We start from the raw sequence: 72,089 nt of genomic DNA, 5'->3' as shown, positions 1-72,089 counted from the left end.
TTCTTCCTTCCCTCCCTCCCTTTTCCCCCACCTTCCTCCCTTCCGTCACCCTTCTCCATAGCATGCTATCTGCAGGTATAGGTGACCAGGGTACCTGACTTCATGGTTGTAGGGGAAGGGGCAGACTCACTCTGTCCCTGGCTCCTGGCTGGTCTCTGCTGCAGAATGGCCTCTCCATTCCACTCCAGCAGTGGATCCCACTGAGGCAAGGTTGGTCTTATCTAACTGATCTGGCACCCTCCTCTGGAACCCCATAATCTTAGTCGTTAGTCCCTGAAATTTAGAAATCTTCCTCATCTTAAAGACCAACTTTCAGGCTCTTGTTTTATTAAAGAAACTGAGAATATCAGCTTTAAGATTCCAAGTTGATCGATGGCCCTTTTGTTTCTAATATCGACCAGTCTCTTCATCTCAGAGGCAATTACCCTGATGGTTTAGTTTCTGTCTGCAAGGGAACAAGAAATAAAGGCACACAAAACCCACATGGCATGTTAACTATTACTGTGTAACAACACATCCCAAAGCTCAGTGGCTTTAAACAAGGGTTGGCAAACTGTCCCATGGGCCAAATACAGCCCGTGGCATGTTTTCATAGGGCTCACAAACTAGGAATCATTTTAAATATTTTACCTTTAAAGTGTTTAAAATACACAAAAAGAATATGCAACAGAGACTGTATATATAGCCTGTCAAACCTAGAATATTTACTATCTGGTTCTTTATGGACAAAGTTTGCCAACTTTGTATTCAAATAATTAACATTTATTATTGCTCACAAGGGTGTCCTTGATGGCTCAGAGGTAAAGAATCCATTTGCCAATGCAGGAGACATGAGTTCAATCCCTGGGTCAAGAAGATCCCTTGGAGAAGAAAATGGCAACCCACTCCAGTATTCTTGCCTGGGAAATGCTATGGACAGAAGGGGCCTGGTGGGCTACCGTCTATGAAGTTGAAAAAGAGTCATACGTGACTTAGAGACTAACCAACAACAACAATTAGTCGCTAATCTATGGGTTCTTCAGCTCCTTGACAGACTCCTTCATGTCTCTGAGGTTAGCTGTGGGTCAGGCAGGCAACTTGGCTGATCTTGGCTGGTCTTTCTCACTTGATTGGAGGCTGGCTGGCTGTAGGCTGATCTAAGCTGGCTTTGCTGGGATGAGTGGATTCTTGTCTATGAGCTCTCTTATCCTCTAGAAGGTTAGCCTGGCCTTGTTTTCATGGCAGCAGTAAGGTTCTGAAAAACATCAGAAATGAGCAAGCTCTCTTGAGGCCTAGGATTAGAATTGACACACTGTCACTCCTGCCACATTCTACTGGTCAGAAGTTCTGGCCCACATCCAGCCTGGAGAAATAGACTCTATCTTGACAGATGGAGCTGTAAGGTCACAAGTTAAAGGGTGTGGCTTCAGAAAGTGGTGAATAATTGAACCCTGTGTTTGTAATCAATCTACCACATATGTGTTATTAGTTTCTAAATATTCTTCCAATGACAAAAAATTGCATTTGTTATCTTCTCCAAATATTCCTTGTTATCTTAAGACTCACTTGTGTAGAAGCAGGTTTGATTTGATTTAGAGCACAACAGAGACTTGTGCACCTTGCTCACAGGGCTTGTAGGTTCTAAAACCCTAGGATTAAGATTTTTAAAACTTTATACTAAGGATATCCTCTTTTACCTTCAATAATGCCTTCTCTTTCCATTCTCAGATTCCCCCACCTGAAGGAGAGGAAAGATTAGTTTAATATTGTTAGTTTTATAGTTAACAGGAGTTACAAAATTTCCTATCCCTTCAGTCCATCCTTTCTGAAATCAGCTGGTTTTGAAAATCCTTGAAAGACATTCGCCAGATACCAATAACCCTTATAAAGTTGTCGTGAGGCATCTCTTCTCACAAGATTTTAAAGAAAACTTCTAAATTGATGCCCAGGAGAACCATCTAGAATTTCATCCCAGTCAACCACAAGACGAATTTACCACCAAACTTTCTTGAACCCAATTTTTAAACTCTGTGACTCATCTCCCCCTGTGTTGGGAGCCCCACAATTTTTGCCTGATGCTGTTTTAAGAGGGAAACTAAAGCAAACCACGAAGAGCTGAAGCATCGACTTTGGGAGCCGGAAGGAATGTCCAAACTTTTTCTGATACATGCACATTCTGCTGCCTTTAAGAAGTGGCGGGCCAACCTGTTGGTTGTTTCCCATATCAGGGAGCTCACTACCTATAAAGACGACTTTCATTAGACTAGGTTAATGTAGACTCTGTTTATGACGCCTAGATACCTGAAGAAATATCTAGGTCATGCTAGCCATTTTGTCTTTGGAACATGACTTCAGGGCCAGCATTTTGTTGGCAAAATAAAATGAAGCAAACCCAGGGACCTTCCTGAGGGCATGGTGGCCCCAACTCAGCCAGAAAAATGCTGTGATCTTGAACATTCTTTCTACATTCCAGTTGTAAAATCAGGCCCTTACTGCAGCTCTAAAGATGAGGCCTGGAATATAAATTCCTTGGTGGTTTCCCTAAAGGCTGACAGCTAGCTCAGGGAATGAGGGGTGTGTGAAGGAAGAGACCTGTGTTTTTTCAGTGCAGTCTCATGGGAGCAAGAGGAGGAGGCCTGGGTAGGAGAGAGGGAGATTTTCCTTCCAGGTAGAGGCCCCTGTGCGTAGAGCAGGCTGCCTAAAATCATATGGGGCCTGGTGGATTTGAGAACTCTTTTCAAGGTTGCCATATGTGAGAGAAATTGCTGATTATCTGCCTAATTACCCAGTATCCAATCTTCCCTTCTTCCTTACCAACAGAACCCATTTTGTCTGGAGCGGCTCTGTGCCCAGCTACAAACACTCACTTTCCCTGATTCCCTTGCAGCTATCCCCTGGTGCCTGTGACGTCGTGAGTGAGGGCCACTGAGGTGTGAGAGGGTGTCTTCTGGGATAATCTGGGAGAGCCTTTGCTTCCTGTTATGGTAACCATAGGCAACAGCGTGGATGAAAATTGACACCCTTAGGATTCACTCTTCAGCCGCTGCACCAGCTCAGGACCGCATCCCTGGACTGACTCCATGGGCCTTGTCATTACTTTCAGCTCAGTTCTCACTGCTGTAGAGCTCATACAATATAACTCTGAATTTTTCATCTTTGAGTTTGATACCTGAGGGTCCAGAGTTGGCATCAGTCCTGGGTGACCTCTGAGATAGTCTTCCTCATAGTGTTGGGTGGAAACTATAGAGACAAGATGAATAAGGACTGCTGTGTCTCTGATCTGGGAGACTTTCTCTGGGCAGGGGGAGCCCTGTGAGTTGGCGAGCATGTGCTGAGCCTACAGGATAACGGTGGTATAAAATGTCAATGGGAAGCCAAGGTGCTCTGTGCTGCTGTGACAAGATGATCCCACACACCAGACTCCCATTCTTGGTGGCCAGGCATATTCCGTGTGGGTGAGGGAGCAAAGGAACCTCTGCCCTTGGGTGGCTACTGGGCCTCCTGATAAGCTGGAACGGTTGTACCTGCGGCATTCCTGGTTCAGTTTCCTTCCAGCAGCTGAGTGAACGTGGTATGAGGTCAAAGTCTCTCTGCATCTCGTGAGTCTGAACGCCAGCTCAGACCCGTGACCATCTCTGTGCCAAAGACCCAGCTGATTTTAAGACTAATTAGCCACATCTTCCCTCTCCATGAACAATGATTATCTTATTAACCTTTTGTGCAGCCTTTCACATTGCCTTAGATATATTTTGGGGGGATGGGTTGGGGTGTAAATGATTTTTATTAGTATTATAATTATTAATGCTTTTAAATTAAAGCTTTCCTCATCAGTGATGATTGCCTCCTGTTGGCATTGAAAATATTAGCTCTCCAGGAAGAGTTGATGTGATGGTCAGGGGCCATTCCACCTGTCGTGGGCAGGGAGGTGGCACTGAGAAATGAAAGTGATGTGGGCCTGGAGGTCAGGGAAACTGGAAATGAAGTCCAGATGCTACTATTACAGTGGTGATGTCTTAGGGGATTTATTTGGGCTTGCTGAGTCTCAGTTGCTGCATTTGTGCATTGGGCCTAAGTCTCTGTGTAGATGAAATGAAACAAAATAGATAAAATGATAAAGCATCCAGGCACAAACACAGGCTTCCCACCAGTGTTATCTCCCTCCCTTCTTTCAAATCAATAGTAATATTAATAATATTAATAACATCATCACCATCGTCTGTGTCACGGTTTCCTCTTACAGCAGAGTTCAGTGGAGTGCTTGGATTCTTGAGTCAGACTTCTGAGTTTGAATCTTTAGTCTGCTCTTTGGAGCTGAATAACTTTTTGTGGCTCATGTGCTTCATTTGTAACATGGGGCGAACAACAGTACCTACTTTATAAGCTTGTTGAGAAGCTTAGTGAAGTTGATGATAAAGTGTCTGGCATAATGCTTGGCACATGGTAAGGGCTCAATACACGGTTACAAAAAGGAGAATGATTATAGGAGCTCAGGTTATGAAGCTGGCAGAGCTGGGGCTCAAAGCCTGACCCCTTGTCACTGATCTTGTTCTGTGCCTGGCACTGTGCTCAGCTTGAGGTATTTGACCGTGAATAAGATGCAACTTCAGCTTCTGTTTTCAAGAAGCTGAGGGTCTAGAGACCACAGGGTTCAGGAAATGAGAACATCACAGTTCTTACTCCTTTACTACCTTCAACTGTTTAGATTTTCCTCTCTCTAGGAAGAGGGAAGGTGCCCCAGAATCTGAATAGATGGTCATCCAGGACAAGATGATGGAGGCTAGAGGCAAATCTACGAGTTCCTGCTTGTTGTTTTCCATCTCTGCTGCATCTGTGTGCACTGCTGAGGTTCTTTGCCTCCTGGATTTATGTAACTTATCATCAGAGTCACGTCTATGTGTTTTGTTGATGCCATTTAAATTCTGTTACTATTTAATACCAAGAACATCTAAAAAGAACATTTTGAGGGACTTGAAAAATCCAATTGGTCTCTTAGTAATTCAATTTGTAGGAAATTGGAGAAGATCATATTCTGAATGGAGTGCTTTTAAATGAATCATCGTGGCTTTCCTGCACAGGCACTAGATGGGCTCAGATGGGGAGCCCTAGATGCAGTCTGTGTTGGTTGGGAAAGGCTCAGTTCCATGTGGCAGAAAATCCAAAATAATGATGGCTAAAACAAGATGGATGCTATTTTTCTCTCATGAAAAAGAGTTCTGGAGGAGATAGTTCATGGCTGAGAGGTGTCTTCATGGAATCCCTGGGGAGCCAGACTTTTTTCATTTCCTTGTTCTGCCATCCTTAGAATGTGGCTTCCTCCTGATGGACAAAGAAGCCTTTCAGACTCGACCTTCACCATTTGTGCCTGCATTCCAGGCACGGGCAGGAGGGAGGGATGAAAATGGCGTGCCCTCTGCTTTCAAGATATTTCCTAAGAGTCATAAATTACACTTTTATTCATACCCTCTAGGTCAGCACTTACTCACGTGGCCACATCTACCTGCCAGGAAGGTTGGTATCTTAGATCAAGCTGCTATAACAAAACACCATAGACTGATGGCTTATAAACAACAGAAATTTACTTCTTATAGTTCTGGAGGCTGGCAGTCTGAGGCAGGGTACCAGCACAGTCAGATTCTGGTAAGAAGTCTTTTCCAGGTGGCCAATTTCTTGTTGTGTCCTTACATAGAGGAGAGCAGAAAGGAGCGTGGAGCTCTCTCATAACCCTTACAAGGGCACTAATTTCATTCATGAAGTCTTCACCCTCATTATTATGTTATTTAGTCACTCAGTCATGTCCAACTCTTTGCAAACCCATGGACTATAGCCCGCCAGGCTCCTCTGTCCATGGGATTCTCCAGGCAAGAATACAGGAGTCATGGCCTCATCCAATCCTAATTACTTCCCAAAGATCGTAATTGTACCTCCTAATTTCATCACATGGAGGAGTAATATTTCAACATATAAATTTGGGGAAGACCCAAATATTCAGTCCATACCAGCTGGGAAATTTACTTTATTGCAGGTACCCAGGTAAAGTAGGTTTCATTACCATGGAAAGAGGGGATGAATGGATACTGAGGGGCTTGGCAACATATTTTGAAGACATGACAATATTACTTTCTATACCAGAAAAGGTTTTTTGTTTGAGAAGAATAACAAGGACCAGCAGGAGAGAAATCCCTAGTGCAGATGGAACTGCAAATAGGACATATGGGACTAGGAAAAAAGAGACAATTGCAAAGTAGGATTTAAGACAGAGTTGGAGAACCCTTGGAAGTCACGGAGGGCTGCAGGTCAGCTCCCTCATGTAACATATGAAGATGTAAAGGGTCGGAGGGGTAAGTTAGCTGGCATGTCAGAGGTCACAAAGTTCACTCTCTAGCTCCACAATTCACTAGGACTCACAGAACTCGGAAAAATGGAAAAGCTGTTATACTCACAGTCACAGTTTATTACAGTGAAAACATACAAGTTAAATCAGCAAAAGAAAAAAAATAGACCCAGGGTGAAGTCCTCCTGTGAGCTTTTAGTTGCTGTGTCCTTGTGTGGTTAATGGACAGGGTTTAATTTGCCTGGTTAAAAGAGTGTGACAACATGTACAAAATTTTGCTAACCAGAGATGCTCACCTGAGCCTGGATATCCGGGATTTCTTCTGGGGAATTAGTCCCCAAAGCAGGCAATGCCCATATGACTGACTCTATTTATTCAGTCTCCAGCCCACTTCTCAGGTCAAACTGACAAAAAGTGGCAAAGACCCCCATTATCATTCACATTGTTAACATAAACTCTTTGGTGTGGTCCAAGACCCTAGGTATACAGAGACACTCTAATCAAGCAGGAATTTCCCATGACTCAGAGATTATTTCTCAGCACTCTCAGGGCTGAAGGAAGACCTTTACAGTGTGCAGGGTTTGGGCAGCCCAGGGCTGCTGAGATAACCCCCATCGCACACTTGCTCAGAGTCACACATCTATGGTGGAGCCAGACCCAGAATATTCACCTCCTGGAGGACAATCAAGGGAGTTGACTTGCCCGTAGCAGAGGCAGATCTAGAGTACATGTCTCCAGATCTCCATCTAAGACGCCAACAGGGTTGAAAGTATGATCTGGGACAGTCATTTAAATTGGCTCTGACACTTAGAGGCTGTTTGACTTTCTCAGGTTGCTTATCTGTAAATGCGAAGAAGAGGAGAGGACTAGCATTTACTCAATGTTTCTGTTAAGGATGAATCCAACCATTAACATGTGGTTCTAGGAAGAGTCGGATAAGGCAATGGCAACCCACTCCAGTACTGGGGTCACACAGAGTCGGACATGACTGAAGCGACTTAGCAGCAGCAGCAGCTAGGAAGAGTGCCTGGCATACGATATGTGCCCAATAAGTGAAAGCCAGTATTTTTATTATCATTCATATCACATTGTTATTCTGCAGTCTCTTCTTATGTCTGTAGAAAGCTCCGGAGCTTCTCAGAACCTGGCTGTTGACAAATACCTGCTTGCCCAAGACAGGATCTCTTCCCAGAAGCTTGGCCACCCAGTAGCAAGCTGAAAAGGACATTCTGTGATGTCCTTGGAATGACTGAAGACTGAAGTCTCATCTATCCTTGGCATTGCCCATATTGCAAAGATTCCCTCAACATTCACTCTAACCCTGTTTTCAATAAAGTAAAACTGCAGTGTTTACATTCTAAAAAAGTCTGTTCTCAAGGTTCTCTCTGATCTTTTCTCATTTCCAGAAGCATTTCAGATAAACCTTTTTCCCTTGGAAGTGATTCTCTGCAATGCTTCAGTGTTCTCCGTGTTTTTCTAGAGAAATCATTCCTGATTAGCTTCTCTTGTTTGGTCAAACTCAGCCCCCAACGACAGGAGCAAAGGATTCAGGGATCTCTTCCCTTATTTGTCACTCTCAGGCTTTGTAATTTTGGGAAAGTCACTTATCTGGGCTTCAGTTTGCTCATTCCTAAGTTGAGAGGGAGATGGATGCTAAGATTCCTTCCTCTCTGTGCTCAGATGCTAAATGTGAACATGCTTAATCTGTGGCTTGGGCCATTTAGTCGTCACAAGTATACAGATAGCATGTGTATGCGCGCGCATGCACGCACGTGCATGCACGCTCCTAGAAGACAGGGACGCAGCAGGGACTCAGCTAATGCTGTTTATTCCCCCAGGTTCTCTGTTCCTAAGCAATCCTGCATCACAGGCCTGTCAAAGGGGAGGCTGTTTGTGTTGGGGTGAGAAGCTCTCAGCTGTACTCCACCCTCTCTCCACACTATAAATGCCAGTGCAGTTGGAAGGGGTGGAGGAGAGAATCTTCAATTTTCCCAGAAGCTTTAAAGTGGCCGTGGGACAAAGACCCTCCAGTTTATGGGCACTCCCCTACAATCCTGGCAATGCAAGGCTGAATTTTACCCAGAGACATCATTCTGGGTTTGCAAAGAAGTGTGCTGGGTGGTGTTTAAAAAGAGGAGGACCCCAGGAAGAAGAAAACAAGACTCCTGTTGATCCCTTCCCTTTCCTTCCCTCCCTCCCAAGGCTGTTGTTTTCAGAACCCAGTCCCCTGCCTGATTGGCTTCCTAAATTCTAGAGGAAGTGCTACCCCCAGCAGATAGAGAGCCTGCCTGCATGCCTTCATATCCCTCACTGCCCTGCGCAGCAGGCACCTTGCTCAGTTTCTTTTTAAAGAGATTTAAAAAAGGAAAGAGATGCTTTCCATGAAGCCTGAATAGCGGCACTTCTATCATTGGTTGTCATGACATGGGCTGACATGGGAGCAGCCCCAGCAATGGGGCTGACAGTTTGATGGGTTTAATTTTGGTGCAGATTTCTGCAAAAAGGCAACTGCTAGAAGTGCACTGCCATTGGCTAGGGAGGCTGAAGGGGAATCAGGCAGGTGGTGGGAGTCTAGTGTTGTAACCCATCGCAACAGCAGCAGCCCAGTGGGGCTGCTTGCAAGGGCTTTGTCTGGCACTGATACCAGCATCACTGGTGGTTGGTTTCAAGCTCTCAGTGGACTTGTTAATAATACTCAGCATTTGCCCTGCTCACTACTCACTCTCTAGAGGGGCCCATCTTTGGTGTCTGTCTGAGAAATGGAGGTAGACATCAAATAAATTACCCTGAGATGTGGTTGGTTGAGGTGGCAGAGGAATCTTCAATCCCAGTTCTTGGTCCTTGGTGCCAGTCACTCTGAAGCAGAGAGAAACAACGAAGTAGCACCATTTCCTCCTCCAATCTTAACCCCACTTGATGTTCTAATTGAGGTCCAGTGCACATGACAGAGGATTTAATGACAAGGAAAGCAAAATGAGGCAGGACTCCTTCCTCCCAGCTCTGCGCTTCTGTCCCCTTGTACTCTCTCCCACCGGGGTCTGTGAGATCTAACTTGGCAAGAGATGGGATCAACAAACCATTTGCTACCCTGGTCTCATCCACATTCTGACATCCAATTTTGTTTCCCTCCGAGCCCTGAGGATCAGGAACCCTATGAATTACCATCATGTATTCATTCCTCTAATGTTAGGTGGTCCTGCATGCTAGACACACCCTGCTAAATGCTGGAGCCACCAATTATATGTACATCCTGTATTTTAGGATCTGAACATCTGGCAGGGAGGACAGATAGGCAAAGAAGCACTCTTTGGAAATGCAAATTAAAGACTAGTTTGTGATGCCATTTTATACACCCCAGATTGGTAACATTTAGAGAGTCTTATGGGAATACCAGACCACCTGACTGGCTTCTTGAGAAACCTGTATGCAGGTCAGAAAGCAACAGCTAGAACTGGACAAGGAACAACAGACTGGTTCCAAATAGGAAAAGGAGTATGTCAAGGTTGTATGTTGTAACCCCACTTATTTAACTTATATGCAGAGTACATCACAAGAAACACTGGGCTGGAGGAAGCACAAGCTGGAATCAAGATTGCTGGGAGAAACATCAATAACCTCAGATATGCAGATGACACCACTCTTATGGCAGAAAGTGAAGAAGGACTAAAGAGCCTCTTGATGAAAGTGAAAGAGGAGAGTGAAGAAATTGACTTAAAGCTCAACATTCAGAAAACTAAGATCATGGCATCTGGTCCCATCACTTCATGGGAAATAGATGGGAACAGTGGAAACAGTGGCTAACTTTATTTTTCTGGGCTCCAAAATCACTGCAGATGGTGATTGCAGCCATGAAATTAAAAGATGCTTACTCCTTGGAAGGAAAGTTATGACCAACCTAGACAGCATATTAAAAAGCAGAGACATTAATTTTCCAACAAAGGTCCGCCTAGTCAAGGCTATGGTTTTTCCAGTAGTCATGCATGGATGTGAGAGTTGGACTATAAAGAAAGCACCGAAGAATTGATGCTTTTGAACTGTGGTGTTGGAGAAGACTCTTGAGAGTCCCTTGGACAGCAAGGAGATCCTTCCAGTCCATCCTAAAGGAGACCAGTCCTGGGTGTTCATTGGAAGGACTGATGTTGAAGCTGGAACTCCAATACTTTGGCCACCTGATATGAAGAGCTGACTTATTTGAAAAGACCTTGATGCTGGGAAAGATTGAAGGCAGGAGGAGAAGGGGATGGCAGAGGATGAGATGGTTGGATGGCATCACCGACTCAATGGACATGAGTTTGGATAAGCTCTGGGAGTTGGTAATGGACAGGGAGGCCTGGCATGCTGCGGTTCATGGGGTCACAAAGAGTAAGACATGACTGAGCGACTGAACTGAACTGAAGGAAGTCTGAACATATTAAGTGTTGTTGAGGGTGCAAAGCAACATCTTTCATACGCTGCTGGTGAGAGGATAAATTGATACAGGTACCTGCAAATCATTTCATATTATTTAATTAAGGGGAAGATGTGTATATGCTCTGCTGTGTCTGGGGAAGTTTATGATTAAGTATGTGCCCAGGAGAAATCACTGTGCACATACTCACAATGTCTTTTGAAACAGTGAAACACTGGAAACAATCCAAATGCCTATTAAGAATAGAATGAATAAAGTCATTTTGGAATATTATACAGCAGTGAAATGAATAGACTCCAGTTCAGTTCAGTTCAGTCGCTTAGTCGTGTCTGACTCTTTGCGACCTCATGAATCACAGCACGCCAGGCCTCCCTGTCCATCACCAACTCCTGGAGTTCATTCAAACTCATGTCCATCGAGTCGGTGATGCCATCCAGTCATCTCATTCTCTGTCATCCCCTTCTCCTCCTGTCCCCAATCCCTCCCAGCATCAGAGTCTTTTCCAGTGAGTCAACTCTTCCCATGAGGTGGCCAAAGTATTGGAGTTTCAACTTTAGCATCAGTCCCTCCAATGAACACACAGGACTGATCTCCTTTAGAATGGACTGGTTGGATCTCCTTGCAGTCCAAGGGACTCTCAAGAGTCTTTTCCAAAAACACAGTTCAAAAGCAATGAATAGACTACTACTATATATATCAACATGCATGAATATTACTAACAAAGTGTAGAACAAGAAAAGCAAGTCACAGAATAATATATTGACTATGACTTTTTTTATACAAAGGTCAAACATAGACAGAAGTAAGCTACATATATAGTAAGTGTATTTTTAAAAACATCAAGGGAATGATAACCACAAAATACAGGACAATGCTTCCCTCTTGGGTGGGTGAGGTTCAGAGGGGCACAGTCAAAAATGAGCTCATGGCTGAGCCTTTTCACAGGCCTATGTACAGAGTGTTCATGATATCCACATGGTGATTTTCCTCATTAAAAAACACAAACAAACATTTTATTGGAACATAATTGAAATAAGATGAGCTACGCATATTTAAAAGTACAATTTGATATATTCGAGATACTTTTCAAACTTCTTTTGGGTATTCTAAGTCCTTTGCATTTCTGTACCAAATTTAGTTTTAAACACTTGAGGACTGAGCACATGTTAAACTTTCTTTTTTAGAGTTCTTTCAATTACACTGATAGCTTTCCTGGTGGCTCAGATGGTGAAGAATCTGCCTGCAGTGCAGGAAACCCAGGGTCGATCCCTGGGTTGGGAACATCACCTGGAGAAGGGAATGGCTACTCACTGCTGTATTCTTGCCTGGAGAATTCCATGGACAGAGTAATCTGGTGGGCTATAGTCCATGTGGTCACAAAGAGTCAGACATGACTGAGTGACTAACACTTTCACTTTTTCATTTGCTTAGTGAAAGAGGCGGTGGTGCAAAGAGCAGTGGTGGAAACAGAGGAGTCCAGTGCTAAGTAGATATGAGGATCTTTGCAGCCTGATGACATAAATCAGAGGAAGCTAAATTCTCTGCCCTCTTGAGCCAGCATGGCCAGTGGTGTCCATCCATACAACATTGGGAAGCTCCCTATGTGTCCACAGGCCCTGAATAGTACTCTTGTCCTGAATATTATCCTAAACACCCTTTCTGCTGGCATCTTTGAGGATGTGGTGGTGACAATATACTGAGTGTCAGATAGACCCAAAAAGTGGACTCCAGCATGTACTTCCAGTTTCTTGAATAACTTCTTCATGGCTCTGTCTCTTGTGAGAACATTATGAAAAATGAAGTTGAGAGTAGTGTAAGAGAACCCCTGGACTCAACTTCTTTCTGCTTAAGCCAGAAGCATTAGTAAACAGGATGAAGGTTATGGTTCCTCTCTTGCTTCCAAGTGCACATATGCAGTCATATTTGAACTGTGTTGGAGAACTCAGGGAGGCAGCTGTGGAGGACATGTGCCATCTCTTGGGTGACTAACATCCAAGTCTCCCGCCTGAGAGCATGTGGAGAAAAGGGAATCCTCCTATACTGTTGGTGGGAAGGTAATTTGGTGCAGCCACTATGGAGAACAGCATGGAGGTTCCTTTAAAAATTAAAAATAGAACTACAGTATGATCCTACAATCTCAATATTGGGCATATACCCAGAGAAAACTAAGTCAAAAAGATACATGCTCCCCAGTGTTCATTGTAGCACTATTTACAACGGTAAAGATATGGAAAAAACTTATTTGTCCATTGATAGATGAATGGATAAAGAAGATGTGGTGTATATACTCAATGGAATACTATTCAGCCATAAAAAAGAATGAAATAATACCATTTGCAGCTAGAGATTGCAACTAGAGTTTATCTAGATTAACTAGAGATTATCATACTGAATGAAGTAAGCCAAACAGAGAAAGACACATGATATCATTTATATGTGGAATCTAATATATGACACAAATGAACTTATTTATGAGACAGAAACAGACTCAGGACAGAGAAAACAAATTTATAGCTACCAAAGGGCAATGGGGGAGGGGGAGGGATAAATTATAAATTTGGGATTATCAGATACACAGTACTACATATAACATGAATAAACAACAAGGTCGTACAGTATGGCACAGGGAACTATATTCAATATCCTGTAATAAACCAAACTGGAAAAGAAAATGAAAAGAACAAGCATATATATGTATACCTGAATCAATTTTCTGTACACCAGAACAAACATTTTTAATTAACTATACTTCAAAAACAAAGAAAGAAAAAATATCCTGGTTTCTGACTGGGGCAACTCACTACTATGTGTTATCTTAGTGGCCCCCAATTCCTGGTGACAGCTGCTCCCTTAGCTTACCTCTATGGAAGTCAACAGAAGCCAGATTTTTTCTCAGTCTTTTGGAGAGGCTGGGGACAAGCACATGACCTAAACTTGACATGTAGGTACACTGGCTCCTGGGACATTGGATCTGGGGCAAATGAAGCTAAGATGCTGGGGCAGGCATATCTGTTGATGCATGGGAATATTTTAGTGTCCCATCCACAGTCTTGCTACATAGAGGATGCTCAGTGAATGAATCAGTGCATAGCTAATAATACTGTCAGTGGATCCCATTTCTCTGAAACAAAAACACTGTCTAGAATAAAAGACTTGTCAAGATTGAGCAAAACTTGGTTTTTTATTCCCATCTAATTAAAATTCTCCATTTTTCTGTTAAGTAAACATACACAGGAAGCCCAAGGGACACAGTCAGAATTGCAGCCCCTACCACTGCTCCCCAGGTACGCACAGAACTGGGTTGTAAATATTCAGACTCCCAGTTTATTTTTTTTTTTCAGCTATCTTATTCCAATACTTTAGTATATTAAGATATCTGCCTACTTAACTAGACATCAGTTCAGTTCAGTTCAGTTCAATTCAGTTGCTCAGTCGTGTCCGACTCTCCGCAACCCCGTGAATCACAGCACGCCAGGCCTCCCTATCCATCACCAACTCCCGGAGTTCACTCAAACTCATGTCCATCGAGTCGGTGATGCCATCCAGCCATCTCATTCTCTGTCGTCCCCTTCTCCTCATGCCCCCAATCTCTCCCAGCATCAGAGTCTTTTCCAGTGAGTCAACTCTTCGCATGAGGTGATCAAAGTATTGGAGTTTCAGCTTAGGCATCAGTCCTTCCAACGAACACCCAGGACTGATCTCCTTTAGGATGGACTGGTTGGATCTCCTTGCAGTCATACCCAGACATAAACATATTTATAAGAAAATCATTGAAATGATGCCAGTGGAGGGCAGTCTTGATAACAGCCAAGTTTCAGAGAAGAGTGTTTCAAGATACTAATTAATAAGACTCAAGCTGGCTATTAGTCTAGGTGGGTTATATTTAGTATGAGACACAGGATCCCAAGGGCATCCCAGGTGACCCTAGTGGTAAAGAATCTACCTGCCAATGCAAGAGACATAAGAGACTCTGGTAAAATCTTTGGGTCGGGAAGATCCCCTAGAAGACATGGCAACCCACTCCAGCATTCTTGCCTGGAGATCCCATGGGCAGAGGAACCTGGTGGGCTACAGTCCATAGGGCTGTGAAGTCAGACATGGCTGAAGTGACTTAGCACCACACACAGGATCCCAAAGAATCCATTCACTTTCTTCATTTTCAGATCATAGTGTGATATAAGTTGACTTTCCTGAGTCACTAAGGGGGCTTCTTGAAACTAGCCAACACTTTGACTCTTTTGATGAGACCACTAGGTTTGCAGATCCAGGCTGAGGTTCTAGAATCTAGAACACAAGTATTGCCATTTTCTAAAGACACACACACTGAATGCAGATTTGGTTCAGTAAAAGCAACCTGTGTAAAAAAGGCTTTATAGTTAGTTGGTAAACAAACAGCCTAGTGGCCAAATGTCCATATCTGTTACCAGGAAACTAAGATGGAGGGCTTCCCTGGGGGCTCAGTGGTAAAGAATCTGCCTGTCATTGTAGGAGATGCAGGCTCAGTCTCTGGGTCAAGAAGATCACCTGGAGAAGGAAATGGCAACCAACTCCGGTATTCTTGCCTGGAAAATTCCATGGACAAAGGAGCCTGGCTGGTTACAGTCTTAGTTTAGTTCAGTTCAGTCACTCAGTCATGTCCGACTCTCTGCGACCCCATGAATCATAGCACGCCAGGCCTCCCTGTCCATCACCAACTCCCGGAGTTCACTCAAACTCATGTCCACAGAGTCGGTGATGCCATCCAGCCATCTCATTCTCTGTCGTCCCCTTCTCCTCCCGCCCCCAACCTTTCCCAGCATCAGAGTCTTTTCCAGTGAGTCAACTCGTCGCATGAGGTAGCCAAAGTACTGCAGTTTCAGCTTTAGCATCAGTCCTTCCAATGAACACCCAGGATTGATCTCCTTTAGAATAGACTGGTTGGATCTCCTTGCAGTCCAAGGGACTCTCAACAGTCTTCTCCAACACCACAGTTCAAAAGCATCAATTCTTTAGCGATCAGCTTTCTTCACAGTCTACGGGTTCACAAAAGAGTTGGGCATGACTTAGCGACTAAACAACAACAACTAGGATAGAAGCTTTAAAAGTGTTCAAAACTGTATTTACCAGAAATGCTGTTATCAGTCTTAGACAAATTGTGTTAAATCTCCATGAAGTGTGTGGCAGTTTCTTTTGGGGTTTGGTATTGATCAGAGAAGATAAAATTAGAAAACAGGCCTTATAATTTGCATCTAGGTATCCTTCATGTGAGCACCTGAATTTGAGTCTTTCTGAAGGACTGATGCTAAAGCTTAAATGCCAGTACTTTGGCCACCTCATGCGATGAGTTGACTCATTGGAAAAGACTCTGATGCTGGGAGGGATTGGGGGCAGGAGGAGAAGGGGACGACAGAGAATGAGATGGCTGGATGGCATCACCAACTCGATGGACATGAGTTTGAGTGAACTCTGGGAGTTGGTGATGGACAGGGAGGCCTGGTGTGCTGTGATTCATGGGGTTGCAAAGAGTTGGACACGACTGAGCGACTGAACTGAACTGAACTGAAAAGTCGACCCTGTGACAAGGAACTGGGTCCAAGAGATTTATTTAAGAGATTGAATGAAGGAGAGGGGAGAGAGACACAGGAAGGAAAGAAGAGCCAATAAAAGGTGTGACCATGGGCAGATTACTGCTGTGGGCAACTGAGGTTCAATCTTGCTGGGGATGCTTTGAGAAATAGTACAGATTTCACTGCAGGTTCCTCCCACACCCCACGGAGGAAGATGCTTCAGAGCCACCAACTCCTGCCCTTTCTTGCTTGAGGGCTGCTCCTGAGGAATCAGCTTTCGGGTATTTTGCCTGCAGGTGACCATTGGTGTAGGCTAAGCCTGGGGATGCGGAACCAATGGCATATGCTACAGTAAGGAAATACTATTCCAGTGACTTGGAGAACATAGGATCTTTGTATAGCACTTTATACTTCTCCCTTTCTTTAAACATCACCATGACAACCACCACAAAATAGAGCACCTAAAGTTAGGAATAATTTAAAATTTCAGGGAATGTGGACTATAGGGGAGATTTGCATTTCCATTCGATAAAAAGGCTTTACAGGAAAAATTCAATACTCTAAGTTGATGGTGGCTCTTTATTGTCCATATATGTGCTGTTAGCATTGATTTCCCTCTCTTGACATCTTGCATAATTATAGTACAATATCAAATCCAGGAAATTGATATTGATGATACTGACACAATCCAGTGACCCTATTTGGATTTTTACCAGTTTTACATGCACTCATCTGTGTATAGCTAGTCCTTTGTAATTTTATCAGCTGGGCAGATGTGTGTGGCTGCCACCACACTGAAGGTACAAGATAGTTCCATTCCAAGGATCACTTAATAGCCACAAGCTCCTCCTTCTCTTCCCCTTCCCCACTAATCAGTGCTGGCAACCCTTAATCTGCTTTTCAACTCTGTAATTTCGTCATTTTGAGAATGATGTGTAAAAGGAAACATACAGATGATCTAGAATGGAAAGAAAGTGAATCACTTTGTTGGACACCTGAAACTACCACAATGTTATAAATCAGCTATAGTTCCAATAAAAATTTTTTTGAAAAGGAATCATATAGGTATAGCCTTTGAGAAATTTTCTCAATCAGTGTATCTCCCTTCAGATCCATCCAAGTTCTCATATGTTGTTAAGTTGTCAATAGTTTGTTCCTGGGATTTCTCTGGTGGTCCAGTGATTACGATTCCAGGTTCCAGTGCAGAGGACCCAGGTTTCATCCCTAGTCAGGGAACTAGATCCCACATGCTACAACTAAGAGTTCACATGTTGCAACTAAAGACCTTGCATGCTGCAAAGAAGATTGAAGATCCCATCTGCAGCTAAGACCTGGCAAAGCCAATTAATGAATAAATAAATAAAAGTAAATAAATATTAAAAAATAATTTGTTTCTTCTTATTGTGGAGTAGTATTTCATGGTTTAGATGTACCACAACTTCTAGCCATTCACCCATTGAAGAACATTTCAGTTGGTTCCTATTTGGGGACATTGTGTATAAAGCTGACCATCTGTGTACAGGTTTTTGTGTGAATATCAGTTTCCATTTCTCTGGCACAAGTGCCCAAGAGTGTATTTGTCAGGCCATGTGGTAAATGCAGATTTAGTTTTGTGAGAAACTGCTTCACTCTTTCCCAGAGCGGCTGTGCCATTGCACATTTCTACCAGTGATGAGTGGTCCACACCCTTTCCAGCATGTAGTTAGTATTGATCTCTTTTCTTGGATCAGAGAGTCAGGAGAGTCTTACTTTGGTTTGAGAACAGTGCTGTGTTTGTGAACTTTGCAAGAAATTAGTCCCATGCTTGAGCCATCTAGCTGATAACTCTTTATCATTTTTGCTCTTCTGTTTTCTGATTGCCTTTTTATTTTGAAATAACAATATATGCGATAAGTTGCAATAAATCAAAGCATTTCCAATGACTGACTTCCCTCAGGTTAAAAAAAATAAAGGGCTCTTCCCTAGTCTGTAAAGGTAAGTAAGTGACTCACTGTAGCCTGAATCAAAGCAAGAAGATGGATGGAACAGGGAGAGAAATGAAGGATGGGAGAATAGAGGAAAAAGATCAAAGGAATCTATTACTATAGGACATAATGAATATGTAATAGTTGTGAAGTAGGCTAAACAGCTTCAGTACACATAGCAACAAAGAGAAATGTATTTGTAGTGATACTGGCCTGTGGGCTATTACTATTTTAAGGGGGCTTGGCTGATTATATAGACTTGATGAATTTGTTAGAGTAACACTGTGCTGTGCTGTGTCCAACTCTTTGCAACTCCATGGTCAGTAGCCTGCCAGGCTCCTCTGTCCATTGGGTTCTCCAGGCAAGAATACTAGAGGGGGTAGCCTTTCCCTTCTCCAGGGGATCTTCCCAATCCAGGGACTGAACCCAGGTCTCCCACATTTCAGGTGGATTCTTTACCATCTGAGCTATCAGGGAAGCCCTTAGAGTAACACAGTTTGGGTTAAAAGGGGCAGGAAGGCCCATCAATTTAGATGTCATCTTAGAAATAATACCATAGTTTTAGGAATGATGTAAAGAATACACAGAGCAATTAAATTGCTTGTCCACAGTCACACAGGGAACTGACTGCAGACAAGGGCCAGAGACCCATACAGTGTGAGACTGCAGTGTACTTCCTACAAAACTGTGTGGGGTAATTCATTTAAAAAAAGATCCTTACCCTGACCCATGTCAGATATGTTCATGCCCTAATAGGACTGCTTTCTTTGCTTTCCTTGGCACACTGCTGCTCTGAGTTGGAAGTGTCCAAGTTGTTCCATTTTGTCTTACATACCTATCGAACTCCAGAGAACAGGCCCAGAACAACCGAGTGACTTGTTGACAAAGATCCCCTTGTTCTCAGAGATGTTTGAAGGCTCAGAAGTAAAAACCAGAGCTGATCATTAAAAAAAAAAAAAAGATTAGCTAGAGCAGGTTTTAAAATAGCAAGACTTAAAGTGATTCAATGTTAATTGAATACTGAGTAAGGAAGAGGTAGGGAGTTAATTGAATGAGTGAGCTTGGGGTTTTGGGTAATTTTTTTCATGATGTGAAGGAAATTATAACAGAGTTGGATGCAGATCGGGGAGAAAGAGAGGCAGCATGCTCTTTGGAAACCGTAAATGAAAGCCATTTACTTTGGTGGAAAACACATAAGCTTGTTGGACTACTGGCTTTTCGCTTATACTTTTAAAATTCTTCTTTAAAAAAAAACAACCTTTTTTTTGGTTATAAAAGTTATATGCTATTTGAAGACAATGTAGAAACTATGAAAAAGCAAAAAGAAGTAAAACAGCAAAAAGAACAAAATAAATATCATTTGTGATTTCGTCACTGCTAGCATTTTAGTTATACGCTTTTACTTTTAGATGTGTATTATCATTTATATATTTATGCATATATTAAATGTTTATAAAGGTTTATATTTTTTATGAACCTATCAAAATTTAATAATGGTAAATGCCTTTCTGATATAATTTTAAATCACTACATCATATTCTATTTTATGAGTGTATTTATACAATGCACTTATATTGTATAAATATAATACAATATATTGTATTATATCACCAATGTTATTTCCCTTTTGGAAACAACAGAGTCATGGGTGTTATAGCTTAATTTTTTGTAATTATCCACAATTATTTCCTTAGGTTGAGTCTGGAATTCCAGTGTCAAACGAAATGTAAATTTTGGGACTTTTGATTCCTACTGCAAAACTATAAACCTGGAAATAAACTGAGAATCTGTCATTCCCAGCCCCAGTTTATAAGTTTCCCCACATTCTTTTCCAAAATTAGTTTCATTATTTCTTTTTAAATTGTTAATTTAGTAAATGAAAAAAAATATGTATATTTACACTTTTCATTTCTTTGATTCCTAAAGACATTATACTTAAAAAAACCCAAATATGGGTTCTGTGTTTGAAAATTATCTGAGCATGTCCTTTGACTATAATTTTTTTCTTTTGTGGAACTCATCTTTTTCTCATCAATTCTTTTAAACTTTAAATTAAATTGAAACTTCAATTGGAAAATAAAATAAAATAAACCAATCCCTTCCCAAAACAAAGATTAGTACAAATAAAGATGCCACTATCCCAACTGACTTGAGAGTCCCTTGTACTGCAAGGAGATACAACCAGTCCATTCTAAAGGAGATCAATCCTGGGTGTTCATTGGAAGGACTGATGCTAAAGCTGAAGCTCCAATACTTTGGCCACCTCATGCGACGAGTTGACTCACTGGAAAAGACTCTGATGCTGGGAAAGGTTGAGGGCAGGAGGAGAAGGGGACGACTGAGAATGAGATGGCTGGATGGAATCACCGACTCTGTGGACATGAGTTTGAGTGAACTCCGGGAGTTGGTGATGGACAGGGAGGCCTGGTGTGCTGTGATTCATGGGGTCGCGGAGAGTTGGACATGACTGAGCGACTGAACTGAACTGAACTGAACTGATCCCAACTGAAAAAAAAAAAAAGACATTATAAACTGCTACAAAAATAAGATGGAACATTTTAACAAACTGTTTAAGCTATTTTCTTAAAAGACGTTTCTCTCGGTGCCAGAGATCTTGAAACATACTTCTGGTCAGTCATCCAGATGCAGTTCTTCATATAATTGATGAACTTGGGTTCCACTTTGGGAAGAGAACCACCTCTTTCTATACTTGCTTGAATTCTACTTAATGTGTTCTATAGAATCAGCTCCTTTTTGTGTTTTAGGAGTTTTTCTATGTTTTTGAGATTCTTGACCTTTTCATCTTTGTGTCAATAGTTTTGAGTCTTGTCATTCTGGTTTGATTTTTATGCATTTTAGATGTAGGTTCAATCCCTGGGCCAGGAAGATCACCTACAGGAGAGAATGGTAACTCACTCCAGTATTTTTGCCTGGAAAATCCCATGGGAGGAAGAGCCTTGCAGACTGCAGTCCATAGGTTTGCACAGAGTTGGACACAACTGAAGTGACTGTCAATAAAGGACAGAAATGGTATGGACCTAAGAGAAGCAGAAGATATTAAGGGGAGGTGGCAAGAATACACAGAACTGTGCAAAAAAGATCTTCATGACCCAGATAATCACGATGGTGTGATCACTCACCTAGAGCCAGACATCCTGGAATGTGAAGTCAAATGGGCCTTAGGAAGCATCACTATGAACCAAGCTAGTGGAGGTGATGGGATTCTAGTTGAGCTATTTCAAATCCTAAAAGATGATGCTATGAAAGTGCTGCACTCAATATGCCAGCACATTTGGAAAACTCAGCAGTGGCCACAGGACTGGAAAAGGTCAGTTTTCATTCCAATCCCAAAGAAAGGCAATGCCAAAAATGCTCAAACTACCACACAATTGCACTCATCTCACACACTGGTAAAATAACGCTCAAAATTCTCCAAGCCAGGCTTTAGCAATATGTGAACCGTGAACTTCCAGATGTTCAAGCTGATTTTAGAAAAGGCAGATGAACCAGAGATCAAATTGCCAACATCTGCTGGATCATGGAGAAAGCAAGAGAGTTCTAGAAAAACATCTATTTCTGCTTTATTGACAATGCCAAAGCCTTTGACTGTGTGAATCACAATGAACTGTGGAAAATTCTGAAAGAGATGGGAATACCAGACCACCTGACCTGCCTCTTGAGAAATCTTTATGCAGATCAGGAAGCAACAGTTAGAACTGGATATGGAACAAAAGACTGGTTGCAAATTAGGAAAGGAGTACGTCAAGGCTGTATATTGTCACCCTGCTTATTTAACTTATATGCAGAGTACATCACGAGGGACACTGGGCTGGAAGAAGCACAAGCTGGAATCAAGATTGCCGGGAGAAATATCAATAACCTCAGATATGCAGATGACACCACCCTTATGTCAGAAAGTGAAGAGGAACTCAAAAGCCTCTTGATGAAAATAAAAGAGGAGAGTGAAAAAGTTGGCTTGAAGCTCAACATTCAGAAAACAAAGATCATGGCATCTGGTCCCATCACTTCGTGGGAAATAGATGGGGAAACAGTGGAAATAGTGTCAGACTTTATTTTGGAGGGCTCCAAAATCACTGTGGATGCTGATTGCAGCCATGAAATTAAAAGGCGCTTGCTCCTTGGAAGGAAAGTTATGACCAACCTAGATAGCATATTAAAAAGCAGAGACATTACTTTGCCAACCAAGGTCCGTCTAGTCAAGGCTATGGTTTTTCCCGTGGTCATGTATGGATGTGAGAGTTGGACTATAAAGAAAGCTGAGCACTGAAGAATTGATGCTTTTGAACCGTGGTGCTGGAGAAGACTCTTGAGAGTCCCTTGGACTGCGAGGAGATCCAACCAGTCCATCCTAAAGGAGATCAGTCCTAGGTGTTCATTAGAAAGACTGATGTTGAAGCTGAAACTGGAATACTATGGCCACCTGACGCGAAGAGCTGACTCATTTGAAAAGATCCTGATGCTGGGAAAGATTGAGGGCAGGAGGAGAAGGGGACAATAGAAGATGAGATGGTTGGATGGCATCATCGATTCGATGGACATGAGTTTGGGTAAACTCCGGGAGCTGGTGATAGACAGGGAGGCCTGGCAGGCTGTGGTCCATAGGGTTGCAAAGAGTCGGACATGACTGAGTGACTGAACTGAACTGAACTGAACTGTAGTGACTTAGCACCCACACACATCTCATATGGATTCCTTTACTGGAGGTTTTCTTCAGCTTCTTCATTATCTTCATCATCTTCACAGCAAGTTTGACTTTTATTTTGGTGGAAGTTTGCCACCATTTTCAGGAGCAGATATCTTTCCAGATATACTTAGGAGTTTCACCTTCTCTTCTTCATCTTCCTTCACACCAACTAAGTACTGTCCACTAATATACACAGTCCGTGAACCATCCGTTAACTCTAAGCCACAAGTGGTGTTATTTCAAAGCTCCCAAGGGAAACTGTTGGCTATATAGATATTTTTAAAGTTGCCAAGTTTGACTGCTTGCAGAATTCATTGCCAGTGTTATTAATAATGTGCAATTTATCTTCTGTATCAGTGATTCTTTTTTTTTTTTAGTGGTTAGGTGATTGTTACGTTCTTTTTTTTTAAATTTTTATTTAATAAATGGTACAAAGCACAATGCCATAAACATTAACAGTTAAAATTTCACCAAATGAAAAAAATACTATAGAATACACAGTTGCAAAAAGCTACATTAAGTTATTTTACAACTGCCTCAAGCTGCAAAAAGAAAAAAAAAAAAACCCAATGCCATACCTAAGTTATCCCTCTCTCAAAATAATGCCATTTATATTATAAACCATGAGCTCCCCATCAAAAGACGGGAACTGCTTTTGTTAATTCATATATATGTATATATATGACTGTATCACTTTACTATACACCTGTATCAGTTATCCTTAAAGATAACCATAGGTCATCTTCCATTATTGTTGTTTCTGAGTTGCTAAGTCATGTCTGACTCTTTGCGACCCCATGGACTGCAGCACACCAGGCTTCCCTGTCCTTCACCATCTCCTGTAGTTTGCACAAACTAATGTCCATTCAGTCAGGGAAGCCATCCAACCATCTGATCCTCTGTCGCACCCTTCACCTCCTGCCCTCAATCTTTCCCAGCATTAGGGTCTTTTCTAATGAGTCGGCTCTTAGCAGCAGGTGGCCAAAGTATTGGAGCTTCAGTTTCAGCATCAGTCCTTCTGATGAATATTCAGGATTGATTTCCTTTAGGATTGACTGGTTTTATTTATTTGCAGTCCAAGGGACTCTCAAGAGTCTTCTCCAACATCACAGTTTCAAAAGCATCAATTCTTTGGTGCTCAGCTTTCAATTCTTCAGTGCTCAGCCTTCTTCCATTATCACCCACTTTAAAATCACAAGTTTTGGTCAGTTCTGGGGCCTCAAGGACTCATGTTCATTTCAACCAAACTGTCCTTGGGGTACTGACTAGTAGTGGTAGGAGAGAAAGTGGGTGGAGACAGAGTCATGAAAGAGGGAATCACACAGGGGTTCTTCCTGGTTTTTAATTGTTTTGTGTACATTAAGTTTGGGGCTTCCCTTGTAGCTCAGTCGGTAAAGAATCTGCCTGCAATGCAGGAGACCCAGGTTCAATTCCAGGGCTGGGAAGATCCCCTGGAGAAGGAAATGGCAACCCACTCCAGTATTCTTGCCTGGAGAATCCTATGGACAGAGAAGCCTAGCAGGCTACAGTCCATGGGGTCACAAGAGTTGGACACGACTTAGAGACTAAACCACTACCACATTAAGTTTACTCATTCTTTATCTGTTTTCTTTGTTGCCAAAGTTCTTTTTTTCTGTTCATTTTAGGCTTTCAATTTTGTTGATGTACTTTTCTATGTTAGTAATCTTTGTTGCTGTTACTTTTTTCCCCTTTTAATTTGTTTGATTGCTTTTAGCTTTTAGGCAGTCAAATCTATTACGGTTGTGATTTCTGTCATTGGTATCATACTGAGAAAGACTACCTCCCTCCTTAGATAATACAATACTTGTTTACATTTCCTTCTAGTCCTTTATCATTTCATTTTACATTTGCAATGTATTTTGGTAAAAGGTCTTATTTCAGGAAACAACTTCAGAATATTACGTTCTAACTTAAGTGTGTATATAGCCCATTAGGATGATTACTAACCAACACTGTTATATTTCTATTGTAAATGACTCATTTGAAAAGACCCTGATGCTGGGAAAGATTGAAGGCGGGAGGAGAAGGGGATGACAGAGGATGAGATGGTTGGATGGCGTCACTGACTCAATGGACATGAGTTTGAGTAAACTCCAGGAGTTGGTGATGGACAGGGAGGCCTGGCGTGCTGCAGCCCATGGGGTTGCAAAGAGTTGGACATGACTGAGCGACTGAACTGACTGACTTGTATACAGTATGTCTATACCTGCCAAATACTGTTACCCATACCTGGGCCCAGAGCCCTCCTGTGAGTGTCACTTTTTCATTGCCTGAAAGTCAGGATAGACCTTGGGTTTCACATAAAAGTAAGAGGGTCATCATCATAATGTTACTTGGCAAACTCAAATTCTTTTTTTTTTTTTCTCAAACACCTAAAATTAAGATCATGTGTTTTCCTTGAGATCTATGAGAATAGTTGATATACTTCAGTCCTTGGTCAGATTTTGTGAGTAAAACTCTCCTGGGGGATGGTGAAGAGGAGGGAGTAGCCAGTCCTCTGGGGACTTGATGTTTCAGCACCTGTACCAAGGCACTCCCAGCTGGGAGGATCTCAGCGCCCCAGACACCTCTCAGCACAAACAGCATCATTCCATGCTGCGCATTTCTGAATGCCTCCAGCTCTAAAACAGATTGCTTTCTATGCTAGAATTAAATTTTGTCTTTTCCTTGTCTTTCTTTTGCAAAGCTTCAAATGTGAGAACAATTGCCAGTTGTTGGATCAGAGGACTCTTCCTACAGTACAAAAATGCATGCACTATCCCAGATTTGCAAATACGTAAAAGACGGCATATCTTGTTATTTTTGTTTTTGAGGTTCCTAAAATCACGTCTTCTAAAATGTGGGTTGCCAGTAAAGTTTTGTAGGTAGGTGACCCAAGAGAGGTGAAATGAGTGGGCAGAGACAGCCATGAGGAATTCCACACATTTGGGAAATACTTCCATTAATATTTTGTATTTGTGTTTTAAATTTTGGGAGTGACTCATAGGCACTTAGCACAAAAAAAGTGATGAAATTAATCTTGCCAGTAATGAGGTTGCTTGGCCTTTCTGTTAGCAGACACTGAGCTCATGGGATGTAGGATGTTTAATTGGCTGACTGGTGGTTTGTGAAAGCAATGTGGGTTGAGTTTCACTTTAACAAGTGTTATAGTACATCAACCTTGTCATATTGTCTCCAGATGTTATTAAAGTTAGGGAGTGATACACTGAATTTTGTTTTCCTTATTTAGGCAAAACAGACGTTCAGGACTCACTATTCAGACACTGTGAATTAGGGGCGGATATATTGAGTGAGGGCTTACCAGCTGGTGCTAGTGGTAAAGAATCCACCTGCAATGCAGGAGACCTGGTTTGACCCCTGGATCAGGAAGAGTCCCTGGTGGAGGGCATGGCAACACACTCCAGTATTCTTGCCTGGAGAATTCCATGGACAGAGGAGCCTGGTAAGCTCCTCTGCCCTTAGGGTTGCAAAGAGTTGGACACGACTGAAGCGACTTAGCTCATGTTGAGTGAAATGAATACTTTACGTGGTCTAGGAAAATAAATATTGTAACCATTGTCATGCTCTGGCTATGTTTAAAAACAATAAGTGATATTCTTAATACAGTTTAATGCTCTTCAAATGCCTAGTTGGAGCTCAAGGGTTATAAAATCAGATTCTTGAGTAGTGGGTTGTGAAAGTGCTAGAGACTGAATTGTGTTCCCACCAGTAATTCATGGGGCTTCCCAGGTGGTGCTAGAGGTAAAGAACCCACCTACCTACGCAGGAGACAAAAAATGAGGGTTCAATCCCTGGGTTGGGAAGATCCCCTGGAGGAGGGCATGGCAACCCACTCTAGTATTCTTGCCTGGAGAAACCCCATGGACAGATGATCCTGGGGGGCTGCAGTCCATAGGGTCATACCGAGTCAAACATGACTGAAGTGACTTAGCATGCACATTGACACTAATTCATATGCTTAATACAATGTGATTGTATTTGGCAATATGGCTTTTAACAAGTCACTGGAAAAGACTCTGATGCTGGGAAAGGTTGGGGGCGGGAGGAGAAGGGGACGACCGAGAATGAGATGGCTGGATGGCATCACCGACTCTGTGGACATGGGTTTGAGTGTACTACGGGAGTTGGTGATGGACAGGGAGGCCTGGTGGGCTGTGATTCATGGGGTCGTGGAGAGTCGGACACGACTGAGTGACTGAACTGAACTGAACTGAATGTGAGGTTAAGTCCTTACCTGATAGAACTATCTGTGTTACAAAAATTGGGAAGCTCTCTCTCATTTCTCTCTTCCCACATGCACACGCAGAGGCAACGCCACAGGAGAAGGCGACTGACTGCAACCAAGGTGGAGAACTCTCACCAGACATCAACCCTGTTGGCACCTTGATCTTGGAATTCTAGCTTCCATAACTGTGAGCAAATAAATTTCTACTGTTTAAGCCACCCGATTTATGATATTTTGTTATGGTAGAATAAGCAAACAGAAAGGAGATGGCATGTTAAATATGGCTCCAGAGGGGATCTTCAGAGGCTGAAGGCTGAAAGCAAGAGTGCTTCTTTGTGAATGATCTTTAACAACCATACTGGGTGAACTAGCAGGTCTGGGAGAAGACCTGTTGGAAACATGAGACTGGGTTTACCTCTGAGCATTGCCTCATTTGGGTCTCAGATTTCCTCACCTGTGAAAAGAGGTGATGAGATTAGCTTTTCTTTAAGTTCATTTTTAGTGTGTTGAAAAGTCCAAGGGGTGTTGTACTTTAATTAGTGGAATATTCCAGAGAACCTCAGATGCTTCAGCATTCTTTCATGAGTGGATTCTTAGATCCTTTTCAAGTGAGAGATACTAGCCCATGGGAAGATAGTATTTAACCCCTCATCCTAATACTCAAAGTTCATTTTGAGATGGGAAGTGGCAAGGTTGGGAAAGACCCTCCCATTTCCACATCTCTGAATTGGAGTCTTCTCTATCAATCAATTCAGTTCAGTTCAGTTGCTCAGTCGTGTCCGACTCTTTGCGACCCCATGAATCACAGCATGCCAGGCCTCCCTGTCCATCACCAACTCCCGGAGTTCACTCAAACTCATGTCCATTGAGTCGGTGATGCCATCCAGCCATCTCATTCTCTGTCGTCCCCTTCTCCTCCCACCCCCAACCTTTCCCAGCATCAGAGTCTTTTCCAATGAGTTAACTCGTCGCATGAGGTGGCCAAAGTATTGGAGTTTCAGCTTTAGCATCAGTCTTTCCAGTGAACACCCAGGATTGATCTCCTTTAGAATGGACTGGTTGGATCTCCTTGCAGTCCAAGGGACTCTCAAAGAGTCTTTTCCAGCACCACAGTTCAAAAGCATCAATTCTTCGGTGATCAGCTTTCTTCACAGTCCAACTCTCACATCCATACATGACCACGGGAAAAACCATAGACTTGACTAGACGAACCTTGGTTGGCAAAGTAATGTCTCTGCTTTTCAATATACTATCAAGGTTGGTCATAACTTTCCTTCCAAGGAGTAAGCGTCTTTTAATTTCATGGCTGCAATCAGCATCCGCAGTGATTTTGGAGCCCCCAAAAATAAAGTCTGACACTGTTTCCACTGTTTCCCCATCTATTTCCCATGAAGTGATGGGACCAGATGCCATGATCTTTGTTGTCTGAATGTTGAGCTTCAAGCCAACTTTTTCACTCTCCTCTTTCACTTTCATCAAGAGGCTTTTGAGTTCCTCTTCACTTTCTGCCATAAGGGTGGTGTCATCTGCATATCTGAGGTTATTGATATTTTTCCCAGCAACCTTGATTCCAGCTTGTGCTTCTTCCAGCCCAGCGTTCCTCATGATGTACTCTGCATATAAGTTAAATAAGCAAGGTGACAATATACAGCCTTGACACACTCCTTTTCCTATTTGGAACCAGTCTGTTGTCTCTATCAATACAGATGATCAAATAAAGAAATTTGGGGGTGTCAACCTCTGTGACTTGTGGCAACTGGATAAACAAAACACAACTCTAGATGCATCTCTACCATCCCTTTAAAATTTATTTCATTGGGAATCTCTGATAATTAAAATAGTTACTATCCTTTCTTCAGAATGAGAAATTTAACACTTTGCAAACATAGTTAATACCAATAAGAATTTGAAAAGCTGAAAATATTCTAACACATTACACAAACATATATATATAGACACTCATCACATAGGTTTTTAAAATCACCTTGTGAGCAAACACGGGCACTTTAAACAGTATGCATTAGTTACTGGGGCTTCCCTCATAGTTCAAGGGGTAAAGAATCTGTCTGCAACGCAGGAGACCTGGGTTTGATCCCTGGGTCAGGAAGATCCCCTGGAGAAGGAAAGGGCAACCCACTCCAATATTCTTGCCTGGAGAATCCCATGGACAGAGGAGCCTGGCCGGGCTACAGTCCATGCAGTAGCAAGAGTCAGACATGACTTAACATCTAAACCACCATCATGAGTTACTACATTGTTGATGGTGAGGATTTGGGGCTGGTTCCAGGAATTCTGGGGGCTGTCTCACATAAGGTGCATGTCACAACTACAGGTGTCACACCCTCTAGTGGGATTGGTGACCTCAAACACAGATTTAAACACAAGATGCCCTGACCTCCTGCTCAAAGAAAGTCAGTATGTCTCTTCCCGTCACAGTTAGTTTTGTGTGAAAGATCCTGAAAGTTGTATGATAAGCAGTTAGTGCCTGTGAGTAGAACTTGTAATTTACTTCTGGGGGTGAATTGTTACCCAGGACACCATTGAATCAAGTCCAGGGAAGACAGTTTCATGTGGGGCTTGAGGAAATGCCATGTGAAAGAGGGGGGAAGTCAACAGAGAAAGTCTGGAGTTTCAGGAAAGCTGGCTGGTACTCAGGGTGTGGCCCTTGGGAGAATTGCCTTCTTTCATTAGGAGTGAAAGAATACATAACTCTATGGTTTCTATATATAGTGAAGAGAGTGTAGAGTTTGGGGAAAGGAGATCAGTCCTGGGTGTTCATTGGAAGGACTGATGCTAAAGCTGAAACTCCAATACTTTGGCCACCACATGCGAAGAGTTGACTCACTGGCAAAGACTCTGATGCTGGGAGGGATTGGGGGCAGGAGGAGAAGGGGACGATGGAGAATGAGATGGCTGGATGGCATCACCGACTCGATGGACATGAGTCTGAGTGAACTCTGGGAGTTGGCGATGGACAGGGAGGCCTGGCGTGCTATGATTCATGGGGTCGCAAAGAGTCGGACACGACTGAGCAACTGAACTGAAGTGAACTGAATGTGTATATAAGCTTTGCAGTACATAAATGGGGCTCACATATATAACCTCATTGATTCTTGGCACATTTCTGCATGGGTTAAATCTTTACCAATTGAGTACATTGTTCTAGTTGCCAAAGTTGAATATGTGATTCAGAGAGGCTAAAATGACCTCCTACGTCACCAAGTTCATACAGTTCAGACTGGAGGCTTAAACCTGTGGTTTCTGACCCCGCAAGGTAGGGCTCTTGAAAGGGACAGAGTAAAATGAAGTTGACCGGCTTTGGGTGAGGTGGAGAAAAGTGTTACATGTTACTCATCCTGGTTTTGTCCATTCCATCCTAATCACCCTTACAGGGTGACTAGACAAAGATCCTTTTCCAGAATCTAGGCTGAAAAGACGTCCCTACCTCAGGAACACATGTTTATTCTCTCACTCCCACAAAATATAGTCTCTCTCCACTCCTTGCTTCCTTTGGTTGAGTCACATTATTTAGATGTGAAGGTGGGAAGAGATAAATCCTTGTGACCCAATGACTGAGAGAACCAATAAGGAAAGAATAACTTCCTTTGAGGAAAGACTTGACCTTTTCAAACTGAGACTCTCTAGCTCAAGACACCTTCCCTGTTGGTTCATTTCCTTCAATGTGAGGACTTCATATTGATAGGGAGACAATCAAGGAGGCTGTCACAGTCACTCTGATGAAGGACAGTGGTATCTGGAACTGGGAATTAAGATGATGATTGTGGTTGGACATTTAGGCCATGATGACTTGAATATGGGCATGAAAAGGGGAATATTGTCAATAATAGCTCCTAGGTTTCTGGCCTATATGTTCAGGAGGATGTAAATGTTTACTGTGAAAAAGATAATGGAAAGAGGGCCAAGTGAGAGGGGGTTTCATGAGTTCAGTCCCTGTCCTTATGTTAGTTATCAGCTGTAAAGAACAGAAAGTTCTATTGGAATGGAAAGTACCAGTTAGGAGTGTGTGTGGTTTGCAGAACAGAGAGTCTACAGTAACACACTCTAGGACTTAAAAAGTAACTCAACAGTTCAGGGATAGTGAGGTTCTTTCTTGTCTACCTACTGTGATGTGTAGCCCTTAACCCCTTTGCTTATCTCCTCATGGTTCAAGATGGCTGCTGTGACCCTGCCCTTGTACCTGCTTTACAAGTAGAAAATTGGCGGAAGAGACAAGAGGTGGAGGGCTGTATCCTAGCAGAGATTTTCCCTTTTACTTGTGAAGGATTCTCTTTCCCAGGAACTTTTCTGACGTCACATTGGCCTGATCTAAGTTTCATGGCCTCCCTTAGCTAAATGGAGGCTTGGAAATGCCTAAATGTATTTTAGCTTTATGTATTTATGTATTTTAGCTTTCTATTCTGTACAGGTAGAGAAAGGCCAAGAAGAGGGATATGTGAATAGCTTTTAAGACTTGCAAATGTGGTATGGAGTTTGGGTGCTTTGTGTCATCCAAGTAGAGATTTCAAGGAAAGAGGAGATATATTGGCCCAGAGCTATTCTTCTCCTTTCCCCTCCTAAGGGGAAGCACGTGATGTGATGACAATTTTAAAATATGGGAGTTAAGACATGTGCCCCATCTCCTCAAAATAAAAGGAAAGCAGAAAAACTCTGCAAGAAATTTGATCAACCTAAAGGATGATTCCTTAATATTAACTACTATTATTGGAAATAGGTGGCTAAAAGGACTTTAAAATAAGGGCCCAATAATTCTGTGTGTGTCATATTTGAAGATGGCATCTTGCATCAACCCAGCCAGTCTCTTTGATGGTGCATGAATCTGTAGCATTAGCTTTTAATAACCTGGTCACTCTGGGCCACATTATAAGCTTTAATGTACCAATTATAATGACAGTAATAACCTTCCTGCTTTATGGGATGAATCTCATTTTATCCCATATATTTTCTCCCTGAGAAGAGATGATGAGATAAAAGCTAATGTAATCTCATAGGGGATTGTCACTGAGGAGGTGACAGTTGAGCAGAGGCCTGAAGGAAGTGAGGGAGGAACCTGCAGGGGAAGGAAAGCAGGCCTGAGGACCCAAGTTGGGTTAAAATTTTTGTTACCACATAGAGATGGTTCTGGGAGGAGTCTCCCAGGAGAGAAATGGAATATTAACATCAGTCTTCTTCATTTTAAACATTTAAAGTGAACTATGAAAATGATACACAGGAAAAGTGTGATATGGGACTTCCTATTTCCACTGCTACTTTGAGCCCTTTTCCTTGCAAGCCATCCTTCCTTGTTGACTTGGTTTCTAGAACTACATCTGCATCAATCAGGATACATGGAGTGTCAGCAACAGAAATCTTGACTAAGTTTTATCTTACATAAATGAAGTCTGGAGGTAGAAAGTTTTGGGGTTGGTTTAGCAACATAACAACTTTTCTCTCACAGGGATAAGATGACAACAATAACTCCAAGCATCCCCCAAAGGTGCCCGAAACAGGAAGGAAGGTGAAGGCCAGAAATGAAGCTCTCCCTCTTTCCAGCTCTCCCTTTATTTACAGGACAAAGATCTCCTCTGCAAAGTCCTGCTTATGCCTCATGGACTGGTACTCAATCAACTGCCCTTCCCTGAAGATTATCAGCAAATGGTAATAGAACAGTCCCATTGACTTGCATGGAGCTTGGCTCATCCTCAGAGGCTGAGGGAGGGGTTTCGCTACTCTGAGCTTGTTGTGGCCAAACCAAACTGATTTGTATTGACTATGGAAGGAGGAATAATTGCTGAGGAGTATGTCTGTCACACCAGCACAACCACGAATCCTCTCAAGTTAGGTCATAGAAGAGATGAGTACTTTCTTTCCTGACCAGATGTGGCTCCTCACTGATGCATTTCCTGACAAACCTAGAGGGTGGACTTACCTTGTCCTAAGCTGGGTTACCTCTGAAGCTGACCTGAGGCAAAGATTCAAGTGCAAAGAGCTTCTTTAGGAGATGCATGGAACATTGACAAAGATGAGGAAAGTGATACAGAGATGGGAAGGCAGTCAATCAAGGATGAATTGGTACACTAGTTCAGGGTGAGCAACTGGAGCTTAATCTTGGGGAAACTGGGAAATAAAAGAAAGCACATGCTTCAGAATGATTTCACTTAGAGGTGAGGAACCTGAGGTATTTACCCTCCAACTCTCATTGGTCATTGGTGAGGGTTGCTTTGGAGATGTGCTAATTTTCCAGCACTCCGGGCCTGCACATGTTGGTAGGGCAATCTTCTATGGCTCTGGAAAAAGCTCTCAAGTTCAGAGATGCAGATAATTTGTGGTGGAGGTCATCCAAAGCACAAAGAGATGGTAGGATCTGGGGGATGTGAAAGGGGGAGTCACAGCATTTGCCACAAACTCTGCCTCTAAAGATGAGGAGCCCCTTCCTTAACGAGCACTCAAGTGCTTGGTGGAATGATTCTAACTTATATCTGTAACTTTATCTGTGGCCACCAGACATTGTACGCTCATCAAAATGAGGATGGAGCAGACATATAATTTTGTTGATGCAGCATTCTGCATGACACTGAGTATAACTATTCTCTTATGTGCATTTTGTTGGTGTCATGTCAAGAATAAGAGTGACTCCATATATATCACAACATTTGGGCCAGTAGTTCTTATCATAACTAGTTTATATGTTGATACAACTTTTCCAGTAATACCAGTAAGTCAAGGGATAAACTCCTTAAGGAGCACAACTTGTGTAACGTGGGGTAAACCTACACCACACCAAGGAAATGGAGATTGGGTGGATCCACATAATTTGATTATGGTAGAGGCTCAGGTGGTAATGTGCCTGCAATGCAGGAGACCCAGGTTCAATCCCTGGGTTGGGGAGATCCCCTGGAGAAGGGAATGACTACCCACTCCAGTATTCTTGCCTGGAGAATCCCATGGACAGAAGAACCTGGCAGGCTACAGTCCATGGGGTGACAAAGAGTTGAACAGGACTGAGCAAAGAACACTTTCACTTTCTTCAGTCAGCCCAGTGAAAAAATTCAGTATTGCAAATTCCAGAACATAATCACATTTTACATCTAGAGATTTCCTTGTGTCTCCTTTGAATCCAAATGAGAAGAAGCATAACAATTTCCAAGGTCTATATGGAACATAAGCTATTTTATGAATGCAGACTAATCCATTGAGGATACAAGTAATGTTGAAGAGGCATCCCCAAAAAACCTTGCTTTTGATGTAATCTAGTCAAATGGATTATTTTTCCCCTCCTGCCCCACCCCCACCTTCCCTGGTTCATTTTTGCCAAAGTGAGTTTCCATATGTTTCATCTAAATCAGTCACATTCAGAGAAATCATTCAAATTATCTGTGGGCACAGATACTTTTCTTTCATTTGTGGCCTGAAGGTGGGTGGCTATAGGGAGTGGAAAACGATGGTGGGCTTTTCTCCAAACCCCAATCTTTGGCTTGCTGTAATTCTCTGAGCTCTCTGCATCTCTAGCTCTATTCTCTACCAGAGGGAAATAGCCATAGTAAATTGCAAAGATTATTCAATTTCAGTCCACTTTAAGTGCCCTTAAAGGGAGACTGTACTCATGACTTCTCAAGGGATAGGCGATGCATCTTGCCACGAATAAAGTGCTGGTTGAGAGGTTTTAAATCACATTTTAGCTTGGAAGACTAATATTGGAGGCAGTCCTCTTCCTAAAAAGTAATACCATCTGTGTCACTGACTGTACAGAGCACAGAGTTGGGGGTGGGGGAGAGACCAGAGCTAACTTGTTTAAAGCACAGAACCATTCCATGACTGTCTTTCAAGAGACGTAAATGCCTTACCCTGATTAATACAGACCGTCATTGCATTTTACACTTAGTGGCAGAGATGCAATTACTTTCTGTGTCTCCCTAAGTCACCTTTTATCAGTCAACCTGAAATATACACACATCTGAATCCAAATGAAGCACTGCATTTGATATATGCTTGAAAAAGAAATTTCTGTTGACTGTATTTATTTAATGCTTTGTTTGATTTTCACCTTTCTCATCAAAGTTCATCTTTATCGAGTGACCATTTATGGAGTACTCACATCTGAATGTCCTAGATAGGGAATTATTCTTGACTCCCCTTACCCCTCGACGTGGTTTCTGTTTTCAAATGAATGGGTACACTGAATATTTTGTAGATTTCGTTGCTCTTTGGATTCTATAATCTCCATGGTCTCTTGGAAAGGACTCAACTCAGTTCCACGCACCCTTGCTGAGCACAGACTGTGCCTGATGTTGGGGTAAGAAACCAGCTAGCCTGTCTGGAATCCTACACCGCTGCCAGCCTCTCATAGAGACCACCCACAGCAGTATCCCCACAGACACTTAGCTCTGTCCCAGGAACAACAGGGAAGAAGCAGGTAAGGAAGGAAGGGAAAAAAGAAGAAATGAAAGAAAGAGGGAAGGTAGGAAGGAAGGAATCAGGGTCTAAAAATTTCATATTGTTCAGAGCAGAAACCATCATGTATGTGATAGGAATGTAGTCAAGGAGGAGGCAAACATCTTGTCTTTCCCATTTGCATCTGTGAGGATTACTCCGCCGGACAACATTCCATGTTGTGGACAGCATGATACACCCTGACTCCTTCAATTTCAGCTCTAAATGTTTTTGAGATCAGTGAATCTAAAAAACTTCCATGCAGATGAAGTGGCTCATGTCCAACCCTAGCTGTTCCCTTTCTGCTTCCACAGCCACCTTGGCTTGGGGGTGGGGTGGGGGGAATCTGTGCCTCTCTGCCTTCCTTCTTGCTCTCTCCTCTAACTGGCTGGACAGGATTCCCACAACAACCACCCAGCTAGCCCTGTCAGACTGACTTATCTCACAGGCTAAGGTTTCCCCGGTGGCTTAGAAGGCAAAGAATCTGCCTGCAATGCAGGTTCGATCCCTGGGTTGAGAAGATTCCCCTGGAGAAGGGAAGGGCTATCCACTCCAGTATTCTTGCCTGGAGAATCCTATGGACAGAGGAGCCTGGTGGGCTACAGTCCATGGGGTCACAAGAGTCAGACATGAGTGAGCAAGTAACACTTTCACTTTCAAGGTGTGGAAGTTGACTGTGACCTGTGCAGACAACAGAGTCTGGAATTAAGTTGGGATTAATGTGTCTTTTAGATTGCCCTTATTAATTTTTTAATGTAGTTATTATTTCAGTTCAGTTCAGTTCAGTCGCTCAGTCGTGTCCAACTCTCTGTGACCCCATGAATCACCCTGCCTATTTCTAAAGCATCTTTGATGAGTGACAATAAAAGAAAGAAAAGTAATTAGACTCATTTAATAAGGAATGAAAACTTATATATGAAATTATAAACCCAGGCTAAAATAGCTACTATTATTATAATACTCACTTTAGTAATGAGTTCTTGCTGCTGCTGCAGTGCTGCTGCTGCTGCTGCGTCACTTCAGTCGTGTCTGACTCTGTGTGACCCCATAGACAGAAGCCCACCACGGTCCCCCATCCCTGGGATTCTCCAGGCAAGAACACTGGAGTGGGTTGCCATTTCCTTCTCCAATAATGAGTTCTTAGGCAATCAAAAATGTAAAATGAAGTGAGGATTAAATTTTAATCATCTGATGATAAAAAGGATACATGCTCATTCACCAGGAGGTGAGTTTTCTCCCTAGATCACTAACTCTTAATTGAAATTTACTACATGGATCCTTGAATACAGGCAGAGACTAACAAACATTTTTACTGGTGATATCTTTCAAGTTGTAGTTTTTTAAAATATGTCTGTCCCTCATAGAGTGAAGAAAGCTGATTGGTTCCAATAGGAGAATGGAGGTCTTTTTTAGTTTTTCAGTTTTATTAATACTTCATCTGAGCTGTATCTCACTCATGCCAGAAACATGGACATGAACTTTTTAGTAGGAAGAATGATGGATGGCCCACTTTGTCATTCCAGGCTCTTAAAGAGCTTATGACACGCTTTACTTGCAAGGGTATCTTGTCATGGTTACATAGTTACATGGTTACACAGTAAGAATTATTTTATGTTTCCCAAAGGAATTCTCGTATGTTTTTTCCTTTTAATTTTTTCCTCTTTATTGGTATAAAATTGACATATAGCATTGTGTGAGTTTAAGGTATAGAACTTGATGATTCGATACACATATATTGGGCAATGATTATGACAATATAGTTGGCACCTCCATCTGGGCTTCCCTGCTGAAATAGTTATAAAGAATCCCCTGCCAATGCAAGAGTTGCAAGAGACGTGGGTTTGATTCCTGGCTTGGGAAGAACACTTAGAGCCAGGGAATGGCAACTCACTCCACTATTCTTGCCTGGAAAATTCCACGGACAGAGGAACCTGGCAGGCTACAGTCCAAAGGGTCACAAAAGAATCAGACACAACTGAGCACACACACAAAGCCCACAATACCTCCATCACCCCACATAATTCTTCTTTTTTTTGGTGGTGAGAACATTTAAGATCTACTCTCTTAGAAACTTTCAAGTATATAAGAAGCATTGTTAACTAGAGTCACCATGCTGAACCTATTTATCTTATAACTGGAAGTTTGTACCCTTTGACTGTTATCTTCCCATTTCCCTTCCACCGCCCCCTAGTCCTTGGCAACCACCACTCTACTATCTGTTCCTATGAGTTTGGCATCTTTATATTTCATATATAAATGAAATCATACAGTATTTGTCTCTCTCTGTTGGACTTTATTTCACTGAGCATAATGCCCTCAAGTCCATTCATGTAGTCACAAATGTCAAGATTTCCTTCTTTTTATGGCTGAATGATATTCTTTTGAACATACACACCACAATTTCTTTATTCCTCTATTGAAGATCACTTAAGTTGTTTCCATGTCTTGGCTATTGTGGAAATGGGAGTGGGGATATTTCTTGGAGGTAGCAATTTCAATTAGGGATTCTTGAAATTGCCTCTCCTGACTCATCCTCAAGGTCCTTGGAATAAGAATTGGTGGACCTTTAGTGCTTAGGTCTGTTCCTAAAAGTCTCTGATTATTTTCAGGGAAAACTCCAGGCCTGCCTAACATCTTTTGCATCCTGCTGAGAGCGTGGTACTCTGTAACCCGAGGGGTCACTTCTGGTATCTGCTGATACTGAGTGCTGGTGCTTGAATCACATAGCAGAAGTGAACCAAGCTTTTGGACCGAAACTCAGAATTAGGTATCATTTCATTTCAGCAGTCGGTGCCACAACTAATTTTGGTGATCCTTAGTATTTGACAAAAATGTTCATCATGAATATTTAGAGGATTTAATGTTTAAAGTTCTGCCTAGTGCAATGACATCACAAATGAATAATACTGCATGTCCCAACTTCAAAGGCTGACAAATAGTTTGATGAAAGCAGCAAATCGAGTCTGGCTCAGAGCCACTTATGCAGCAGACATAGATCCCAGATGTCAAATGTTAAATATCATTTAAGAACGGTAGTGCACTAAAGCAGCAGAACATTTTACTGGGGTAGGCAATATTGTCCCAGTCAGGAGAGAACACAAGAATGAAATGACATGGGGGATAAAAACACATGAAAAACATTTAATAACCCTCAGAACATATGGAAATTAATGATATTCAAAGCTTGCCGAATAGCAAGATTTTTCAGCTTAAAATAATCTTCCTGCTGATGCTCAGTTCCTGGAGGGCTCCCAAAACGCCACAGAGAAAATTAGATGCAAGCCAAAAAAGCAAATCTTTGAGATTCAGGGAAGGGTTAGAAATAAAGTAGAATTATTTTTGACTAGTTGAAGAGACAGTGACACAAATACAACACCAGATTGAGACTTGGGTCCATGCCCCAGTTTCCTCCATACCCATTCTAATTGGTCTTGGACAAGATTCTTGTCCTTAGTTTATTTGTAAGGTGGAGTTTTATTTTATTAATGTTTTAGATCTTTTATATCTTTAAAACCATATAATCTATGCATATGACAAAACCTGATAGCCTGATAGACTTCTATCTATACTAAATCTGTACTGAAGTAATAAATGTCCCCCCTGACTACCCAGTGCTTGGAAATCTGATGAGATTTCATAGCAGAAGGAAGGGCTGCTCCTCTTTGGAGCTCAACTACCACTATTTCAGGCTGCCCCAAGAACAGAACATGGTGTGGGGAAATGACCAGTGAACAAATGGAGCGCTAATCTCCTGGAAGCTGTATGTAACCACTTTATCCATTCATTCTCATCTATTGCTGCTTGAAATGGGGATTAAATTGACTAATAGGGTCTGCAACCCTAAATCCCAGGAGTGAAGTTTCTCCAATGACTGAGTTCTCTAGCTTAAAAAAAAAAAAAGGCGCTCCCCAGGGCCGGGTGAATGCACTCAATGGTGACATATATGAATCTCTTACACTCATTGACTATAATTGAATCGGAGTTTCAAAATCCTTGAACTCTGTCTTCCATTTAACCCTAGGACCTTACCGGCAAACAAGATGCCTTCTAGAGAGTGGACCAAACCAGAAAGCTTTTAACTTCTGGATTCAAGAACAACAGACTTTCAAAGAGCTTTGAGGCCTGTGAGAATCATGGAAGTGTTGGGAGGTCACCAGCAGATTTCTGAATTATTAACACATGTTTAACAATTAAAGAACAACATAGTGACAGGCTATCAAGGCAATTAATTATTTAGTTGTACAAAGTAAAGAGTGGAAAAAGAGATTAAGTATAGTGGATATGACTCTTAGGCTGTGAAGAAATGCTCGTCATAAAACTTTTCTTATTTGAAATCAAATCACATCAGATTCCACACCCCCACCTCATTCCGCAGGGCTGGTGCAAGTTTAATCTCAGGTGAGATTATTAGCATACTTTCTCCATCTATTTCCAGGGTCATGTATAAGATCTTATTGAGAAAGGGAGCTGAGGATCAGTAGTCCAAGACTACTGGGTCTGGCTCTTCCAGGAGCTCTGGAATTCTGAGTTATGCTTTGGGAAAGGAAAATTGCTTAAGGCTTGAACTTAGGTGTACCCACCACTTCATTGCCTCTCAAAGGAAGTGAGGGAGCCAGCTGTGAATGGGAACCCAGCAGCCCTTCAGCCAACTTAGGGCCATCTCAGTTCTTCTCTGCTGCACATTTTCCCTCAGTTCAGTTCAGTTCAGTTGCTCAGTCGAGTCCGACTCTTTGCGATCCCATGAATCTCAGCACACCAGGCCTCCCTGTCCATCACCAACTCCTGGAGTTCACTCAAACTCATGTCCATTGAGTCGGTGATGCCATCCAGCCATCTCATTCTCTGTTGTCCCCTTCTCCTCCTGCCTCCAATCCTTCCCATCATCAGACTATTTTCCAGTGAGTCAACCCATCGCATGAGGTGGCCAAAGTATTGGAGCTTCAGCTTTAGCATCAGTCTTTCCAATGAACACCCAGGATTGATCTCCTTTAGAATGGACTGGTTGGATCTCCTTGCAGAGCAAGGGACTCTCAAGAGTCTTCTCCAGCACCACAGTTCAAAAGCATCAATTCTTCGGTGATCAGCTTTCTTCACAGTCCAACTCTCACATCCATACATGACCACTGGAAAAACATTAGCCTTGACTAAACGGACCTTTGTTGGCAAAGTAATGTCTCTGCTTTTTAATATACTATCTAGGTTGGTCATAACTTTCCTTCCAATGAGCAAGCGTCTTTTAATTTCATGGCTGCAATCAGCATCTGCAGTGATTTTGGAGCCCCAAAAAATAAAGTCTGACACTGTTTCCACTGTTTTTCCATCTATTTCCCATGAAGTGATGGGACCAGATGCCATGATCTTTGTTGTCTGAATGTTGAGCTTCAAACCAACCTTTTCACTCTCCTCTTTCATTTTCATCAAGAGGCTTTTTAGTTTCTCTTCACTTTCTGCCATAAGGGTGGTGTCATCTGCATATCTGAGGTGATTGATATTTCTCCCGGCAATCTTGATTCCAGCTGTGCTTCTTCCAGCCCAGCGTTCCTCATGATGTACTCTGAATATAAGTTAAATAAGCAGGGTGACAATATACAACCTCGATGTACTCCTTTTCCTATTTGGAACCAGTCTGTTGTTCCATGTCCAGTTCTAACTGTTGCTTCCTGACCTGCATACAGGTTTCTCAAGAGGCAGGTCAGGTGGTCTGGTACTCCCATCTCTTTTGGAATGTTCCACAGTTTCTTGTGATCCACACAGTCAAAGGCTTTGGCATAGTCAATGAAGCAGAAATAGATGTTTTTCTGGAACTCTCTTGCTTTCTCCATGAACCAGCGGATGTTGGCAATTTGATCTCTGGTGCCTCTGCCTTTTCTAAAACCTGCTTGAACATCTGGGAGTTCACGGTTCACATATTGCTGAAGTCTGGCTTGGAGAATTTTGAGCATGACTTTACTAGCGTGTGAGATGAGTGCAATTGTGCGGTAGTTTGAGCATTCTTTGGCATTGCCTTTCTTTGGGATTGGAATTAAGACTGACCTTTTCCAGTCCTGTGGCCACTGCTGAGTTTTCCAAATCTGCTGGCATATTGAGTGCAGCACTTTCACAGCATCGTCTTTCAGTATTTGAAATAGCTCAATTGGAATTCCATCACCTCCACTAATTTTGTTCTTAGTGATGCTCTCTAAGTCCCACTTGACTTCACATTCCAAGACGTCTGGCTCCAGGTGAGTGATCATGCCATCGTGATTATCTTCGTCGTGAAGATCTTTTTTGTACAGTTCTTCTGTGTATTCTTGCCACCTCTTCTTAATATCTTCTGCTTCTGTTAGGTCCATACCATTTCTGACCTTTATCAAGCCCATCTTTGCATGAAATATGCCCTTGATATCTCTAATTTTCTTGAAGAGATCTCTTGTTTTTCCTATTCTGTTGTTTTCCTCTATTTCTTTGCATTGATCACTGAGGAAGGCTTTCTTATCTTTCCTTGCTATTCTTTGGAACTCTGCATTTAGATGCTTATATCTTTCCTTTCCTCCTTTGCTTTTCGCTTCTCTTCTTTTCACAGCTATTTGTAAGGCCTCCTCAGACAGCCATTTTGCTTTTTTGCATTTCTTTTCCATGTGGATGGTCTTGGTCCCTGTCTCCTGTACAATGTCATGAACCTCCGTCCATAGTTCATCAGGCACTCTGTCTATCAGATCTAGTCCCTTAAATCTATTTCTCACTTCCAGTGTATAATCATAAGGGATTTGACTTAGGTCATATCTGAATGGTCTAGTGGTTTTCCCTACTTTCTTCAATTTCAGTCTGAATTTGGCAATAAGGAGTTCATGATCTGAGCCACAGTCAGCTCCTCGTCTTGTTTTTGGTAACTGTATAGACCTGCTACCATCCCCTCTGAACTGCCTACCCCAATCTCTTCAAAAACTCAGACTTTCATAAGAGAATGAAAGAGTCGTTGTCTTCCAGAAGCTTTGTCATTTGTTGGTTTTGCCTAGCAAAACAACTTTCTCTAGATTCAGGAAGCACAAAAGCCCAGCTACCTGCATGGAATTTCAGGCGGAGATGAGTGTGAGGGAAAAGACACTGTAAGGACACGACCAAATTAGCGCATCAAGCTATTCCATACTCTCACACTAGACCCCATCCTCTTCCCCAATAATATTGGGATTCCTTCCGCTCAGATGTCCAGGGCTCTTTCGTAAGCAACTCTCCCACACAAAGCTAGGGGTGTGTTCTTACCCAGAGTTTTCAAGGGCCGAGTGTGTGAGCCCAGGTTCAAGGCAGCATTTTGCCTCTTGACGTGAGGAGGTGGCTCTGAGCAGCAGAGCAAATGTATTGATAGGGTATCTGGATGGCTAGTGATTCCTAAGTATGAGAGCAAGAGAAGATGGAAGACTGCAGTTTCAACGTTCCTTGGCGAGGAGGATCCTTCATCAAAGAGTTTATGACTAACATTCAGGATGAACTAATGCAAAATGTTGCAGCGCCACGGCGGCCATCTGGGAAGGAACCGAGGGCTCCCTGGCTGCCGTGGAACTGAGAGGCCTGAGGTTATGACAGTCAAGTTCGTGGAAAACCATCTAACCGAATCCCCAAGAATGACCTCCTCTCTTCTCACCCCTCTAATAAAATTTCCTCTGACTTCAAGGTTTTTTTATTTTGGTCCCTTAGTAAAATAGAAATTAAATAATTCTTACATTTCTTTATTTAAGGTTTGTCTTCTTTATAAGCTCCATGAGCACAGGGGCCAATATTTGACTTGATCTTCCTTGGATTTCCAGCACCTAGCACAGAGCTTAGGGCACAATAGGTGCTCAATAAATATTTTGGCTGGGTGAATGAATAATCCAGGTCAAGAACATTTTTATTCTAAAGATGTCCCTAGTCACTTAGCCCAGAGAACAATCTCTCTTCCTTTGCGTGTCCAGAGCACTAGTTACTTGTGTGATCGAGTTGTCACAGAACGTAAAATGCCTTGCATCTTACACGTGCCCAGTACAAGTACCTGCAAGCTCCCATTGGCAGTTTGTAAGGTCACAGAGGGCAGAACTGCTGACTCACAAGGCTCTGATTCTCTATGGCAGTAGCACTGAGCTCTGAGCCTAGTAGGAGCCTGATACACAGTATTTACAGATAATTGTTCTGTTTAGAAATAAATGTTTGGCATTCAGCCTTTTCTTGCAAATGGGGCTATTCATGTAATGAAAATCCTTTTGCTAGAAATCAGCTATAGATCCTTCTGCTACAGAACAATATATGCATTTGTAGGGAAAAAAAAGCACTTTGTGTATTAAACATAAGAGAATTTATGGAGAAATCAGGACTGGGAGTAGGGAGTTCAAAACATGTACAACTCTGTAACCACACACCTTATGAAAACAAGAATTGCTACCTTAGCTGGAAAAGGCCTCATGGATACTAAAATGCACAAAACCAACAGGGTGCAGACGCCTGGCCTGTGGGCACTGAGAGAATGCATTTGGAAGTGAGCCCCTGAGCCCACCTGCCACCAATAGGGGACCCCGTGAGGCTGGGTGTGATGGAAGGGGAGCCCTCGCTGCAGGCACATATCTTAAGGTTTCTTAAAACCGAGCTGAAAGGGCTCTCTGCTTGTGCATCAGGCACCGTTCAGGATCTTTCCTTTGATGCTGGAAGTTCTTTCTGTTCGGTCTCCTTTTCCTAGGAAAATTCACCTATGAACCGATATGGTTCCCTTGTTTAATGACTGTGTGTGAACTATTTGTACAGAACAGATTGTACTTGTGTTTGATCTTGATCTACCTCCAATGTTCGAGAATGTAGTTCTACTCAAAACTATGGGTTTAAATATTTTCCTCTCACACCGTTTCCTAAAAATAATAATGACGACCATAGCAAGGAAAACTACTTCTTTCCACATCTACACCCTTAGGGATAAGCCTCATTTGGCTCAAAGTGTGGGCTGTCTTGGAGAATGCTCCCTTTGAGTTTGAAAAGAATGTGTATTCTGCTGCTGTTGGAAGAAGTAGTCTATGGATGTCACTCATACCCAATTCACTGATGGAAGTGTTGAGTTTGACTGTGTCCTTATAGATTTCCTGCCTGTTAGATCTGTCTTTTTCTGAGCAGGATATTGAAAATAATTTCCAACTGTGAGAGTGGACCTATGTATTTTTCCTTGCAGTTCTGTCAGTTTTTCCCCTATCATATTTTGATGCCCTATTGCCAGGCACATACTCCTTAAGAACTGCGATGTCTTCTTAGAGAATTAACCCCTTTATCATACTTAAAGCCCCTCTTTATCCCTTATAGCTTTCCTTGCTCTGAAGTCTGATCTGTCTGAAATTATTCTCCTGCCTTCTTTAGATTACTGTTAGCAAAGCATATCTTTCTCCCTCTGTGAGCTTTTAATTTATGATGTTTTCTATTTAAATGAGTTTCTTTGTAAACAATATACAGTTGGATCTTGTTTTTTGAGCCATTTTGATAACCTCTGTCTTTAGACTGGTGCATTTAGATCATTGATATTCAGAGAAGTTATTGATATAATTGGATTATATCTAACATATATTATTGTTTTCTATTTGTGCCCTTGTTCTTTGTTCTTTCTAGTCTCCCCCTCCCCACCCCCTGCCTTTGGTGGCTTTAACTGAGATTTTATGTGACTCCATTTTCTCTCCTTTGTAAGCATATCAGTTAAACTTACTTTTTAAAAAAGTTTTTAGCATTCCCTGGAGTTTGCAATAAATGTGTGTGTGTGTGCTAATTTGCTTCAGTCTTGTCCAACTCTTTCAGATCCTATGGATTGCAGCCTGCCAGGCTTCTCTGTCCATGGGGATTCTCTAGGCAAGAATACTGGAGTGAGTTGCCATGCCCGCCTTCAGGGGGGATCTTCCTGTCCCAGAGATCGAATCCTTGTTTTGTAACCTGCATTGGAGGTGGGTTCTTTACCACTGACGCCACCTGGGAAGCTCCTTACAACATATATTTACAACTAATTCAAGTTCACTTTCAAATAACAGCTATACCCTTAGTGTTACCTATATGTAAGCATGAATAATTGAATATACTGTTGCCATTAGTATTTTGCATAAATTATTACCTGTTAGATCAATTAAGGATAACAAATGAAGAGTTGGTGTTTTACCTTCACTTGTTCCTTCTTTAATGTTCTTTTCTTCTTTATGTGGACCCGAGTTTCTGACCTATATTAATTCCTTTCTCTGTAAAGAACTTCTTTTGACATTTCTTGCAAGGAAGGTTTACTGGTTACAAATTCTCTGAAGTTTTGTTTGCCCAAGAAGGTTTTTATTTCTTCTCACTTTGGAAGGAAAGATTATTTCAGAGGGCACTGAATTCTAGGTTGGTAGGCTGCTTTACTCTCAACACTTTAAATAGTCAGTCTCTTCTTGCTTGTATGGTTTCTGAGAAGTCAGGTATAATTCCCATCCTTGTTCCTCCTTAGGTAAGTTGCCTCTTCCTCTATGATTTCTTTCAGGATTTTTTCCTTAATCTTTGATTTTCCGTGATTTGAATGTGTGATACCTAGTTTAGTTCTTTGCTTGGTATTTGTTCTACATGGCCTTCTCCAAGCTTCCTGGATCTGTGGTTTTGTGTCTGACTTTAAGGAAATTCTCAGTCATTATTGTTTCAAATATTTCTTCTGTTTTCTTCTCTCATCTTCTTCTGGTATTTCCATTACACGTATTTTGTACCATTTGTGGTCATCCCACAGTTCTTAGATATCCTGTTTTTTATTTTTGAGTTTTGTTCTGTTTTCAGTTTTGGAGGACTCTATTGACATCCTAAAGTTCAGAGATTCTTTCCTCAGCTGTGTCCATCAAGAGCACATTTTCTGTTCCTATTTCTTTTGGGTCTTCCTTAGGATCTCCATCTCTCTGCTTATATTGCCTGTGTGTTCTTGCATATTGTCTGGTTTATCTGCTAGAGTCCTTAACATATTAATCATAATTGTTTGAAATTCCTGGTCTGATAATTCGAATATCCCTGGCATGTCCAGTTCCAATGTTTGTTCTGTCTCTTCAAACTGCATGTTTTTACCTTTATGCCTTGCAATTTTTTTCTCAATAACTGGAGATAATGTACTGGGTAAAAGGAAGTTCTGTAAAAAGGACGTTAGTAGTAAGGTGGGCAGGGGATCTGTGTGTGTGGTAATCATGGGAATAGGTCTCAGACCTTTAGTGAGCATATGCCTCTAAATTGTGAACTATAAAGTGCTTCTCAGTATTTTCTCACCATTAGATAGACTGAAGAGAATTCGCAGGATTTAAGGTTTTCTTCCCCCTCCTCCGCCAGGTTAGTTAGGCTCTGATAAAAATCTCACCAGGTTAGGCTTTGGTTAAATAGTCTCTCATTGCTAAGGAGAACAGAGTGCTCTGGTATGTTTGAAATGATTTATTCTTCTCTCCTGCCAGAAGCACAAGAGAATATTTCTTTGATATTTACATGAAAACCTCCTGGAGCTTCAACAGGTAACACTAAACTTCTTATCTCTGCAACTTGTCCACACAGAAGCTTTAGCAATTCATCATTTACAATTCTAATTTTACTTGGCACTGGTCCCAGAGATATTTCAGCTCCTGAGTTTTTGCTACAGTGAATTGTGATTCTCTGTATTCACCTGGTGGTCCCTTCAATTTTGGGGGTAGCAGGTTGCCTTGTAACCTCACTTCTTTACAGATCTAGGAAGAGTTGTTGATTTTTTTAGTCTGTTTAGCTTTTCACTTGTTGGTATGAAGTGGTGACTTCCATTTTCCTTACATGCAGAACCAGAAACCAGAACTAATGGATGAGCATTTTACAGACGTCGTCTATTTAATACTCAAGGCAACCTTTAAAGATATCTTGTGCTCTTGTTATTGATGAGTAGTAGACTTGCCCCTGGAGCAGAGCATCGTCTCCTGGCGGTCAGAGATGTTGCCTGCATGTTAAGCTTATCCGCTGGCCCCCAAGCCAAAATGGTAGAGAGAAAGGTCTGGAAAAGCATCCTAAAAGCTCTGACTTTTCTTCCCTCCTGGCCTCAATGAGGTTACACTAACTTTCAAAGGAAAGAGTGGCTGGTGATTTCTTTTTGCTCACCATCCAAGGTAACTGACTTAGCACAGTATCAGGTTTAACAGGCAAATGGTTAAAGTCTTTTCAAACTGGCAAGGTGAATCATTTGCTTCCAAGCTGACATTTCCTCTCCTTGAAGCTTCTAAACCCTTGTTTTATAGTCAGTCGATTCTACTGAGAATTTTCAAGAAAGATTTCTTCCTTTATTATTCTGGAAACACTGTATCAGTCTCTTCCCCTAAGCACTTCTGAACTCACCAGGGGCTGACAAAAATTAAACTTCTTGAAGGCAAAAGGTAATTAAGTTTCTCTTCTAGTGCCAAAAATGTAATTGAAGATTTTAGACAAGGACTTACATTTTTTTTTCTTTTCAGTCTAACTACAACATCTATAGAAACATAGCTTGTTTTTAATTAGATTATCACATAATGCCAACCACTTCTAATACTTTAATGGGAAAGCATTCTAGATTAATATGTTTAAGATTGTCGGCTGTTCTGGTGTTTACTGAAGGGTGTATTGATAGAGTAAATGTGTTAATTCGATAGCATCAACGAGAAGTATAAAACAATTTGTAAAAATCTAGTGGAGTTATTATATATAAATTGATCGGGTACTGGCACAGGGATATCCAGAAAAGAGCTATCAAACTTACTTAAAATAAATTTTATGTCCATGTGCTGTGTGCTCAGGATTCTAAAACAAAGTACAGTGGAGAAAGAAATGGTAGGGATCAAATATCAACTAATTACTTATAAAATCATAAGCCTGTTGAAGAAGATTCTTTTAGTTTCTCACATTATACAAAAGGGAAGTTGGGGACACAGTGGAGACGAGCAATGTGACATTAGTAAAACAATGGCACTGAGTTTGCTGTATTAACATGTGAACAATCTAGCAATACACACCAAAATGCCTGCAGTGGGATCAATATCTCTCTGATCCCTCTTCTGAAATCCAACAAAAGCGCTAATGCAAGATATTGAGTTGGCTTAAACTTGAAGCTCTGTGTCTTATTATAAAATAATCCTTATGGGCAAAAGAAGCCCATAAATAACCTTCAGAAGCTCACTCTTTATTTCTTCCATCTTTTTCAGATCAAATTTGACTCCTACCGCTTTTTCCCTGGGTCCCTTTGGCATGTATGACGACAATCAGAGCATGTTGCTTTCTGGGTTATCACACGAGCCAGGTTGTAGATTGCAGTATAGGTAGGAAAATAAAATATATTTTGTGATTACAATATGGTATCCTTTTGGTCTGGCTGTTGGGACAAATCAGGGCATATCTATGTGGCTTTATCTCTGGATATCATCTTAAATTTGTCGTATGGATTGATAAATTGTTATTTAACTTGCAACATGAACTATCATCAGTTTTTATGGCTAAGTGAGGTGCTCTGGAGTGACATATGTCTCAAGTCTGAAAAACTTGCAGTCATTAACTGGCAACCTGAAAACTGTAAAGATATGTTCTAAGCCCCAAGAGAGCCTGTACTCTTCATAACATGCAACTTTACTTTGCTCTCCTTGACATTTGATATGGCAGAGGAAATTGGCATGCACAATTCACACAGTATTGTAAAAATCCCCGCCTTACTATTTTTTAAAACATGCTTCAAGTCAGTTTTCTCAGGGATTGAAAAAGTTGATCAGTATACTATTTCTTCTTTACAACTGAATGTTTTATATGCTCTGGTTGGGGTTGAAGACTGTGAAAACCCAATTGAGTACTGAGGCCTGGACTCTTGCAGCTAATGACACATAGTTGCAAAACAGTTATGAATCATATGATATCTGGGGAAAACACTGAAAAATTTTGCCAAGTTACAGATCTTCTGAAGTCTGAAAATGTAGGAGTGCAGTTTTAGCTATATAAAGGTAGAAAGAATATAACATTAAATTTATTAATATGGGCTCTCTGGGAAAGTATTCTGGATTTAATGTGCTAGCTCAGGTGGTAGGAATTGGTCATAACTGGTTGCTTGTTTTAGCATCTGTACTAGAGATTAAGTGGTGGCCAAGTTAAATGAAGTTGAGATGCCAAAATTCCCCTGGTATTATGTAGAAGAAGAAATCCCAACTCTTAGAAGGTGAGGATGTTGGAGTGGACTTATCATGTATAATCGGCAAATGCTAGCTATGTCCTGTTGATAAAGAATATTGGAAGAAGAAGCATTAACACTTTAAGTACTTTAGTGTCTATTCCTTTTCTTAAAAAAAATCTTTAATAAAATATTCACTCCCCATCCTGAACCCCCCTCTCCCTATAAGTCTATTCCTTATAGTTTGAGGATTTAGAACAAGATGATGTGTAAACATGTCCTCTGCTTTGAATGTGGAAACCAAAAGGTGGTCTGAAGGTACCACACTAGACAATAGACATGGCCTTGGAATCAGAAATCCCCAGGAATTTTTGATGATAGTTAATTGATCTTGGGGCTGTAGGACAGAAATGAATCGGCAGTCCATTAAAATAGAATGTGATTTATAGAACCGATAAAACAGTAACCTGTTGAAAATGGCTTGATTTGACCTACTGGGATAGAGGCATAGTCCTGTTCTCTTCCTGGGTCTTATAAAGCTGAATAATGGCACAGAGAAGCCAGTAGCCTTGAGAGATCTTCATTATTTACATTTCCTGAGAGAAGGGTATGCCACATAGAGCCATGGGAGAAGCATGATGCAGTTTTCTGTTTTAAATTTTTAAACTGAAGTATAGTTGATTTACAATGTGTGAGTTTCTGGTGATACAGTTACACACAGACACACACATGTTTATGGCTTTCCCACTATGGCTTATTATAGGATATTGATCAAGAGGCAGAAACTGGGGTGAGAGGAAAGCCCAGACCATGGCCTTTATTGGGGTTTCTGAGAGAAGGACAAAGGAGGCAGCGTAAACAGTTTAGACTTAACCAGTCTGAATAATGTCACCTGGCCCTGGGTTGCAGGGGTGGTCGCTAGTTGTCTGGTAAACAGTCATGGGTTGGTCAGGGTAACTTAGGGCAGGAAAATTTTGGTTGTCTTTGTGATATTTAAAGGGTTAGGAAGGGATATAGACAGAGAGGGATTTATTTTTTTGCATCTGAAAGACTACTCCAGGTTGAGACCTTTGCTATTTCTAACAACTGACTATATCTGGGAAGGGCAGTCTTTCCAGGTCTGCAAATTTTTTTTAAGCTCTCAAAACATCAGAATGTACAGAAAAGTAAAAAACAAAACAAAACAAAAAAACATGATGACTGTAATCTCCTTGTCCAGTTTTCAGACTTGAGACTCTGTGCACAGAGAGAATGCAGATTAAAGCAAGGTCAGCTGCCCTGGATGAAGGACCCACTAGAGTGTACAGTATCACGCTTCTTCCTAGACTTCACTAAAGGCACTGGCAGATATGTATCGGTGCAAATGGATTGTGAAAATGAAAATACCCAAACATTTTTTGGATTATTAGACACTGGACAAAGTCAACACTTATTCCTGGAGACCCAGAAAGCCATAGTCAGCATAGGGCTTCAGGGGGTTGGAAACTAAGAGCTTCTGTCTGAGTCCTTCCCCATTGTAGAGTCCTTGAGACCTTAAACACACTGTGTGGTTATGTCCCCGGTTTTATCTGTAATACACACGTCTGTTGGCGGAATCCCTACAGTGGCCTTTCATCCTGGAGCAGTGGCCCTTTTGATTAAAAAAGCTGGATGGAAATTCTTAGAACTCCCTCTCTCTGTCTATGTAGCAATACACTACCAATAGGGGAAATCAGAGTTAAAGGCCATCATTAAAAACCTGAAACATACAAGGATGGTAATCCTGTCACATACCCACACTAACTAACCTGGCTTCTGCTGAAGATGGCTTGTTTGATTAAGAATAGACGCTTGTATCATTAGCTTTTTTTGTGTATAGTAACATGTCATCTGCGAACAGTGACAGTTTTGCTTCTTTTCCAATTTGGATTCATTTTATTTCTTTTTCTTCTAGGATTGCGGTGGCTAAGACTACCAAAACTATGTTGCATATAAGTGGTGAGAGTGGATGTCCTCTCACCACTTATATTCTTGATCTTAGAGGAAATGCTTTCAGCTTTTCACCATTGAGTATGATGTTAGCTGTAGGTTTGTTGTATACGGGCTTTATTATGTTGAGCTACTTTCCTTCTATGTCCATTTTCTGGAGAGCTTTTTTTTTTTTTTTTTTTTATCACGAATAGGTGTTGAATTCTGTCAAAGGCTTTTTCTGCATCATCTGAGATGATCATATGGTTTTTACTCATCAGTTTATTGATGTGGTGTGTCACACTGATTGATTTGAAGATATTGAGAAAAAGAAAGAAAGAATAGATGGTTACAGCTTCTGTTCTGTGTGGGATCTCCTAATACAATCAATTAGTGCATCTTCTAATTATAGTTGCTGCTGCTGCTGCTAAGTCACTTCAGTCGTGTCCGACTCTGTGTGACCCCATAGACGGAAGCCCACCAGGCTCCCCCGTCCCTGGGATTCTCCAGGCAAGAACACTGGAGTGGGTTGCCATTTCCTTCTCCAATGTGTGAAAGTGAAAAGTGAAAGTGAAGTCGCTCAGTCGTATCTGACCCTTAGCGACCCCACGGACTGCAGCCTACCAGGCTCCTCCATCCATGGGATTTTCTAGGCAAGAGTACTGGAGTGGCTTGCCATTGCCTTCTCCGCTAATTATAGTTACGCAACTATTAATACAGTGCAATTTTCTTTTTCTCACAGAACACAACAAAATTTTTCTTAAAGAACCAGATAGCAAATACTTTAGGCATGTGGTGCCATGTGATTTTTATGGCAACCAATCAACTCAGATATTGTAGTACAAAAGCCACCATAAATGCACGTAAGTGAATGGTTGGATGGCATCACTGACTTAATGGACATGAGTTTGAGCAAACTCTGGGAGATGCTAAAGGACAGGGAGGACTGGCACGCTGCCGTCCATGGGGTTGCAAAGAGCAGAACATGACTGATTGAACAATAGCAACAACAAATGGATGGGTATAGCTGTTTCCAATAAAGCTTTATTTACAAAAAGTGATAGCTATCCCCGAAGCACAGCTCGCTAACCACTGCTCTATCACAAAAGCCAGAAAACACCCAAAATAAGTTGCTCTAATGAGATTAGGACATTGGTAGATTATTACCAGTGAGTCTGGGACTGGGGATGTTTCAGTAATGGATGCACGGAAACCAGGTAAATTTGGCTTTAAGAGTCCATGACTCTTAAGCAAATATTTCTATCCCTTTTTCATCATATCCCAAGGATGAAGAAAGAGACACTACAATACCTCATTTGCTTAGAGTCTCAAGTTTCCATCACAAGCTAAAAAAGTCCAGTTACCGATGTGTCTCAAACTTCTGAGTGAAACTTACATTGCATTAATATAATTAAAAGATTCCATTTTGGTGATGTTCCCAAACAAAAGATTAATCTGATACAAGGGGACTCTTTTTCTGTGCTTTTCAATAGTGTAAAGATACATCATATTCATTCTGATATTTCCTTGGAGAACATCAGATATGCTTGCTTATTAGTAGACCTGGGGACTCAGGTTTGAAAGGGGCTTAAATGGAATTTTTATTTAGCTGTGCATTTTTAAATTTCAGATAGGAGTACTTCGCTATGTAAAGGAATGCCCAGGCTATCACTGCCTTCCTAATGACTTCTGTCTGTTGAAATCTGATCTCTCCCCTGCAGAGATGTGCCACGGGTTCTGAATTACTGTGTGGTGATCCTATTAGTTACCGTAAAACTGCTAATGTGCCCCGTTTAAGCAGGCACAGTGGATTTCAGAGCGGTGCAGTGATAGAAAGCAGAGCTGACAGCTGTGCCGTCAATCATTTTTCTAGGCTGTGCCCTGCAGCTGTTCAGCATTATCACTTATTTACTGTTTAAAATAGACACTTTATAACCATAACTCAAATGCCAACATGGCCACAAAGGGGAGAAAACGGACCCTTGAGATCTGAGGAAATTTTGCGGTCGGATGTATGTTTAAGCTTATGTTGTTTGAGTACATCTCATTACTCACTCCGAGTGACCCTTAGTCGGCCACATTAAAGTGATCAAGCTCACCGCAGAGTGACTAAATGGAAATATACAGCCCACTTTGCCTTCAAACTCTTCTCCTGGAACTGAAGTGCTTAAATTCCTAAGAGAGATTTCCCGGATTCCAGAACTCAATGACTATAGCTTAACTGGCTTAGCGTTGAGTCTTGGTCTTTATATCCTAATTAAGTTTGCTGAATGTGGGATCTTTCCACAAGAAGTGTTGTGTCAACTGGTAAATTTTTCTCTTAAACCAATTTGTGGCAAAAGGCGGCAAGTAAATTATACACACATACACAGAGAGAGCTAGCAAGAGAGAGCGCTTGGTTTATGTATAAGCAGCCTTAGGAAATTTGAACATTTCAGTCATTATCCTTACTGCTATAAATCAACATGGGTGAACAGCTGTGGTGAGATCTATTTTGCTTGTTAAAATGGCTGTGTCCTGGTCCAGCATTTTCTGGATATAAACTGGACCTCAGATATGAATTGTTTGTGAAGGCAGACTAGTTGATGATATAAACTGCAACTAAGCTATGGAACCTCAAGTAAGATGTTCTAAAGGTGACTTCCTATTTATTGACCAAGGTAGGGCAAAGGGAAATGTAATAGAAGAAAAATAGAAAGTGGTCTGTTAATCTGCTCCAGAGTCAAAGAGCCGTCCCTGGTTTCTTTCAGTGTCAGGACTAGAAACGAAAGTGCACAGAAATTAAGGAAAATTCCACAGCATCATCAGGCAGTTACCCTTGCTCAATCTATGTAAACTATAAGAATAAAATGGAGATGGGGATTTTATGGATAAAAGTCAGCTGTATGTTATCTGGAAAATTATTTGTGAGTGGGTCAGATAGGATTTATGGTATCTGTTATCTGTGAAATATGGTTTAAATTACCTTCTGTTTACATTTGAGTGAGTTATCTGTTTTGTTTTCCTTAGTGGATTTAGTTGCCATCACATGGTTTTCTTTTTTATTCTGAAACTTGAACTTAAAAGAAATTTAAAGATGCTCAAGAAAGGTTCTTGAAATATGAATTTTTTCAGATTAAGTCTATGAATATTTTCAGAAAGAGAAAATTTATTTTGAAAAAAATTGAAATGAAATAAACATGTATAAATAGCCAGGGTTTTCAAACACATTCTAATTTGATGACAATCTAATATAAATTATATAAAAATTCAAGCTCTGTTGGGAGGGGTGTTGAGAAGCTGTGGAGGAGGGAGCACTAGCAGGTGGGGGAAGGTTTGTGTCTCACTTCCCAGAGCCTTGCCAGCCCATTTCCTCTCATATTCTGCGTTGTCTCCAGAGTAGAACCATCAGTGGCTAAGGAAAGGGTATGGATGGCACCTTTGTGCTGAATACAGACGTATAAGTGTGGGTGAGGGCATTTAGCACTGTTGAGGGTGAGAGAGAACAGCAAGATGAGAGAGTACTGGGGTCACAAAAAAGGGAAGTCTTTCTCCCAAATTCAGTCTTTCTGTGGGCCTCACACTGTTACCAAGTTCCAGTTCATACACCTCGCCATGTGACAGGCCAATAAATTGACAGATAAGTTGCTGGGGCAGGGAATAGCGACTTTAATTGGAAAGCCAGCCGACTGAGAAGATGGTGGACTAGTGTCTCAAAGAACCACCTTACCTAAATTTAAATTCAGGTTTCTTTTATACTAGAGAGGGAGGAAGGGATGTGGCTGGTAGCGACAAATTTCTTGGTGTTGGAATCATTTGCTCTTGCAATTGTCCACATAGGTTAGCTCACGGTGTCCTGTAGACCTCCAGCAAGACAAACATTCTTTGTTTTGCAACTTTTAATCTCCATATGAATGGAAAAGTGTTATACCTTCACAGGGCAGAGCCTTGAGAATGGGATATCCTGTATATTTCAGGCTATAGGCAACATTCTTAACTTGTAGCAGAAGCAATAAAATACAATGCTCAAAGTAAAATAAACAGATCCAATATGGAGTCAGATTTATTCTTCCCTATTACAGCACATCAGCTGTGTAGCCTTAATGCTCCAGTGAGGACCAAAATGATCACTTGGCATGTCCAGGACTCACGGATTCCATGGCCACATGACCTCTATGCACACAGGGTCAGAACCACTCTCACACCTGTTTGTTTACCCCCACACAGAAAGGTTCTTGGTTAGGCTGCAAAAATGGACCCTGGAACACTTGTCTATCTTTGAGTACCTTGGGAAGGTGGTGGGACTGTCTCCTTTCACAAACAAGAAAATTAAGGCCCAGAAAAATGGCATATACTAACCTGGTCAATAGGGATGAACAGGAGTCCTTAGGGATTCTGAGCCCCAGTCACGGTACATGGGGTGGCCCAGGCTGTCTGTTGCACCTGGATTGACTAACATTCTTCCTTTTCATTAATCTCAGCTTCTCTCTCTGAAAGTGGCTGGAGTTTGTCTTTCCAGGAAGCCCAGAGAAAAGAGTCTCGGTAAAGGCCTTGGATGAGGTTGCAGAAGGTCCAGACCTGAGTTGAATTGCCTGGCATTCTATCTCTAGATTCACCCCAAGATGTCTCCCTTTGTTCTTCTGAAAGTGGTTTTGACTGCAAATGGACCTTCTGAGGTTCAAGGAGGTACATAGTTTGCTCTAGAATGTGACTGAGGTTTGGGCCAACCTTAATGTTTGTGGGGTCCCAGGCTAGAGTGCAAATGACAGCTCAGCCACCAAATGCCTGTGAACTTGCATTGGAAACATGAAACTACAAACTGTAAAAGATTGAAAATAAAATGAGTTGGGGAAAGATCCGGCTGTGGTCTGTCTCACTGGTGCTGTGATCCTGGGGAAGACGTATCATCCTTTACATCTGCAGTTTATAGATTAGCACTTCTCTGCTGCTAAGTTGCTTCAGTCGTGTCCGACTCTGTGCGACCCCATAGAGGGCAGCCCACCAGGCTCCCCCATCCCTGGGATTCTCCAGGCAAGAACACTGGAGTGGGCTGCCATTTCCTTCTCCAATGCATGAAAGTGAAAAGTGAAAGTGAAGTCACTTAGTCGTGTCTGACTCGTAGTGACCCCATGGACTGTAGACTTCCAGACTCCTCTGTCCATGGGATTCTCCAGACAAGAGTACTGGAGTGGGGTGCCATTGCCTTCTCCATAGCACTTTTCTACCCTGACTGAAAATAAGAATTACTTGGGGACACTTAGAAAAATTACTGTTGGCTGGGCAACAATCCAGAACAATTAAATACAAGTAGCATGGGTAGGAGAAGACTCTTGAGAGTCCCTTGTACTGCAAGGAGATACAACCAGTCCATTCTAAAGGAGATCAATCCTGGGTGTTCATTGGAAGGACTGATGCTAAAGCTGAGACTCCAATACTTTGGCCACCTCATGCGACGAGTTGACTCACTGGAAAAGACTCTGATGCTGGGAAAGGTTGGGGGCGGGAGGAGATGGGGATGACCGAGAATGAGATGGCTGGATGGCATCACTGACTCTGTGGACATGAGTTTGAGTGAACTCCGGGAGTTGGTGATGGACAGGGAGGCCTGGCGTGCTGTGATTCATGGGGTTGTGGAGAGTCGGACATGACTGAGCGACTGAACTGAACTGACCTGAACTGAGCATGGGTAGAGTTTGTGTTCAGTTCAGTTCAGTTGCTCAGCCAAGTCGGATTCTTTGTGACCCCATGGACCGCAGCACACCAGGCCTCCCTGTCCATCATCAACTCCTGGAGTTTACTCAAACTCATGTCCGTTGTGTCAGTGATGCCATTCAATCATCTCATCCTCTGTCATCCCTTCTCCTCCTGCCTTCAATCTTTCCCAGCATCAAGGCCTTTTCAAATGAGTCAGTTCTTTGCATCAGGTGGCCAAAGTATTGGAGCTTAAGCTTCAGCATCAGTCCTTTCAATGAATATTCAGGACTGATTTCCTTTAGGATGGACTGGTTGGATCTCCTTGCAGTCCAAGAGACTCTCAAGAGTCTTCCCTAACACCACAGTTCAAAAGCATCAATTCTTCGGTGCTCAGCTTTCTTTATAGTCCAACTCTCACATCTGTACATGACTACTGGAAAAATCATAGCTTTGACTAGAAGGACCATTGTTGGCAAAGTAATATCTCTGCTTTTTAATATGCTGTCTAGGTTGGTCATAACTTTCCCTCCAAGGAGTAAGCGTCTTTTGATTTCATGGATGCCATCACCATCTGCAGTGGTTTTGGAGCCCCCCAAAATAAAGTCTGCCACTGTTTCCATTGTTTCCCCATCGATTTGCCAGGAAGAGATGGGACCAGATGCAATGATCTTAGTTTTCTGAATATTGAGTTTTAAGCCAACTTTTACAGTCTTCTCTTTCACTTTCATCTAGAGGCTCTTTAGTTCCTATTCGCTTTCTGCCATAAGGGTGTTGTCATCTGCATATCTGAGGTTATTGATATTTCTCCTGGCAATCTTGATTCCAGCTTGTGCTTCAAAAGACTTAATGGGATTCTAAGGTGTAACTAAGAGTGATAACATTTGATCCATAAAAGAAGGGATTTTTTTGTTCTTTTAGAACACTTTGGATCATAATATGTCAGATGCTATGAGAATTTCAGTTCACTATATCAAAGCATGGTTTGATGTAGTAGCTTTACCCTGTAGCTAAATCATTCTGAATTTCAGGGCCACCTTCATACTCTAAGGTCTTATAGCTCTTTTGGAAGAAATACTGCCTCCTGATGCTCTGTTCTAGTTTCAGAGAGTCTGTGTATATTTTTCCTACAAAAATTCACTTCATCTACTTAACATCTCTCTTAAGTCGATTAATATATTTTTTCTTCTCCAGTATTTTTTCTCATTCTGCCCTAAAATGCATTCTTAACCCTTGTCTGGCCAGGCTCCTCCTTGTTAAACTATTAGTCAAAAAAGTTAATTCATGTTTTCATTAATCAGCTATTTAGATCAAGTTCCCTCTGTGTTCATTGTTGTCTCTGAAGGTGGTTTCAAATGCTCCATGCACTTCATACTTATCCTTCTAATTGCTTAAGATATTAGTCTGCCAAATGTAAGCAGGAATATGGCTGTTATTCTTAACTGAGAGATACAGACTGCTGCTGCTGCTAAGTCGCTTCAGTAGTGTCCGACTCTGTGCGACCCCATAGACGGCAGCACACCAGGCTCCTCTGTCCGCAGGGTTCTCTAGGCAAGAATAGTGGAGTGGGTTGCCATGTTCTTCTCCAAGAGATATAGGGGTGCTATTTTAATAGAAGAACAAGAGCAGAGAAGTATTATTCTTCTAGATTCTTCTATGTTTTGGGATAGTGGAAGTTAACTTTTAAATTTCACTCCCCTCTTGATTTCTAAGAATTGAAAGAACGGTTTATCACAGGTTCATACAGATTAATAAATAAGGGCCCAGATGTCTTTGGAATGGCAACCTTCCAGTTCTTCTGAAACTACAAAAATTTAATTCAAATGAATGGTTGCAGTCATTAAGATCAAGGGTGAGTTTGCTCCCCTCCCTATGTCAGCCCAAGATCTTAAGATTCCCTTGGTTGTGCTCTTCTGGTCCGTGGTGGCTCAGATAGTAAAGAGTCTCCCTGCAATGTGGGAGACTTGGGTTTGATCCCTGAGTTGGGAAAATCCCCTGGAGAAGGAAATAGCAATCCACTCCAGTGTTCTTACCTGGAAAATCCCATGGATGGAGGAGCCTGGCAGGCTACAGTCCACAGAGTCACAAAGAGTTGACTAACATTAACACTTCTGGATCGATCTTGGGCTTTCAAGGATAGTACAGAAAAGGCAATAAGCATCAGGAGCATGAATTGGCTCTGAACCTGCCAAAGCTACCAGATCCTGGGACCCAGCTTTGATGATGCATAGTATTCTTGTTGGAAGGAGTAATTTTAACATTAAAGACAATGTATCTCTTATTTAAGTGGCAGCTTTGTTGGCATTCTTTTTTTTTTTATTTCATAAGAAGAAAAGCAATCCACATGGTTTATAGGAGAGAAACTTGGTTAACTGCTCAGATTGAGACTGAGAATCTTGAAAGGTAATAGGAATTGGGAATTGAATACAACCTCTCCTACCATGAATACAATGTTAGCCACCATGTACAGAGATGATGCAAAACAGTGAGCAACTTCATGTCAAGTAGGTGAAAGAAATAAAACTGTTAGCAGATCATCTCAGAACATGGGAAGGGAGAAAATGAGGGTACACAGGATACTTAGAGATCAAAGGGTGGGCACTTTGTCGTGTGTCTTGAGGGATTAAGTGAATAGATAAAGTGATGGAAGTTGGGGGACAGGAAGGGTGCTCACTGCTACTTAGTGCTTGATATTGTTGATTCTAGGACCTCTCAGCTGACAGCATATGGAGACATATGTGTGTATATATGCTCATGTATATATCTGCAATAATTCTAATGTAAGCATATGTCTCTGTTCAAAACTAAACAAGAGTTCCTAATGGTGTCATCAACTTTAACTGACTGCCACATGGATCAATCTATTCTTCTTCTCTTGTTTGTGTGAAGTCTCCCATTCTAACAGGGAGAGAAATCTGGCTGCCACCATCTTCCAGTCAATTGCTTACATTGTTCAATCCAGTACACACGTGTAGTACTTTCAGGATTGTTAACCCATATCTCCATGGGAAACAACTTTATCTACTAGAGCACAATCCTGGTGTACAGTTTTTTTTTTTGCCTTCAGTCTTAAAGACACTACGCATTTCTAAAGTGACTTCAGTTCAGTTCAGTTCAGTTCAGTCGCTCAGTCGTGTCCGACTCTCCGCGACCCCATGAATCACAGCACGCCAGGCCTCCCTGTCCATCACCAACTCCCGGAGTTCAGTCAAACTCATGTCCACAGAGTCGGTGATGCCATCCAGCCATCTCATTCTCCGTCGTCCCCTTCTCCTCCCGCCCCCAACCTTTCCCAGCATCAGAGTCTTTTCCAGTGAGTCAACTCGTCGCATGAGGTGGCCAAAGTATTGCAGTTTCAGCTTTAGCATCAGTCCCTCCAATGAACATCCAGGATTGATCTCCTCTAGAATGGACTGGTTGGATCTCCTTGCAGTATAAGGGACTCTCAAGAGTCTTCTCCAACACCACAGTTCAAAAGCATCGATTCTTCGGTGGTCGGCCTTCTTCACAGTCCAACTCTCACATCCATACATGACCACGGGAAAAACCATTGCCTTGACTAGACGGACCATGGTTGGCAAAGTAATGTCTCTGCTTTTTAATATACTATCAAGGTTGGTCATAACTTTCCTTCCAAGGAGCAAGCGTCTTTTAATTTCATGGCTGCAATCAGCATCTGCAGTGATTTTGGAGCCCAAAAAAACAAAGTCTGACACTGTTTCCACTGTTTTTCCATCTATTTCCCATGAAGTGATGGGACCAGATGCCATGATCTTTGTTGTCTGAATGTTGAGCTTCAAGCCAACCTTTTCACTCTCCTCTTTCACTTTCATCAAGAGGCTTTTGAGTTCCTCTTCACTTTCTGCCATAAGGGTAGTGTCATCTGCATATCTGAGGTTATTGATATTTCTCCCGGCAATCTTGATTCCAGCTTGTGCTTCTTCCAGCCCAGCATTCCTCATGATGTACTCTGAATATAAGTTAAATAAGCAAGGTGACAATATACAACCTTGACGTACACCTTTTCCTATTTGGAACCAGTCTGTTGTTCCATGTCCAGTTCTAACAGTTGCTTCCTGACCTGCATACAGGTTTCTCAAGAGGCAGGTCAGGTGGTCTGGGATTCCCTTCTCTTTCAGAATGTTCCACAGTTTATTGTGATCCACACAGTCAAAGGCTTTGGCATAGTCAATAAAGCAGAAATAGATGTTTTTCTGGAACTCTCTTGCTTTCTCCATGATCCAGCGGATGTTGGCAATTTGATCTCTGGTGCCTCTGCCTTTTCTAAAACCTGCTTGAACATCTGGGAGTTCACGGTTTATATACTGCTGAAGCCTGGCTTGGAGAATTTTGAGCATGACTTTACTAGCGTGTGAGACGAGTGCAATTGTGCGGTAGTTTGAGCATTCTTTGGCATTGCCTTTCTTTGGGATTGGAATGAAGACTGACCTCTTCCAGTCCTGTGGCCACTGCTGAGTTTTCCAAATCTGCTGGCATATTGAGTGCAGCACTTTCACAGCATCATCTTTCAAGACTTGAAATAGCTCAACTGGAATTCCATCACCTCCACTAGCTTTGTTCGTAGTGATGCTTTCTAAGGCCCACTTGACTTCACATTCCAAGATGTCTGGCTCTAGGTCAGTGATCACGTTATCGTGACTATCTTGGTCGTGAAGATCTTTTTTGTACAGTTCTTCTGTGTATTCCTGCCACCTCTTCTTAATATCTTCTGCTTCTGTTAGGTCCATACCATTTCTGTCCTTTATCGAGCCCATCTTTGCATGAAATATTCCCTTGGAATCTCTAATTTTCTTGAAGAGGTCTCTTGTTTTTCCTATTCTGTTGTTTTCCTCTATTTCTTTGCATTGATCACTGAGGAAGTCTTTCTTATCTCTCCTTGCTATTCTTTGGAACTCTGCATTCAGATGCTTATATCTTTCCTTTTCTCCTTTGCTTTTCGCCTCTCTTCTTTTCACAGCTATTTGTAAGGCCTCCTCAGACAGCCATTTCACTCTTTTGCATTTCTTTTCCATGGGGATGGTCTTGGTCCCTGTCTCCTGTACAATGTCACGAACCTCTGTCCAGAGTTCATCAGGCACTCTATCAATCAGATCTAGTCCCTTAAATCTATTTCTCACTTCCACTGTATAATCATAAGGGATTTAATTGAGATCATATCTGAATGGTCTAGTGGTTTTCCCTACTTTCTTCAATTTAAGTCTGAACTTCGCAATAAGGAGTTCATGATCTGAGCCACAGTCAGCTCCTGGTCTTGTTTTCGCTAACTGTATACAGCTTCTCCATCTTTGGTTGCAAAGAATATAATCAATCTGATTTCGGTGTTGACCATCTGGTGATGTCCATGTGTAGAGTCTTCTCTTGTGTTGTTGGAAGAGGGTGTTTGCTATGACCAGTGCATTCTCTTGACAAAACTCTATTAGCCTTTGCCCTGCTTCATTCCGTGCTCCAAGGCCAAATTTGCCTGTTACTCCAGGTGTTTCTTGACTTCCTACTTTTGCATTCCAGTCCCCTATAATGAAAAGGACATCTTTTTTGGGTGTTAGTTCTAAAAGGTCTTGTAGGTCTTCATAGAACCGATTAACTTCGGCTTCTTCAGCATTACTCGTTGGGGCATAGGCCTGGATTACTGTAATATTGAATGGTTTGCCTTGGAAACGAACAGAAATCATCCTGTCATTTTTAAGATTGCATCCAAGTACTGCATTTCGGACTCTTTTGTTGCCCATGATGGCTACTCCATTTCTTCTAAGGGATTCCTGCCCGCAGTAGTAGATATAATGGTCGTCTGAGTTAAGTTCACCCATTCCAGTCCATTTTAATGCACTGATTCCTAGAATGTCTATGTTCACTCTTGCCATCTCCTGTTTGACCACTTCCAATTTGCCTTGATTCATGGACCTAACATTCCAGGTTCCTATGCAATATTGCTCTTTACAGCACCGGACCTTGCTTCTATCACTGGTCACATCCACAACTGGGTATTGGTTTTGCTTTTGCTCCATCCCTTTATTCCTTCTAGAGTTATTTCTCCACTGAGCTCCAGTAGCATACTGGGCACCTACCGACCTGGGGAATTCCTCATTCAGTATCCTATCATTTTGCCCTTTGTTGCTGTTCATGGGGTTCTCAAGGCAAGTACACTGAAGTGGTTTGCCATTCCCTTCTCCAGTGGACCACATTCGGCTGTGGTCCATGTGATCAGATCGGCTAGTTTCCTGTGATTATGATATCAGTCTATCCGCCCTCTGGTGCCCCCTAGCAATACCTACCGTCTGATTTGGGTTTCTCTTACCTTGGTCGTGGAAAATCTCTTCACAGCCGCTCCAGCAAAGTGCAGCCGCTGTAACTTACCTTGGACGAGGGGTATCTCCTCAAGGCCGCCCCTCCTGACCTTGAACGCGGAGTAGCTCCTCTTGGCCCTCCTGCGCCCGCGCAGCCACCGCCTGTTGGACGTGGGGTAGCTCCTCTCGGCCGCCGGCCCTGGCCTCAGGCGTGGGGTAGCTCCTCACGGCCGCACCTCTTTGCGTGGTTCGTTGTGCCGGGGCCGGCGTCTCTCACGTGTGACTTAGGTCAGCATTTTCTCACCATCCCATTTGGTGAGATTGTTTCATACATTTTAATCACATTTTGTGATTCGTTTTGTCACATTCAGTGTTCCATCCTGGTATCCTCTGACAACCTGATTTATATATATATATATAAATTTATTTTTTCATACATTAAGGCTCACTTTTTTACAAAAAAATAATTTTATAATTTTATTTTTTGGTTGTGTTGGGTCATTGTTGCTGTGGGGAGCTACTCTTTAGTTGTGGTCCAGGGGCTTCTCATTGCAGTGGCTTCTCTTGTTGTGGAGCGCAGGCTCTAGGTTGCTTAGGCTTCAGTAGTTGCAACACGCGGGCTCAATAGTTGCAGCTCCCAGGCTCTAGAGCACAGGATCAATAGTTGAGGGTTCAGTTGCTCCCGGCATGTGGGATCCCTCCTGTCATGTCTCTTGCACAGGCATGCGGACTCTTCACCGCTGAGCCACTGAGGAAGCCCAAGACTCCCTCTTTATATAAAACTCTATGGATTTTTACAAATTCAGAGTCATGTATCTATCATTGCAATATCATGTGGAATAGTTTCACCAGCCTAAACATTTTCTTGTATTTTATGTATTCAATCATATTTTGCCACCTCCCCTCCAGGAAATCTGCAACCACTTATCTATTTACACTCTCTGTAGTTTTGTCTTTTCCAGAATGCTCTAGAAATTGAATCATATACTATGTAGTCTTTTCGGGCTATTTCCTTTTACTTAGCAAAATGTATTTAAAATTCATCTATGTTTTCGCATAGCTTGATAACTTATTCTTTTTTATTGCTAAATAGTAGTCCATTGTATGGACATAACAACTTGTTTAGGCATATTGGTTGTTCCCAATTTTTGTAAAGTATGAATAAATCTGCTATAAGCAGTCACATGCTGGTTTTTGTGTGACTTCAAGTTTCACTTCAAGATATAATTTATCTCATTGTTGTGATTGTTGGAATTTATAGTTGGATTATGTTTATCTTTGAAAGAAACTGCCAAGTTGTCTTGTAAAGTAGCTATTTTGAATTCCTGCCAGCAATGAATGTGAGTTTCTGTTGCTTTACGTCTTCTCCAGCAATTCATATTATACTTATGTTAATAAAAAATTAAACTCTTTAATGGGTGTGTAGTTGTATCCTATAGTTGTTTTAAGTTTCAATTCCTAATTACAAATGATGTTGAACAATTTTTCACATGCTTTATTTACCATCTGTATATCTTCTTTGGTGAGGTGTCTGTTCAGATCTTTTGCCCATTTTTAATTGTATTTTTTGTTCTCTTATTGTTGAGATTTATGAGTTATATGATTATTATGTGTTCTTATAAGACATGTGTTTGCAAATAATATTTCACAATCTGTGGTTTGTTCTTTCATTATCTCAATAGTGTCACTCATGGAGCTTTGAATTTTAATAAAATTAAAATTTTGAATTTTAATAAAATTTACTTATCACTTTTTTTCTTTTTTGGATTGTGGTTTTGATGTTGTGTATTTAAAAAGTCATATATGTTTTCCCATCTTCTAGAATTTTTATTGTTTTGCACTTTGCCGTTAGATCTGTGATCTACATTAATTTTTTTGTGAGAAGTATAAAGTCTAAGTTCACAGTTTTAGCACATGGACATCTAATTTTTCTAGCACCATTTGTTGAGAAGATTATCTGTTTTCCAAAGAATTGTTTTCGCTTTGTCAAAGGCCAGCCGATTGTATTTATGTCAGTCTATTTCTAGACTCTTTATCCTGCTGTATTGACCTGTGTGTCTATTATTTTGACAATAGAATGCTATCTTGGTTGCATTCTATTGGTTTGGTTTTTATTAAGACTTGATATCAGGTAGTGTCAGTCCGCCAGTTTTTTTCTTTTTCAGTATTATGTTGTGTATTCCAGGTCTTTTGCCTTTCCATACAAACTTTAGAACCAGTTTGTCAGTATTTACAAAATAACTTACATAGATTTGGTTGGAATTATGTTGAATTATAGTTAATTTGGAAAAAATTGAATTTTAACAATGTAGACTTCTAATCCATGAACATAGAATATCTTTCCATTTATTTATAGCTTTTAAAATGTCTTTTCTCATTGTTCTATAACTATCTGAACGTAGAATCCTAGAATCTTAAAATATTTTGCTAGATTTATGTCTGTTTCATTTCTTTGTCCTAGTGTAAGTGATAGTGTGTCTTTGATTTCTAATTTGTTATTTAATTTGAGTAAATTGTGTCTTTCAAGGAGTTTGTTCATTTAACTAGCTTGTCAAATTTATTGGCATAAAGTTGTTTCTAATTGCTTTTATTGTTTTTTAAAATGTATGTGGAATCTGGAATGATGTCCTCTTTTTTTTTCACAAGTGAAATTTTTTAAATTCGTGTTTTCTTTCTTTTTTATTGATACATCTAGATAGAAGTTTGTGTTTCATTAATCTTTTCAAGAGACCTCTTCTCACTTCTGTATCTATTTTCTACTTAATTGATTTCTACTTTGCTTTTATTTTATTGTTTTGTTCCTTTTATTTTAATTTCCTCTTCTTTTACTAGCTTCCTTAAGATGAAAGCTCAGATCATTGCTTTTAAATCTTTTGTCCTTTCTAGGCATTTCCTTTTAAGCATTGCTTTAGCTGCATTCCTCTAAATCTTGTTGTATTTTGCTTCCGTTATCATTTAGTTCAAAATATTTTCTAATTTCCTTGGGGATTTCTTTTTTGTTTCATGAGTTATTTAGAACTTGGTTGCTTAGCTTCCAAATGTTTAAGGATATCTTTTTGCTATTGACTTCTTGTATCAAAGATCATACTTTTATTGTTTTTGCTTTTAGAGAATATGCTTTGTATGTGGAGAAGGAAATGGCAGCCCACCCCAGTTCTCTTGCATGGAAAATTCCATGGATGGAGCAGCCTGGTAGGCTACAGTCCATGGGGTCGCAAAGACTTGGACATGGCTAAGCGACTTCACTTCACTCACTTCACTCACTTCTTACTTTATCATTGGAGAAGAAAATGGCAACCCAATCCAGTATTCTTGCCTGGAGAATCCCATGGACAGAGGAGCCTGATGGGCCATGGTCCATGGGGTCCCAGAGGGTTGGACTTATCTGAAGTGACTAAGCAGCAGCAGAATGCTTTGTGTGAATCCAGTTCTTTGAAGTGGACTGAGATCTTTCATGGCCCAGCAGCTGATCTATCTCATAACTATTCCACATATACTTGGAAAATTCCACAGTTGGTATATGTGGTGTCCTATAAATATAAGGAAAGTTAAATTGCTAATAATTTTATTCAAGTCTTTATTTATTAACTTTTGTGATTCTACAAACTTATTTGACAATAACAGTTGGTCCTCATCCATATTCACTGCCTGTAGTTTTTTGAAAGTGATGACAGGCACGCAGGCAATCAACATATAGAGCTTGTTTGATGAATCTTCTTCTTCATTACATTTTCTGGACAATCACACACCAATATGAGATGGGACATTCAGGGTCTTTTCCAATGAGTTAGCTCTTTGCATCAGGTGGCCAAAGTGTTGGGGTTTCAGCTTCAACATCAGTCCTTCCAATGAATATTCAGGACTGATTTCCTTTCGGATGGACTGGTTGCATCTCCTTGTAGTCTGAGGGACTCTCAAGAGTCTTCTCCAACACCACAGTTCAAAAGCATCAATTCTTCTGGTGCTCAGCTTTCTTTATAGTCCAACTCTCACATCCATACATGACTACTGGAAAAACCATAGCTTTGACTGGACGGACCTTTGTTGGCAAAGTAATGTCTCTGCTTTTTAATATGCTGTCTAGGTTGGTCATAGCTTTTCTTACAAGGAGTAAGCGTCTTTTAATTTCATAGCTGCAGTCACCATCTGCAGTCAGTTTGGAGCCCAAAAAAGTAAAGTCTGCCACTGTTTCCATTGTTTCTCCATCTATTTGCCATAAAGTGATGGGACCAGATGTCATGATCTTAGTTTTCTAAATGTTGAGTTTTAAGCCAACTTTTTCACTCTCCTCTTTCACTTTCATCAAGAGGCTCTTTGGTTCTTCTTCACTTTCTGCCATGAGGGTGGTGTCATCTGCATATCTCAGGTTGTTGATTTTTCTCCCAGCAAGCTTGATTCCAGCTTGTGCTTCCTCCAGCCCAGTGTTCCTCATGATGTACTCTGCATATAAGTTAAATGAGCAGGGTGACAATATACAACCTTGACGTACTCCTTTCCCAATTTGGAACCAGTCTTTTGTTCCATGTCCAGTTCTAACTGCTGCTTCCTGACCTGCATACAGATTTCTCAGGAGACAGATAAGGTGGTCTGGTATTCCCATCTCTTGACAGTTTCTTGTGATCCACAGTCAAAGTCTTGGCATAGTCAATAAAGCAGAAGTAGATGTTTTTCTTGAACTCTCTTGCTTTTTCGATGATCCAGTGGATGTTGGCAATTTGATCTCTGGTTCCTCTGCCTTTTCTAAATCCAGCTTGAATGTCTGGAAGTTCATCGTTCATGTACTGTTAAAGCCTGGCTTGGAGAATTTTTAGCATTACTTTACTAGCGTGTGAGATGAGTGCAATTGTGTGGTAGTTTGAGCATTCTTTGGCATTGCCTTTCTTTGGGGTTGGAATGAAAACTGACATTTTCTAGTCTGTGGCCACTGCTGAGTTTTCCAAATTTCCCAATATCATCTCTAGGTCCATTTTATTAACTATTTTTGATTATAGCTCACATATATTTCTATTCATGTCTGATAATTTTTTCTCATATGCTGAACATTGTAGATGCCACATTGCTGAGAGCTTTGATTTTATTTTTTTCCTCCAAAGAGTATTGAACTTTTACCTGCCTTGCGGTTAATTATTTGCACATCAGTTAGACCTTGTCCAATTTTGTTTTAGCCTTTGTTAGGATAGGTCTAGTGTTGTCCTTCGGAGAAGGCAATGGCAAGCCACTCCAGTATTCTTGCCTAGAAAATCCCATGGATGGAAGAGCCTGGTGGGCTGCAGTCTGTGGGGTTGCTAAGGGTCGGACATGACTGAGTGACTTCACTTTCACTTTTCACTTTCACACATTGGAGAAGGAAATGGCAACCCACTCCAGTGTTCTTGCCTGGAGAATCCCAGGGACAGGGGAGCCTGGTGGGCTTCTGTCTATGGGTTCACACAGAGTCGGACATGACTGAAGTGACTTAGCAGCAGCAGCAGCAGCAGCAGCAGCAGTGTTGTCCTTAATCTAAGGTTAATGTAGTTTTCCTCCTAAAGCATTGCTATTCTCAGATCTGAACCACCATTCATGGTGGTTTGTGAGGTTTATCCATTCTGCCTGGTCAGAGTTCCACATCTCAGACCTGTCTAATATAGAATCACTATTAGCTCCAGGCACCTCTTCCCTCCATAGCTATTTTCTACCAGGATATATGAAGACTGGCCTGAACTTCTGCAGTTTAATAGTCAGTCAAAGACTCAAGGAGAATCCTACAGATGTCATGGAGTCCTTTCTCTTGTTAAATCCCTCCTCTTTGGTACTTTGCCCTCTACAAATCCCAGCTACCTAAGCAATTGTGAAATTTTGTTTCCTATGCCTGGTGTGACTTCTGTTCTTTATTTGGTCTTGTCTTTGTGCTATAATTTGGAAAGTGTTTCTAAATCAAAATCTATAGAGAATGAGAAATTTGCCTCATGCATTTCACATCTTTGAAGCCCTCTGACATTTAGAGCCCAAAGCAGTTTCTCCGTGTTGTCACCCTGTGAGGGTAAGTCTGATACCTATAATTCTGTCATGGTTGGATTCAGGAATCACTTTCCTTTTATTTTAAAAATAAAATTATCTTTTTATAAAACCCATTTAATTTGATACTTTATTTGTATATTTATGAGGATCTTTAGCATTTCCCTGCTCATGGCAGAGGGAGAGAGACAGTCATACATATTAAGAGTAATATAAGAACTCATTAATACACACACCAAAAGAGCCTACCACTCCCTTTATATTTGTGATGCTTTTTCTTCATAATACCAGAGCAATTGACAGAATTTGTATTTCTGTTAGAACTCCAAATGAGAGTTGAAAGTGCTGGCAAAGCAAAGTAACTTGGCGAATATTAGCACATCTCTTGGGGGATTTGAGATCACTTGTCAGCCTTCTTTGCCCCATTACTTCCTGTTGACCATATTATTGTGGAGCCATAGAATCAGCTATCTTCTGTCCTTCATCTCCCACCTTAACATCCTATTCACTGAGGCTTGGAGTACCCTACACTGGCTGTAAAAGCTTTCATATTTAGAGTCAGGACTTAAAAATGTTGGAGAAGGTAACATGTTGAATTGGAGCCTCATTGGGGTATAAGAAATCCCAGATATTTTTATGAGGGTAATTGCTGTGGAAATGGTTGTAGTTGAGCTGAAGCTATTTTAGGGAGGTAGTAGAAAAAGAAAAGGCATAGAATAGAGGAAATGATGTGATGCTTAACAAAGATAAGTTTTGAGGAGTCACAAATTGGCTCCCTAAAGTTTGTTTTCTGATTGATAAAGAAAAGAATAGAAATATTTGACAAACAATCCTATCTGTTGCTCATCCATTTTTGGTGAATAAACTCAAAGAGGCAACGGAGCAAAATTTGAGAGAGAAAGTGTAGTGTATTCTCTGCCTCTGGTGTTTGGCTAACAGGTTAAAAAAAGAGTTACCAGAGGAACTGACACACTGACTTACTGCATCGGATGGGGACAGCTCTGAGTCTCCCAAGATTCATCCTTCTGTCAAGCGTCCTATCTGGATTCTCTTCAAAAATCTGTGAATGACATCCAAAAAGTCAAGTAGCAATGACTTTTAAAGTTAAGCAACATGTAACTTGTTTCCTTCTTCTTAGGGATTCAGTTCAGTTCAGTTCAGTTCAGTCGCTCAGTCGTGTCCAACTCTTTGCGACCCCATGAATCACAGCACGCCAGGCCCCCTGTCCATCACCAACTCCCGGAGTTCACTCAAACTCATGTCCATCGAGTCGGTGATGCCATCCAGCCCATCTCATTCTCTGTTGTCCCCTTCTCCTCCTGCCCCCAATCCTTCCCAGCATCAGAGTCTTTTCCAGTGAGTCAACTCGTCGCATGAGGTGGCCAGAGTATTGGAGTTTTCAGCTTTAGCATCAGACCTTCCAATGAACACCCAGGATTGATCTCCTTTAGAATGGACTGGTTGGATCTCCTTGCAGTCCAAGGGACTCTCAAGAGTCTTCTCCAGCACCACAGTTCAAAAGCATCAATTCTTCGGCGATCAGCTTTCTTCAAAGTCCAACTCTCACATCCATACATGACCATGGGAAAAACCACAGCCTTAACTAGATGGACCTTGGTTGGCAAAGTAATGTCTCTGCTTTTTAATATACTATCTAGGTTGGTCATAACTTTCCTTCCAAGGAGTAAGTGTCTTTTAATTTCATGGCTGTAATCAGCATCCGCTGTGATTTTGGAGCCCCCCAAAATAAAGTCTGACATTGTTTCCACTGTTTTCCCATCTATTTCCCATGAAGTGATGGGACCATAAATCAGAGCAAATAATGAAACCAATTGACTATTAATTAAATTAAGTAGCTCGAGTTAATCAACTAAAATTAAATCAGAATATAATTAGAGTTTTCTCCTTGGGGGGAAATGAGGGAAAAAAAAAAAACAGTTGAGAAATGTTGCCATAGTACCTCAGATAATCCCTTAAAGATTGTTCGATAATACACCACAATTAAAGAACTCCTAACCACATTTTTGTCTTATTTTCAAGTTGTGGATAAGTTTTCTTAAACTGAGAGAGTTACAGGGTAGAAATGGCTGTCTGGCACATCTAGATAAGGAGGGCCAGAGGCAGGTAGTTCATACTCCCCGGAAAGAGTGGGAACAGAAACAAACCTGTTGTGGAATTCAAAGGCCCCAGGATTCAGCTGAGGGGCATTCAGACCTGGGGTGGACCAGAAGCTGGAAGTGAGAGACAGAGTGGCAGCAATATCTCAGCTCAACATACGCCAGTGCAGATAGACCACATCTGGTCCAGCCATGCAGCATGTTCCAGCATTCTCACATCCTTTCAGACTGTATCTGCATCCATAGGGGTAGGGTCAGAACTAACTGCAAAATGAATTTGATTACACTTCCATCAGACAGCCCCGTGGGAACTCAGAATAGAAATTAAACTTAGAGAATGTCAACCTACTCCAGT

This window comes from Moschus berezovskii, chromosome 7 (assembly GCF_049115385.1).
Source record: "Moschus berezovskii isolate FMDL1 chromosome 7, NW_MosBer_1.0, whole genome shotgun sequence".
NCBI lineage: Eukaryota > Metazoa > Chordata > Mammalia > Artiodactyla > Moschidae > Moschus > Moschus berezovskii.
The sequence above is the reverse complement of the archived record's forward strand: the minus strand, read 5'-3'. Positions refer to the sequence as shown.